At 41.4% G+C, this 64067-nt stretch overlaps 1 protein-coding gene across 2 annotated transcripts; it reads right to left on the bottom strand.

Moving 5' to 3' along the window:
* Positions 1 to 34198: 34198 nt before the first annotated feature.
* On the bottom strand, positions 34199 to 52236 carry ATP1B4 (ATPase Na+/K+ transporting family member beta 4). 2 transcript variants are annotated; one of them, XM_003262274.2, is made up of 8 exons: positions 52094 to 52183; positions 47537 to 47801; positions 42558 to 42686; positions 42191 to 42295; positions 38286 to 38482; positions 37425 to 37481; positions 35084 to 35179; positions 34199 to 34385 (listed from the first exon to the last, which is right to left on the bottom strand). In XM_003262274.2, exons 1-8 carry the CDS (start codon positions 52154 to 52156, stop codon positions 34224 to 34226), a joined length of 1074 nt encoding a protein of 357 aa, XP_003262322.2. In that variant the 5' UTR covers positions 52157 to 52183; the 3' UTR covers positions 34199 to 34223. The 2 variants fall into 2 exon arrangements, with proteins under 2 accessions (XP_003262322.2, XP_012354256.2); XM_012498802.2 differs by having other exon boundaries at positions 34224 to 34385; positions 47549 to 47801; positions 52094 to 52236.
* Between the last annotated feature and the right edge of the window lie 11831 nt (positions 52237 to 64067).

Below are 64067 nucleotides of genomic sequence, written 5' to 3'. Positions count from 1 at the left end.
TAGTATAACTTTTGAAGGTATATTATGATAAGTTAAAGATGTATATTATAAGTTAAAGATGTATATTCCACACCATAGAAAAAGAGGGACAACTTCCAGGTTCATTTTGTGAAGCCAACACAATTTTAACAGCCAATCAGAAAAATAGTGTATAAAATAATACAGTACAAAACATACTGACACATCTGCAAATATTCTACATAAAATATCTGTAAAGTTACTGTATCAACATTCCTGTGGCAGATATTGTTGGTTAATAACCAACAACAAAGCCCACTCTTTTGCTAACGCAACCTACACATTGCTCAGTGAGTGACAAGCCCTGGGTAGCACCTCATGATTGGTTTCAGGCAATGTTATTCTTTGTCAGTGACTGGTTTAGGGGTAGACATGTAACCCTGTGATGGTCAATAAGATATATCAGGAAATTTTCTGGGTGGGTTTCAGGGAAAGATTTTCCTTTGCGATTAGATAGAGGACCAATAAAGTGAAATCCATTCACCATGGGTCCCAATCCTTTATGTTTGTGATGCAAGTATATAAGGGCATGTTGTTTGGAGCTGCAGGAGTTACCTTGAGACCGTAAGAAGAGACATAACAGACATATGTTGTGACCATCATGCAGAAACAGGGTGAACCCTCACCCAAATTTGGTTCAGAGGTCAAGACTGATGGTACCACACATGCACTAAGAGGGTAAAAAATGTTTATTACTTACATAATGTAGCTTTCTGGAGAGAGCAGATAAGCCTCACAAGTTGATTCAAAAATTGCTTGAGAGAGCAAAGAAAGGAGACTGACTTGGAATTTTAATTATGGTTAGGGATGGGGCTCGGGTAAGTGTTTCTGTGTGTGGGCAGGGGCTTGTATGATTTGAAACACCTGCTGCCACTAAAGGAGGGAGCACTGAGGCTTTCTTATCAACTTGCCTAGATGTGAGGCATAAGGGGAGAGTGAAGGGTGAGGCTTAAAAGCTGTTAGCAGTCAAACATCAAAAAATGGAGTCAGGCTCTTCATTATAATTTACCCCTGATGTTTGAATGATGACAAAAATATAATATGCTTCATTTAATTGAATTCGAACTTGTTTAAATAAGCCATTGTGGGACTCTATAAAGCCTGAAGCCTGTAACCTATAAGGAAGGTGAAAATTTCATTGAATGCCTTGTTTCAGAGCCCAGTGTCGTGTATTCTGAGAAGTGAAATAAGTGCCTTGATAACTATCAGCAATGTCTGGAACTACAAAGAGTGTAAGGATTGTCCTGATGAAGTTTTGTATTGCTTCAGTATATGTACAGGTATGTGCTACCCTGATTTATATTTCGGATATCTATGAGGCAGTAGATTACCACAGTTCTTTACCTCAAAGAGGGACTCCTTGGACAAGAAATTATTATTGCTGCCATTGGCTAGACCAAATAGACCATTGACAATGGCCCAAAAGTGTGTAAAATGGTGCAGATGGGGCTGATTTTTGGCCATGGAAAACAGTACTAAGATGCCTGACTGAAGTTTGCCAATTGTGTCTCATCTTTTATCAGGGATGTCCTGGTAAAGGGAGGAAAAACAGTAGCTTCAGTGAATACCAATCACATGTAATGGTAACAATGTCATCTGTAAAGTATACAAACTCGCATTGCCATTCATTTAGTTGATCCTAGAGGGCTCCTCAGGTGGCCAAGAGGTCTTGTAGAAGGGTGACCTCCTCCATCACCAGGACATCTGGTAAGGAACTGAGTACGAGGAAGGCCACGCCCTCCTGAAGGTGGGATATGCCACCAGGTTTAGGTTTGGTTCCGTCTGGGAGTAAGGAGTACTTGGTGGCCATTGCAAGCTTCCGGGGTGATGCTTCCATGACTCGATACATAGTGGGCATCTAGGTATGGAGGGCCATAGGCTCAAGGCATGTAGGACCTCTATTTCTGGAAAGTCCAGTAGGCAGCTAGCAATTGCTGCTCAAATGGCCTACAGCACAGGGCTGAGAAGGGCAGTTTTTTTGGCCCACAGGCAACGTATGGACAGTATGGGTGGTCCAGAGACTCCAGGAGGCACGAAAGGAGGTTACTAACACCTATACCATGAAAAGAATCTGATGGAGGGGCTGTTGTATTGCAATTTGGACAGAATCTAGAACCTTTTGTTGGAGGAGTGCCCGTTCAAGGCGGGCTGCTTTGCAAATAACCACATAGAGGGGCTTAAGTAAAATTCGTAAGGGAGGAATATGTTGCCTTCTGAACTCAAAAGACCTAAAAGATGTTAGGTTTGTGGCTTATTTTAACACTGCAGGGACTGAGAGGGTCTATAGCTATTTCTTGACAGTGCCAGGTATGGGGTAGCCCTTGATTTGCCAAATAATTTTCAGGAATTTACAGATCGGTTGGAGCCTTGTATTGTGTAAGTCAGCGGCCCGTCCATTCTTTTGAGCTCCTTTATGAGTAACTGTATGTCCTTAGTGTGTGAAATGAATATCATCAGAAGAGGATATCATGAATATAATGTCATAACTGTGCCCATGAAAAAGTTGGAAGCAGATAAAATTGTATCTGCAAAGATTGTGTGTAATGGCAAGGCTGTTGAAGTATCCCGTGGATGTATTGTGTCCCTTAGGAGATGATCACAAACTGGAGCTGAGAGGGTGTTAAAATAGGCATTGAACAGAATATAGTAGCCATATCTATTACAGCAAAATATTTATCAGTTTCTGATTAGATGTAGTCAGTAACTTAAATAATTTGGGGTATAGGCCCTTAATGGATGAGGCCACAGCATTGAGGTTGCACTAATCTGCTGTGAGACATCTTTCATTTTTTCCAAGTTTAACAGCAGGCCATTGAAGCCCAGTAATTTAAGAAAAAAAATAGAAAGAAAAAGAAAAAGAAAAAAAAGAAAGAAAGAACAGGCTAAATTGGATTGTGATAAGCAGGAGCAGTGGTATCAACCACTCCTTTTCTAAATAAGCCTTGTATAATGTGTTTCAATCCTTGAAGACCCTATTTTATTTTACATTGGACCTTATTAAATATTTTAGTCGTGGTGGGGAGAGATGGAAAAGTCCATGTGGTCCCATTTTAAAGCCAATTTGTAAGTGCCAAAAACTTAGTTTTAATTTATTACCCACTGGGTCAGAGCATCCATGTCCACTACGGGATTTTTAGGGCAATGGGTACTATAGTCATGGGGAATTTAGGCAAGGCAATTTTTTTTGATAGTTAAAGTGGGGCATAACTGTTTGTCCTCTATTTTTATGTTCAGTAACTCCCTGAACATTATAGGGGGTGTGTTGTTCAAATTTAGAAGGATCCCCAGGTATTACTGTAATTTGAACCCAAGTATTGATTGAGGCCATGAAGGTTTGCCAATTGGTGTGTTTTAGCAGATATTAAAGTTAATCCATAAGCTACGTTGTAGAGGTGCAAAAGAAGTTCAGTGCACACTTATCTTTCTGTTTCATAAATTCTTTAAGTAAATTTTGAATTTCCAGTTGGGTCAAATTGTAGACTTCCGTTTCAGTATTATGATCCCTCCCTTGTATCCAGATTCCTTCCTTCCTTCGTTCCATCTTCCTGCCTGTCTTTCTGTCTTTTCTGTGTGTGTGTGTGTGTGTGTGTGATTACTGAATATGCTTTGGGGAGGTTTTCCCAGCAAAGACACTGGCAGCATTTTGCCCCTGACCTAAAGATCTGTGGAATGCTGAACTTGAGAGAGATTATCTGAAATTGGAATGGAACTTATGTTTAAAAGGGAAGCAGAGCCTAAGTTTGGAAAATTTGCAGCCTGATGATGTGATAGAAAAGAAAAACCCATTTTCTGGGGAGAAAACAAGCTGACTGCAGAAATTTGCATAAGTAAAGAGGAACCAAATGTTAACCACCAAGAAAATGGGAAAAATGTCTCCAGGGCATGACAGAGATCTTTATGGCAGCCCCTCCTATCACAGGCCTGGAGGCCTAGGAGGGAAAAATTGCTTTGTGGGCCAGGTTCAGGCAACCCCTTGCCTGTGCACCCTCAGGACATGGTGCCCTGCATCCCAGCCACTTCAGCTCCAGTGGTGGCTAAAAGGGGCCAAGGTACAGCTTAGGCCATTGCTTTGGAGGGTGCAAGTCCCTGTCCTTGATGGCTTCCACTTCGTGTTGGGCCTACAGGTATACAGAAGTCAAGAATTGAGGTTTGGGAGCCTCCACCTAGATTTCAGAGGATCTATGGAAACGCCTGGATGTACAAGGAGAAGTTGGCTGCAGGGGTGGAGCCCTCATGGAGAACCTCTGTTAGGGCAACGTGGAAGGAAAATGTGGGGTTGGAGCCCCCACACAGAGTCCCTACTGGGGCACTGCCTAGTGGAGCTGTGAGAAGAGGGCCACTATCCTCCAGACCCCAGAATGGTAGATCTACTGACAGCTGGCACAGTGTGCCTGGAGAAGCCACAGACACTCAACACCAGCCTGTGAAAGCAGCTGGGAGGGAGGCTGTAACCTGCAAAGCCATAGGGGCGGAGCTGCCCAAGACCATGGGAGCCCACCTCTTGCATCAGCATGCCCTGGATGTGAGACATGGAGTCAAAGGGATCATTTCCGAGCTTTGAGATTTAATGACTTCCCCACTGGATTTTGGACTTGCATGGGGCCTGTACCCCCTTTGTTTTGGCCAATGTCTCCCATTTGGAATGGAAGCATTTATCCAATGCCTGTACCTCCATTGTATCTTTGAAGTAACTAACTTGCTTTTGTTTTTATAGGCTCCTAGGTGGAAGGGATTTGCCTTGTCTCAGATGAGACTTTGGACTTGGACTTTTCAGTTAACGGTGAAATGAGTTAAGTCTTTGCAGGACTGTTGGGAAGGCATGATTGGTTTTGAAATGTGAGGACATGAGATTTAGCAGGGGCCAGGGGTGGAATGATATGGTTAGGCTTTGTGTCCCACCCAAATTTCATCTTGAATTGTAATCCCCATAATCCCCATGTATTGAGGGAGAGACTTGGAGGGAGGTGATTGGATCATGGGGGCAGTGTCCTTCATGCTGTTCTCATGATAGTGAGTGAGTTATCATGAGATCTGATGGTTTTCTAAGTATCTGATAGTTTCTCTATCACACACTCGCTCTCCCACCTGCTGCCATGTAAGACATGCCTCTTCCCCTTCTGCCATGATTGAAAGTTTCCTGAGGCCTCCCTAGCCATGTGGAACTGTGAGTCAATTAAACCTCTTTTCTTTAAAAATTACCCAGTCTTGGGCAGTTCTTTATAGCAGTGTGAGAACAGACTAATACAGGTGTGTAGACTCAATAATTAAAATCTTCAAATGGTAACTGCTCTTCAAATAGTGACGGCTCTTCCTCCACACAAACAACCTCCCAATGGGCCTGTATATTGCACAAGGTATAATCTTTCCCATGAGCACTCTATAGAATAGTGGCCAGTGCCACTCTAGGTTGCATGCTCCTTATGACAATATAATGCCTGATGATCTGAGGTGGAACAGTTTCATCCTAAAACCATGCCCCTGACCTCATTCCATGGAAAAATTGTCTTCCACAAAACTGGTCCCTGGTGCCAAAAAGGTTAGGGGCTGCTGATGTAGAGACATACTAAAATGAACTATTTTCTCTAAATCTTTGTCTGCTATGACTTGAATGTGTGTGTCTCCCCCAAATTCATATGTTGTTACCTAAGACCCAGTGTAATAGTATTCAGAGGGGGCCTTTGGGAGGTGATTAAGTCATGAGGGGTCTACCCTTAAAACAGAGCTTGAGGGAACTAGCTAGGTGCTTTTGCCCTTCATGCCTTCTGCCATGTGAGGATGCAGCAAGAAGGCCCGCCCCAAACACCAAATGCTGGCACCTTGATCTTGGACTTCCTATCCCTAGCTGTGAGAAATAAATTTCTATTGTTTATAAATTACCCAGTCTGTGGTCTTTTTTAATACCAGCACAAATAGACTAAGAGAGTATCTGAACATCATGGTTTGTGTTGCAGTTTGGGTTTCCCAGAAATAGATCCTGAAATGGAGTCGAGGGTACAAAAAGAGGATGAAGAAGGATTGAGCCAATGGAGAAGCTGAAATATGATGTAGGCCAAACGAAACCTTGGCATGCCTGGCAAAGAGCTCTAGAATGAATATTGCTAATCAGAGTGGTCCCATGTCAAGCTCACTCAGTTACTAATCGTAGGCTGCCCCAGGAAGAGTGTAACTTGAGCAAAGAGATTCTGCAGCTGAGTCACACCCTGAAGAAGCTGACAGCTATATCCGGTCTGCCGACTTCTCTCTCCAGAGCTGAGCAGTAAGTTCTTCCTAAAGAAGGATCTGGGTACTGTGTCTCTGTTTCTTCAACAATACACCACTTTTGCCACTTGGATACATTTCTCTCTATCAAGCTGGGGAGCAGCTTCTACAGGACTGGAGCTGGCCTTTCCTCCGGAGGGAAAACTCAGAAGAGGGAGGTTAGTGTTACAAACTGAAACCAATACTATAGCAGTTGGTATCGGGTTCACAATCGATTATTACAATCTTCCTCCTTGACTATCCATTCTAAGTTCTTCTCACCCTCAATGTACAGCCTCCACTGCCTCAATGGCTTAGCTAGTGGTATGACCCTTCCTCTTTGAGGGGCCTGATTCTTCATCATCATGTCCTTCTCAGTTCAGAATTGCCATACCTGTTCATACACAGTATTTCCCCTTTCATAACTGGGAAAGGTAGTACCTAGAAATATTCAAGTGGATCATCTGGGTTCTACACACATTTCTGTAGGGAAATAGTTCAACCATGGCACTCTGGCAATGCTGAATATATTCACATGGGCAACATAGACAATGTTCAATCTGTCTGACCTAAGTCTTGACAGAACATTCTATGATACCTCCAGGAACATGGCAAGAAAATAGTCTTGTAAGGAGCTATTACAAGGTTATTTCTCATCAGCTTCTCTATCTTGTGGGAGGATGCCATGAATCAGGTTCTCATCTACCTCCCTGGTCCAATGAGGTGTGGCACTATCCACCTTTGTCTCCTTAGTATAAAGCTGCAGGCTATAACACTGATTAGCTGCAGTTTAGAATTGGTTCTTCAATGACAGAGTGACCTACCAGTCATGTCATCTGTCATTTGACTCTTATGGTTCAGTGTTGTCCTGTGGGATTAAGGATGTGGGGAGCTGACATTGTGTTGATTTTGCTTATGCTATCTATATAAGTAATAAACTATGTGTATTCATTTGGGCTTGTTACCTTACCAGCCAAATCTGGTAGCAAGAGTAGCAGCCAACCAGCGGCTGCTCTGCTCAGACACTGCTGGACAGTTCCTCCCTGTTCCCACTGTATAACAGTAGCCCTACCTCCTCCTGATAATCAGGTTTGATTGACCAAGTTGAGATGGTGACTTTTCTTGCCTGCTGGTTGAACTTGCCACAAGTTGTAGTTCAATATGAATCTTGTCTTCTCCATTCTTCTCCATTGGCTAGAGCAGTGGTTCTCAACTTGGGGCAATTTGGCCCCCTGGGAACATTTGGTAGTGTTTGGAGATACTTTCATCACGGTTGGGGAAAATGTACTACTGGCTTGTAGTGGGTAGAAGCGAGGGATGCTGTCATATATTTCATAATGCACAAGACAGCTCCCACTACAAAGAATTATCCATCCCAAAATGACAATAGTGACAAAATTGAGATACTTTGAGTTAGAGTGAGCTCTCTTCAGGGCCGGGACCTCTAACCCTAGAAAGTTCTGAATTGCAGGTATGGCAAAAGCAAAGTCCCTGAATGTGTCATTAGAAGTGATGGTAAGTGTGGGTACTCTTGCTTCCACTCCTTTTTTTCTGAACCCATGTATTATTATTTTTTAATATTATAGAGATGGGTGTCTCACTACGTTGCCCAACATGGTCTTGAACTCCTGGCCTCAAATAATCCTCTTGCCTTGGCCTCCTAAAATGCTGGAATTATAGCCATGAGCCACTACACCCAGTCTGAACCCATGTATTCTTACTGAAGTCATACACCATATTAAATTATTTGATTCAATGAATATACTGCATTCTGGAGAATAGGACCCTATCCTCACAGAATATTGATTTTGAGTTGGCGCTTCAGCTGTTCTTCAGCAGGTGATTCCACTACTCTGTCAAAATATCAGTTTTCTGGGTGGTATCATACAGTAGGGAACTAGTAGATCTCATCTTCACAGATCCACTTCTGTATTGTTTTTGCTGAAAATGAATCCCCTGGTCTAATGTGATGTTATATGATATCACACAGCAATTGATGAAATAACTCTGTAAGATTTCAGATACCAGTGTTGACTGGGACCCTGTGGTTAAGAAAGGTAAACCCATACCAGGAATATATGTTCACTGCTGTGAAAACAAACTGCTGGTACATCCAGGACAGAAGTGATCCACTGTAGTCAGCTTGTTACCAAATGGTCAGTTGGACACCTGAAGTGGCGGTGCCATACCAGAGGCTACATGGTGGCAGGTTGCAGATTAGAGGTGGCAGTAGTTAGACCAGTCTTGTTAAGTATGAGTTCATGCTGTTGTTCTCCTGTTTAGTCTCCACCTCTGCCACTAAGGCCACCTTGTCCATGTCCAACATGCCAGCATTGAAGTGGCTGGCTGATGTTAGCTGACCAAGTCATTTTGTATACTTGGTTTTTCAGTGCTTCTTCCATGGTGGACACTCTCCAGTGAACATTAACATGTGACACAAAGGTCTTCACACTTTGTAACCACTGTCATATGTTGATAGGCACTCAAGACTCTGTCTGCAATCTTCTGTTTGTGCTCAGAAGCCAATACCTCAAAATAGGGGATGTTGACATGGTGAACAAAAGAAGCCTCAAGGCGTCTCTGACCTCTCCCAATCATCTCTCGCAAAGAAGTTGAATTTCCTTTATCTAAGATCCAGACCCACCAAAAGGAACAATTGTTTTTTCTTCCCCTCCCTTGGGTGGGGGAGGTGAAATGTGAGACCAATAATGTAACCATTCCTGAACAGACCCTTTTACAAGATAATGTACAAATTAATCTCTTTTCCCTGATCCATTCATTCTCCCTAGTAAGCCCCTCAACAAAATTCTACTTCTCCCCTGTCCCGCAATCTGTTTTGCTAGGATGGTATATAAGCTTCTGAACCACACTGTGGTGGGTAACCACTCTATGATTTTTTTTCTGTGCACATGTTGCGTATGTGTTAATAAATTCATATGCCTTTTCTCCAATAAATCTGACTTTTGTGAGTTTATTTTTTAGGTGACACTTCAGAGGGCCAAGACCCTTGGCCCCTACACTTCCAATCTTTTTCCTTTCATTTAGATCCTTTCAGTGAGGTTGTGTACCATTGTCCGCAAATCTGTACATTGTCTAACCTTTATAAATGTCTTTTACATGCTTGATAAACTAGAGGAGAGATTGCACATTATAAGTAAAGACATGGAAGATATAAAACAAATCCAAATCAAACTTGTAGAAATGAAAGCTACAATATCTGAGATGAAATATGTACTGTATTAGATGAATGACAGATTAGCAATTGCAGAGAAAAAGGTTGGTGAACTTGAAGACACAGCAATAGAAAATATTCAAAATGAAACACAGAAAAAGACTAAAAATAATCAGAGTATCAGTGAGTTGTGAGAGAATTTTAAGCGACCCAATATATGTGTATTTGGAGCCCCTGAAGGAGAGGATGGTGTTGGAGTGGTGGCAGAAAAAAAAAGTCAAGAAATAATGGCTGAGTTTTTTTCCAAACTTAATGAAAACCAAAAGCCTACAGATCCAAGGAGATCAATAAACTCCCAGCACAAGGAACATAAAAATTATGCCAAGTACATCATATCAAGTTGCTTAGAAATAGTGATAAAGAGAAACTCTTAGAAGCAGCAAGGAGGAAAAAAAGTATGTTATATACAAAGGCACAAGGGTAAGGTTGACATCAGATTTCTTGAGGAATCAACTAGAAGGCAGTGAAACAACATCTTTAAAGAAGTGAAAGAAAACACTCTCAATCTAGAATTCTATGCTCCTCAAAATATTGTTCAAAAACAAAGACAAAGTAAACTTTACAGGCATATAAAAGCTGAAAGAAACCACCATCAGCAGTTCTGCACCACAAAAAATGTTAAAGGACATTCTTCAGACAGAATGAAAATGACACTAGTTGAAAATCTGGATCTACACGAAAGAATAAATAAAACTAGAAATGGTAAATATGTGATTAGATATAGAAGAATTTTGCCTTATAATTTAAATCTCTTTAAAAGATAATTGTTTAAACAAAAGTATTAACAATATGTTGTGCGGCTTATAACATATGCATATGTGAAATGTATGATAACATTAGCGTGAAGTTCTCGAGGAGAGATATAGAAGTATTCTATTGTAAAGTTTGTATACAATACATGAAATGGTATAAATAACTTGAAGGTAGATTGTGATGTTAAAGACATAAACTATAAACCAGTGGTTGTCAATCAGGGGTGATTTTGAGTCCTAGAGAACATTCAGCAATGTCTGAAGACATTTTTGGTTTCCAAAACTGAAGAGATTATGTGATATTGTGAAATACATATTTGGTCTTCATCCCAGTTTCCTAGCATAGAACTCCTAAAATCCTTGGGATCTTCAAAAAGGTGTGCCTTTTTGTATGTTTTATTTTCGTTAAAAATTTTTTCTCACACCATTCTTCATGACGCTTGTATGCTAATGAGTAGGATAATGGCTGGCAGCCCCCAGAATGGAAACACTAAGGTAGAATTAAAGGGTTGGGACTTTTAGCTCCACTCCGAGCCTCTAGGAAGGGAAGAGTGCTGAAGGTTGATTACAAATTGCCAGTGATGTAATCAATCATGCCTACTTAATGAAGCTTCCCTAAAAACCCTAAAGGACTGGGTTCAGAGAGCTTCTGGATAGCTGAACACATAGAGGTCCCTGGAAAGAGGCATGTTTGGAGAGGAAGTGGAAGCTCTGTGCCCTTCCCACACTCCTTGCCCTACGTATCACTTCATCTATATCCTTTAAAATATCTTTTGTAATAAAGCAGTACACATAAGTTAAGTGTTTCCCTGAGTTCTGTGAACTGCTCAAGAAAATTAATAGGAGGGGTTTGTAGTAACTTTGATTTATAGCCAGTTGGTCAGAATCACAGATAAAATAATCTGGGTCTTGCGATCAACACTGTAAGTGGGGCTTAGTCTTGTAGGACTGATTCTTCAACCTGTGTGATCTGATGCTATCGCTAGGTAGACACTGTCAGAATTGAATTAATTAGAGGACACACAACTGGTGATGTCTGTTGCAGAATTGACTGCTTGCTTGCTGGTGGGGAGAAATCCCCATATATCTGATAGCAGAAGCATGCTGTGAACGTACAGGAGAAATTGAGTATGTTTCTTCTTTCTTTCTTTTCTTTTTATTTTTTAGAGAAAATGTCTTGCTCTGTCACCTAGGTTGGAGTGCAGTGGTGTGATCATAACTCACTGTGACCTCAAATTCCTGGGCTCAAACGATCCTCCCTCCTCAGCCTCCCAAGTAGCTAGGACTACAGGCATGCACCACCATGCCCAGCTAATTTTAAAATTTTCTGTAGAGACAGGATCTCACTATGTTGCTCGGGCTGGTTGAACTCCTGACCTTAAGTGATCCTCCCACCTCGGACTCCCAAAACGTTGTGATTGCACGTGTCAGCCACGATGCCTGGCTGAGTTTGGTTTTTGTTTTACATGGCATACTAGTGGTAGCTATTGGATAGAGGCCAGGGATGCTGTTAACTATTCTAAAATGTACAGGAAAGCCAAAACAAAAAATAATGAGGCCCCAAACGCCAATAATTCTGAGATTGAGAAAACCTACTATAAATCCTAAAGCAACATTGAGATAGAACTTTTCTTGCAGAAATTGACAAGCAGATCCAAAAATTCACATGGAAATTCAAGGGATGCAGAAAAGCCATCTGTTGAACAAGTGGTTGTTAAAATAATCTTAAAGATTATTTCCTGATTGCAAAACTTACTGCAAAGCTACAGTAATTAAGTGTGGTAACTCCAAATGGTTGTAGATCTAAATGTAAGAACTAAAGCTACAAAACACTTAGAAGAAAACATAAGAGTAAATCTTTTGTGACCTTGAATTAGTAAATGGTTTCTTAGCTATGACACCAAAAGCACAAACAACAAAAGAAAAAAGATAAATTAGACTTAATCAAAATGTAAAACTTTTGTGCTTCAAAGGATACTATCAAGAAATTGAAAAGACAACCCACAAAACAGTAGAAAAATTTTGCAAATCTTTTATTTGATAAGGGTCTGGTATCCAAAATATATAAATAATTCTAACAAATTGATAATAAAAAGACAAATAATCCAATTTTTAAATGAGCAGAGGATTTAAATAATTTCCCCAAAGAAGATATACAAATGGCCAATGTGCACATGAAAAACTGCTCAATATCATTATTCATTAGGTACATGGAAATCCAATCACAATGAGATGTCACTCCACACCCAGCGAGATGACTATAATAAAAAAAATTGGACAATAACAACTGCTGGCAAGTATGTGGAGAAATTGGAACGCTCATACATTGCTAGTGGAAATGTAAAATGATGCAGGTACTTTGGAACACAGTTTGATAGTTCCTCAAAAAGTTAAAACATAAAGCTGCCATATGAGAAATTTCTCCTTCTTCCTTCCCACATTTTGTTCTGTCTTAGTCTATTTGTGCCGCAAATAGAATACCACAGAATATCACAGACTGGGTAATTTATTTTAAAAAATAGAAATTTAGAGGCCGGGCGCAGTGGCTCCCGCCTGTAATTGCAGCACTTTGGGAGGCCGAGGCGGGCAGATCACCTGAGGTCGAGAGTTCGAGACCAGCCTGACCAACATGGAGAAATCCCATCTCTACTAAAAATATAAAATTAGCCGGGTGTGGCAGTGCATGCCTGAAATCCCAGCTACTCAGGAGGCTGAGGCAGGAGAATCGCTTGAACCTGGGAGACGGGGGTTGTGGTGAGCTGAGATCATGCCATTGCACTCCAGCCTGGGCAACAAGAGTGAAACTCTGTCTCAAAAATAAATAAATAAATAAATAAATAAAATAGAAATTTATTTCTCACAGTTCTGGAGGCTGAGAAAATCAAGATCAAGGCATTGGCATTTGGTCTGATGAGGATTTTCTTGCTGTGTCCTTACACAGCAGAAGGCATGAGAACAAGCTAACCAAATGCTGTGAAGCATCTTTTATAAAGGCCTTAACCCCATTAACAAGGGTGCAGCCCTCATGGCGTAATCACCTTTTAAAGCCCACCTCCATATATATGTATAGTCATCCCCGTTAGCAGTCTCTATTTCTCCTCCCTCCAACCTCGGGTAACCACTGGTCTATTTTGTATTTTATGAATTGGCCTATTCTAGACATGTCATATAAATGGAATTTTACAACATTTGGCCTTCTGTCTGGTTCTTTTCACTTACCATAATGTTTTGAGGTTCATCTATACTATAGTATGAATCAGTATTATATTCCTTTTATGGCTGAATAATACACCATACTTTATCTATCTGTCAGTCAGTGGACATTTCAGATGCTTCTACTTTTGGTTATTATGAATACTGCTGCTATGAACATTTGTGTACATGCTTTTGCTTGGACATATATTATTAAATACCTTCAATGTATATCTAGGAATGAAATGGCTGGGTCCTATGGTAACTCCATATTTAACCTTTTGAAGAACTGCCAAACAATTATTTCAAAATGGCTTCACCATTTAAAATTTCCTCCAGTAGTACATTAGGGTTCTAATTTCTCTACATCCTCAAAAACCCATGTTATTGTTCACTTTTAAAAATTATAGCCATCATAGAGGGTGTGAAATGTATCTTTTTTTCCAGCTTTACTGAAGCATTACTGACAAAAATTGTATATATTTAGGGTGTACAATTTGATGTTTTGATATACATATATACATTGTGAAATGATTAACACAATTAAGGTAATTAACATATCTATCACCTCACATAGTTACCTTTGTCTGTGTGTGCATGGTGAGAACACTTGGGATCTACTCTCAGCAAATTTCAAGTATACAATATATTATTACTAGCTATAGTCACCATGCTTTACATTTGGTCTCCAGTATTCACTCATGTTATACCTGAAGGTTGGTACCCTTTAACCAATATCTCTCCTTTCCCCTCATGCCCTAACCCCTGATAACCACCCTGCTATTCTCTGTTACTATGAGTTCAACTTTTGTTTTCAGATTCTGCATATAACTGAGGTCATACAACTTTTGACTTTTTGTGTCTGGTTTAGTTTGCTTAGCATAATGTCAAGGTTCATCTGCATTGTTGCGAATGGCAGGATTTCCTTCTTTTTAAAGGGTGAATAACATTCTGTTATATATATATGTATATATGTGTGTATATATATGTGTGTATATATATAGTGTGTATTCATTCATTTGCTAATGAACACTTGTTTTTCTATCTTGGCTACTTTGAATAATGCTGCAATGAATATGAAAGTGCAGATATGTCTTTGAGGTAGTGATTTTATTTCTTTTGGATATATACCCAGAAGTGAGTTGCTAGACCCTGTGGTAGTTCTATTTTTAATTTTTTGAGGAACCTCTGTACTGTTTTCCATAATGTTTGTACCAACTTACATTCCCTCCCAACAGTGTACAGCAGTGAAAGGGTTTCCTTTTCTCCACATCTTTACCAATATTTGTTATTTTTTGACTTTTCTAATAGAAAAAATTCTAAAATGCGTATAAAACCACAACAGAATCCACATAACTAAAACAATTTTGAGCAGTAAGAACAAAGCTGCAGGCATCATATATCCTGATTTCAAACTATAGTACCAAGCTAATACGGTACCAATCGAAATATGGTACTGGCATAAAAGCAGACACATAGACCAATGGAACAGAATAGAGAGCCCAGAAATAAACCCACACATATATGACCATCTAATCAACAAGGTGCCAAAAATATACAATGGAGAAATAATAGTCTCTTTAATAAATGGTGTTGGGAAAACTGGATATGCATATTCAAAAAAATAAAATTGGACCCTTATTTTACACCATTCACAAAAATCAGTTCAAAATGGATCAAAGACGTAAACATAAGACCTTATTGTGGTTTTGATGGGCATTTCTCTAAAAAGTAATGATGATGAGCATCTTTTCATGTGTTTATTGACCATTTGCATATCTTCTCTGAAGAAATATCTGTTTGGATTCTTTATACATCTTTAGTTGGGTTATTTGCCTTTTTATTGTTTAAGTGTAAGAGTTCTTTACATATTCTGAATACTAGACCCTTAACAGATATATAATTTGCAACTATTTTCTCTTTTTCTGTGGGTTGTATTTTCACTTTCTTGATAGTGTCCTTTAGAGCACAAAGACTTTAATTTTAATAAAGTCCAATTTATCTATTTTTTGTCACTTGTGCTCTTGGTGTTATATTTAAGAAACTATTGTTTAATTGAAGGTCATGAGGGTTTATGTTTTCTTCTAAGAGTTTTATCATTTTTAAATTTTATTTTTATTTTTATAGGGACAAGGTCTCCCAGGCTGGAGCGCAGTCGTACAATCATAGCTCACTGTAACTTTGAACTCCTGGGCTCAAATGATCCTCCCACCTTGGCCTCCCAAAGCACTGGGATTACAGGCATGAGCCAGTACACCCGCTGTCTATAGTAAAATTTTAAATTGTAAGTCTTTCAGCTTTGTTCTTCCTTTAAAAGACTGTTTTGGCTATTCTGTGTCCCTTCCATTTCCATAAGAATTTTTGGATCACCTTGTCAATTTCTGGGGGGAAAAAAGGTAGTTGGAATTTTGAAAGAATTGTATTGAATTTGTAGATCAATTTGGTGAGCATTGTCATTTTAACAATATTAACCTTCTAATCCATGAGCACAATGTCTTTCCCTTTATTTAGTTCTTTAATTTATTTCAATAACAGTATGTAGATTTCAGAGTATAAGTCTTAGACTTCTTTTGTTAATATTTTCCTATTTTATTCTTTTTATACTATTTTATTTATTTATTTCATAGAGACAGGACCTAACTGTTTTCCTATTTCTTTTTATGCTATTCTTTTATGCTATAGAGATGGGGTCTTGCTATGTTGCCCAGGCTGGTCTCGACCTCCTGGCCTCAAGCAATTCTCCTGTCTTGGCCTCCCAAAGTGTTAGGATTACAGGCATGAGCCACTGTGCCTGGCCACAAGCTAGATTTCTAACGCAGAATTTAATTATAGAATTTTCTTTGGCAAAGGCAAAGCACAGTGAGTCAAGGAGGCTTCTTTCTCTTTCTCTCTCTCTTTCTACCCCTTCTTTCTTTTGAGCAAATGTGAAAAAAATGCTAGGGTGGGATAAAAAACTGTTTTTTGGAGATCTTCATTTTAAAATTTTGAAAATATTTCAATCTAAAAGTTCAGGTATAATCACAAGTAGTTGTAGAATTTGATAGGACACTGTTTGACAAAATGTAGTGAACACCTATTCTATTTGCCACTTCATATTCATTCACTCCTCGTTGGTCGCATCACCTCAATTTTCCTCAGGGGATTACCTTTCCCTGACAGTCAATCCAGGCAGTTTCAGTCGTGTTGATATCACTCTAAGTTCCAGGGGTGGGCATGTGACTGAAGCCTGGCAAATCAGAGATGTTTCTTCCAGTGGCCACAGAGATTGATTCAGAGATTGGCACAGGATCAAATTCAAGCCAGTGAGAGACTCAGAATTTTTATTTTTTTGTAAAGTATTATTCTATTGATACTATTTTACATATTTATGGGGTACATGTAAGTGTTACATGCGTAGAGTGTATTATTACCAACTTGGAGTATCCATCCTCTTGAGTATTTACATTTCTATGTGTTGGGAACATTTCATATCCTATCTTCTAGCTACTTTGAAATATGCAATACATTATTGCTAACTATAGTCACCCTACTCTGCTATCAAATATTAGAACATTTCTTCTATTTAACTGTACACTCATTAACCAACCTCTCTTCTTTCCTCCTTTCCCACCCACACACCCTTCCCAGCTTCTGGTATCTATCATTCTAATCTCTATCTCCATGAGATCAAGTTTTTTTTTCTTTTTTTTTTTTTTTTATTTTTTGAGACGGAGTCTCGCTCTGTCACCCAGGCTGGAGTGCAGTGGCGCAATCTCGGCTCACTGCAAGCTCCGCCTCCCAGGTTCACACCATTCTCCTGCCTCAGCCTCTCCGAGTAGCTGGGACTACAGGCGCCCGCCACCACGCCCGGCTAATTTTTTGTATTTTTAGTAGAGATGGGGTTTCACCGTGGTCTCGATCTCTTGACCTCGTGATCCACCTGCCCCGGCCTCCCAAAGTGCTCAGATTACAAGCGTGAGCCACCGCGCCTGGCCTGAGATCAAGTTTTTTAGCTCCCACATGAGGGAGAAAATCCAATGCTTGCCTTTTTGTACCTGGCTTATTTCACTTAACATAATGGCCTCCAGTTCCATCCATGTTGCTGCAAATGACATGATTTCATATTTTATGGCTGAATAGTATTCAATTGTGTGTGTGTGTGTGTGTGTCTGTGTGTATGTGTGTGTGTGTATGACATTTTCTTGATCCATTCATTCTTTGATAAACATTTGGGTTGATTCCATATCTTTGCTAATATGAATAGTGCTGGAATATACATGGGGGTGCAGGTATCCCTTTGATATAACAATTTCTTTTCCTTTGGATGAATACCCAGTAATGGGATTGTTGGATCATATGGTAGTATTATTTTTAGTTTTCTATTTTTTAAAAGAAATCCCTATACTGTTTCTATAGTAGTTGTATTAATTTACATCCCACCAACTGTGTATAAGAGTTCCCTTTTTGAAGATGGCCAAATAGGAACAGCGCCAGTCTACGGCTCCCAGTGCAAGTGAGGCAGAAGATGGGTGATTTCTGCATTTCCAACTAAGGTACTGGGTTCATCTCACTGGGGCTTGTTGGACAGTGGGTGCAGGACAGTGGTTGCAGTGCACTGAGCATGAGCCGAAGCAGGGAGAGGCATTGCCTCACCCGGGAAGCACAAGGGGTGGGAATTCCCTTTCCTAGCCAAGCAAAGCTGTGACAGATGGCACCTGGACAATCGGGTCACTCTCACCCTAATACCGCACTTTTCCAATGGTCTTAGCAAATGGCACACCAGGAGATTATATCCCGCGCCTGGCTCAGAGGGTCCCACGCCCACGGAGCCTCACTTATTGCTAGCACAGCAGTCTGAGATTGAACTGCAAGGCCGCAGCAAGGCTGAGGGAGGAGTGCCCGCCATTGCTGAGGCTTGAGTAGGTAAACAAAGCAACTGGGAAGCTCAAACTGGGTGGATCCCACTGCAGTTCAAGGAGGCCTGCCTGCCTCTGTAGACTCCACCTATGGGGGAAGGGCATAACCAAACAAAAGGCAGCAGAAACCTCTGAAGACTTAAATGTCCCTGTCTGACAGCTTTGAAGAGAGTAGTGGTTCTCCCAGCATGGAGTTTGAGATCTGAGAACAGACAGACTGCCTCCTCAAGTGAGTCCCTGACCTCTGAGTAGCCTACCTGGGAGGCACCCCCAAGTAGGGGCAGATTGACACCTCACATGCTGGGTACCCCTCTGAGATGAAACTTCAGGAGGAACAATCAGGCAGCAACATTTGCTGTTCTGCAGCCTCCACTGCTGATACCCAGGCAAACAGGGTCTGGAGTGGTCCTCCAGCAAACTCCAACAGACCTGCAGCTGAGGGTCCTGACTGTTAGAAGGAAAACTAATAAACAGAAAGGACATCCACACCAAAACCCCATCTGTACATCACCATCATCAAAGACCAAAGGTAGATAAAACCACAAAGATGGGAAAAAAACTGAGCAGAAAAACTGAAAATTCTAAAAATCAGAGTGCCTCTCCTCCTCTAAAGGAACACAGCTCCTCACCAGCAATGGAACAAAGCTGGACGGAGAATGACTTTGACGACTTGAGAGAAGAAGGCTTCAGAAGATCAAACTTCTCCAAGCTAAAGGAGGAAGTTCGAACCCATCGCAAAAAAGTTAAAAACCTTCAAAAAAGATTAGATGAATAGCTAACTATAATAACCAATGCAGAGAAGTCCTTAAAGTACCTGTTGGAGCTGAAAACCATGGCACAAGAACTACGTGATGAATGCACAAGCTTCAGTAGCTGATTCGATCAACTAGAAGAAAGGGTATCAGTGATTGAAGATCAAATGAATGAAATGAAGCGAGAAGAGAAGTTTAGAGAAAAAAGAATAAAAAGAAATGAACAGAGCCTCCAAGAAATATGGGACTATGGGAAAAGACCAAATCTACATCTGATTGGTGTACCTGAAAGTGATGGGGAGAATGGAAGCAAGTTGGAAAATACTCTGCAGGATATTATCCAGGAGAACTTCCCCAACCTAGCAAGGCAGGCCAACATTCAAATTCAGTAAATACAGAGAACGCCACAAAGATACTCCTCGAGAAGAGCAACTCCAAGACACATAATTGTCAGATTCACCAAAGTTGAAATGAAGGAAAAAATGTTAAGGGCAGCCAGAGAGAAAGGTCGGGTTACCCACAAAGGGAAGCCCATCAGACTAACAGCTGATCTCTCAGCAGAAACTCTACAAGCCAGAAGAGACTGGGGGGGCCAATATTCAACATTCTTAAAGAAAAGAATTTTCAACCAGAATTTCATATCCAGCCAAACTAAGCTTCATAAGTGAAAGAGAAATAAAATCCTTTACAGACAAGCAAATGCTGAGAGATTTTGTCACCACCAGGCCTGCCCTAAAAGAGCACCTGAAGGAAGCACTAAACATGGAAAGGAACAACCAGTACCAGCCACTGCAAAAACATGCCAAATTGTAAAGACCATGGATGCTAGGAAGAAACTGCATCAACTAATGAGCAAAATAACCAGCTAACATCATAATGACAGGATGAAATTCACACATAACAATATTAACCTTAAATGTAAATGGGCTAAATGCTCCAATTAAAAGACACAGACTGGCAAATTGGATAAAGAGTCAAGACCCATCAGTGTGCTGTATTCAGGAAACCCATCTCACGTGCAGAGGCTCAAAATAAAGGGATAAAGGAAGATCTACCAAGCAAATGGAAAACAAAAAAAGCAAAGCAGGCATTGCAATCCTAGTCTCTGATAAAACAGACTTTAAACCAACAAAGATCAAAAGAGACAAAGAAGGCCATTACATAATGGTAAAGGGATCAATTCAACAAGAAGAGCTAACTATCCTAAATATATATTCACCCAATACAGGAGCACCCAGATTCATAAAGCAAGTCTTTAGAGACCTACAAAGAGACTTAGACTCCCACACAATAATAATGGGAGACTTTAACACCCCACTGTCAACATTAGACAGATCAATGAGACAGAAAGTTAACAAAGATATCCAGGAATTGAACTCAGCTCTGCACCAAGCAGACCTAATAGACATCTACAGAACTCTCCACCCGAAATCAACAGAATATACATTCTTCTCAGCACCACACCGCACTTATTCCAAAATTGACCACATAGTTGGAAGTAAAGCACTCCTCAGCAAATGTAAAAGAACAGAAATTATAACTGTCTCTCAGACCACAGTGCAATCAAACTAGAACTCAGTATTAAGAAACTCGCTCAAAACCACACAACTACATGGAAACTGAACAACATGCTCCTGAAAGACTACTGGGCACACAAAAAAATGAAGGCAGAAATAAAGATGTTCTTTGAAACCAATGAGAACAAAGACACAACATAGCAGAATCTCTGGGACACATTTAAAGCAGTGTGTAGAGGGAAATTTATAGCACTGAATGCCCACAGGAGAAAGCAGGAAAGATCTAAAATTGACACCCTTAACATCACAATGAAAAGAACTAGAGAAGCAAGAGCAAACACATTCAAAAGCTAGCAGAAGGGAAGAAATAACTAAGATCAGAGCAGAACCGAATGAGATAGAGACACAAAAAACTCTTCAAAAAATCAATGAATCCAGGAGCTGGTTTTTTGAAAAGATCAACAAAATTGATAGACTGCTAGCAAGACTAATAAAGAAGAAAAGAGAGAAGAATCGAACAGACGCAATAAAAAATGATAAAGGGGATAGCACCACCGATCCCACAGAAACACAAACTACCATCAGAGAATACTATAAATACCTCTACGCAAATAAACTAGAAAATCTAGAAGAAATGGATAAATTCCTCCACACACACACCCTCCCAAGACTAAACCAGGAAGAAGTTGAATCTCTGAATAGGCCAATAACAGGCTCTGAAATTGAGGCAACAATTAATAGCTTACCAGCCAAAAAAAGTCCAGGACCAAACGGATTCACAGCTGAAATCTACCAGAGGTACAAGAAGGAGCTGGTACCATTCCTTCTGGAACTATTTCAATCCATAGAAAAAGAGGGAATCCTCCCTAACTCATTTGATGAGGCCAGCATCATCCTGATACCAAAGCTTGGCAGAGACACAACAAAAAAAGAGAATTTTAGACCAATATCTCTCATGAACATCGATGCAAAAATCCTCAATAAAATACTGGCAAACAGAATCCAGCAGCATATCAAAAAGCTTATCCACCATGATCAAGTGGGCTTCATCCCTGGGATGCAAGGCTGGTTCAACATATGCAAATCAATAAATGTAATCCACCATATAAACAGAACGAATGACAAAAACCACATGATTATGTCAATAGATGCAGAAAAGGCCTTTGACAAAATTCAACAGCCCTTCGTACTAAAAACTCTCAATAAATTAGGTATTGATGGGATGTATCTCAAAATAGTAAGAGCTATTTATGACAAACCCACAGCCAATATCATACTGAATGGGCAAAAACTGGAAGCATTCCCTTTGAAAACTGGCACAAGACAGGTATGCCCTCTCTCACCACTCCTATTCAACATAGTGTTGGAAGTTCTGGCCAGGGCAATCAGGCAGGAGAAAGAAATAAAGGGTATTCAATTAAGAAATGAGGAAGTCAAATCGTCCCTGTTTGCAGATGACATGATTGTATATCTAGAAAACCCCATCATCTCAGCCCAAAATCTCCTTAAGCTGATAAGCAACTTCAGCAGTCTCAGGATACAAAATCAATGTGCAAAAGTCACAAGCATTCTTATACACCAATAACAGACAAACAGAGAGCCAAATCATGAGTGAACTCCCTTCACAATTGCTTCAAAGAGAATAAAATACCTAGGAATCCAACTTACAAGGGATGTGAAGGACCTCTTCAAGGAGAACTACAAACCACTGCTCAATGAAATAAAAGAGGATACAAACAAATGGAAGAACATTCCATGCTCATGGATAGGAAGAATCAATATCATGAAAATGGCCATACTGCCCAAGGTAATTTATAGATTCAGTGCCATCCCCATCCAGCTACCAATGACTTTCTTCACAGAATTGGAAAAAACTACTTTAAAGTTCATATGGAACCAAAAAAGAGCCCGCATTCCCAAGTCAATCCTAAGCCCAAAGAACAAAGCTGGAGGCATCACGCTACCTGACTTCAAACTATACTACAAGGCTACAGTAACCAAAACAGCATGGTACCGGTACCAAAACAGAGATATAGACCAATGGAACAGAGCAGAGCCCTCAGAAATAATACCACACATCTACAACTATCTGATCTTTGACAAACCTGACAAAAACAAGAAACGGGGAAGCAATTCCCTATTTAATAAATGGTGCTGGGAAAACTGGCTAGCCATATGTAGAAAGCTGAAACTGGATCCCTTCCTTACACCTTATACAAAAATTAATTCAAGATGGATTAAAGACTTACATGTTAGACCTAAAACCATAAAAACCCTAGAAGAAAACCTAGGCAATACCATTCAGGACATAGGCATGGGCAAGTACTTCATGTCTAAAACACCAAAAGCAATGGCAACAAAAGCCAAAATTGACAAGTGGGATCTAATTAAACTAAAGAGCTTCTGCACAGCAAAAGAAACTACCATCAGAGTGAAAAGGCAACCTACAGAATGGGAGAAAATTTTTGCAATCTACTCATCTGACAAAGGGCTAATATCCAGAATCTACAAAGAACTCAAACAAATTTACAAGAAAAAAACAAACAACCCCATCAAAAAGTGGGTGAAGGATATGTACAGACACTTCTCAAAAGAAGACATTTATGCAGCCAAAAGACACATGAAAAAATGCTCATCATCACTGGCCATCAGAGAAATGCAAATCAAAACCACAATGAGACACCATCTCACACCAGTTAGAATGGCGATCATTAAAAAGTCAGGAAACAACAGGTGCTGGAGAGGATGTGGAGAAATAGGAACACTTTTACCCTGTTGGTGGGACTGTAAACTAGTTCAACCATTGTGGAAGTCAGTGTGGCGATTCCTCAGGGATCTAGAACTAGAAATATCATTTGACCCAGCCATCCCATTACTGGATATATACCCAGAGGATTATAAATCATGCTGCTATAAAGTCACATGCACACGTATGTTTATTGTGGCACTATTCACAATAGCAAAGACTTGGAACCAACCCAAATGTCCATCAGTGATAGACTGGATTAAGAAAATGTGGCACATATACACCATGGAATACTATGCAGCCATAAAAAAGGATGAGTTTGTGTCCTTTGTAGGGACATGGATGATGCTGGAAACCATCATTCTTGGCAAACTATCTCAAGGACAAACAACCATTCTCAGCAAACTATTACAAGGACAAACAACCAAACAGTGCATGTTCTCACTCATAGGTGGGAATTGAACAATGAGAACACTTGGACCCAGGAAGGGGAACATCACACACCAGGGCCTGTTTTAGGGTGGGGGTAGTGGTGAGGGATAGCATTAGGAGATATACCTAATGTAAATGATGAGTTAATGGGTGCAGCACACCAACACGGCACATGTATACATACATAACAAACCTGTACATTGTGCACATGTACCCTAGAACTTAAAGTACAATAATAAAAAAAAGTAAAACAATTTGGTTAAGGTGAAAAGGTAATTAAATAAGTATATAGGTTTAGCTACTTGGTTCAGTATGACAGATTTATGTACAATTTGCTTTTTAAAATGGAAGACAGTATACTGTCATACAAACCAGGTTTGATATCATTTAACTGTGTCAGTTTAGGAGCCTTGATTTTCTTCATCAGTAAAATGTTGATTATAATATCTACCTCACAGAACTATTGTCAGAATTCAATTGAATTGGATAACTTATGTAAAGTACAAGGCTCATTACAAACAAACTGTAAAATGTTGTTCTTTCATTGTCCCCTTTCTCTAGTTTCTTCACAAATATTCTCCAAGCAAAACATCTCCAAATAAACAGTTTCTTTGAGATACTAAAAAAAAAAGAGAGAGTTCCCTTTTCTCCACATCCTCACCAGCATCTGTTATTTTTTGTCTTTTTAATAATAGCCATCCTAACTGGGATAAGATGATATCTCATTGGGGTTTTGATTTGCATTTCCCTGTTGATTAGTGATGTTGAGCATTTTATCATATACATGTTGTCCGTTTGTATGTCTTCTTTTGAGAAATGTCTATTTATGTCCTGCACCCACTTTTTAATGGGTTTTTTTTTTCATTGTTTAGTTGTTTGAGTGAGTTCCTTGTATATTCTTGATATTAGTCCCCTGTCAGATGAATTGGTTGCAAATATATTTTCTCATTCAACAGGTAGTCTCTTCATTCTATGGATTGTTTCTTTTACTATGCAGAAGCTTTTTATTTTATTTTATTTTTTCTTTTCAGAGATCCCTTTTATGATTTTTTAAGTTTAATATAGTCCCATTTGTTTATTTTTGTTTTTGTTGTCTGTGCTTTGGAGGTCTTAGCCATAAAATCTTTTCCCAGACCAATGTCCTAAAGTGTTTCCCCTATGTTCTCTTCTAGTAGTTTTATATTTTGGGATCTTATGTTTAAATCTTTAATCCATCTTGAGTTGATTTTTGTATATAGTGAGAGACAGGGGTCCAGTTTCATTCGTCTGCATATGTATATTCAATTTTTCCAACAGCATTTATTGAACAGATTCTCTTTTCCCCAGTGTGTGGTCTTGGCAACTTTGTCAATAATTACTTGGCTGTAAATACGTGGATTAATTTTTGGACTCTCTGTTCTGTTCTATTGGTCTATGTATCTGTTTTTATATGAATGCCATGCTATTCTGGTTTACTATATCCTTGTAATATATTTTGAAGTCAGGTAATGTGATGCCTCCAGGTTTCTTCTTTTTGCTCAGGATTGCTTTGGCTATTTAGGTTCTTTTTTGGTTCTATACAAATATTAGGATTTTTTTAAGTCTGTGAAAAAATGACATTGGTATTTGATAGGAACTACACTGAATCTATAGGTTACTTTGGGTATATGGCCATTTTAATTATATTAATTATTCCAGTCCATGAACATGGAATGTCTTTCCATTTGTTTGTGTCCTCTTTAATTTCTTTCATTAGCATTCAGTAGTTTTCCTTGTAGAGGTCTTTCATCTCCTTGGTTAAGATTATTCTTTGGTATTTTGTTCTTTTTTGTAGCTATTGTAAATGAGATTACCTTCTTGATCTTTCTCAGCTAATTCGTTAGGTGTATAGAAACATTACTGATCTTTGTATGTTGATTTTGTGTCCTGCAATTTTACTCAATTTATTTACCAGATCTAAGAGTTTTTTGGTAAACTTTCTAGGTTTTTCTAGATATAAAAGTTTCAATATCATTTGGAAAGAGAGAAAATTTGACTTCCTCTTTTCCAATTTGGATGCTCACTTTCTTTAAACCATTTCGATTTGATTTTCATATATGGTGAGAGACAGGTCCAGTTTCATTCTTCTGCATATGGCTATTCAACTTTCCCAGCATCGTTTATTAAATAGAGTGCCCTTTCCCCAGTGTATGTTCTCATTAATTTTGTCAAAGATCAGTTGGCTATAAATATGTGGATTGATTTATGGGTTCTCTATTCTGTTCCATTGATCTATGCATCTATTTTTATACCAGTACCATGCTGTTTTGGTTACTATAGCCTTGTAGTATAATTTGAAGTCAGGTAATGTGATGCCTCCAGCTTTGCTCTTTTTGCTTACGATTGCTTTGGCTATTTGGAATCACTGAGCTTCTCTAAAATCAATATTTTTAATTCCTTTTCTGGGATTTAATAAATTTCTTTTCGATTGGGATCTGTTCTGAAGAATTTTTGTGTTCCTTTGGAGGTGTTGTATTTCCTTGCTTTTTCATGTTTCCTATGTCCTGATGTTAATATTTGTGCATCTGGTGTAGCAGTTGTTTTCTCCAATTTTTTGAATTTGCTTTTGTAGAGGAGGACTTTTTCATGACGATGTGTCTATGGTGTTGGTTGGATAGGGCACTTTGGCTCTGATTCTGAGTGCATGCAGTAGCATAGTACCTGTATGATTTCTTTGTTTACTATTATTATTATCATTATTGGCAGAGACAGGGTCTCAACATGTTGCCCAGGCTGGCCTTCAACCGCTGGCCTCAAGCACTCTTCCCACCTTGCTCTCCCAAAGTGCTGGGATTACAGATGTGAGCCACCACACCGGGCCTCTGTGTGATTTCTTTGGCTGTAAGTAACGTCTGGTATCTGTAATTTCCTGAATGGCTTAGGATATGTTTATTAATGAAATTTTGCCGGGGACTGAGATACCACGTGGGCCAGTCTTTGGGCCCCAGTGGCAGCAGCTATGGGCTGTGTCTGTCCTTGGGTCCCAGGGCAGTGTATACTGGCACTAACGTCAGTGGGTCCAGGGGGACTGATCCTTGGGCCTCCAGGTGGCTTGCTCAGATGCTGGTAGTGGCAGTGGTGGGCTGGGCAAGTGGGCAGGGCCCTTGGGCAGCTGATGTGGTGTGGGCAATGGCAGTAGCAGTGGCAAGAGAACCCTCTGGGTCCTGAGTGGTGCACGCTGGCATTGGTGGTGGCTGCGATGGTCTGGGTGGGCCAGTCTCCAGATCTGCAGGTGGCATGTTCAGGTAGGTGCCAGCTGGGTGGTAGCAGCAAGGTGGGTAGGCCCAATCTCAGCCACCAGGAGGAGTACTCAGGTGTCAAAGGTGGAACTGGGTTGGGCAGTTCCCAGACCCCTTGACCGTGTGCTCTGGCATGGAGTGGGGGACAATGCCGGGATGGGCAGTTCCCTCGACAGTGCATGCAGGCACTTGCCATACTAGGCAAAGGTGAGGCAATTCCTAGGGCCCAGCAGAATGCTCAAGTGGGATGTGGCAGCAGCCATGCTGCAGCCCTGCCACTGGGGACCACAAGTTGCCTTCAGTGGCAGCAGCCTATTCCAGCAGGTGGGAAATGCGTGCTCTTCTTGTATCCCAAGTTTGGTTGTGCCAGTCTGCATCTTGTTTATGCCTCAGCCCTGTGGCAAATTGCAAGTGGGTGGCACCTCAGCCAGGGTGCTGCTGGGCCCCAGGACGATGTGCAGTCTATTGTGAGCTGGGATCTCAAAATGGCACTTTGCTGTATGTAGCTGCTTAGGAATGGGAGGGAGTGTGGGGCCCAGCACAGACTCTCTCCCTGGAGCAGTGTCATCGTGCAGTTTCCATGTAGCTCTCTAGGTTAGTTTCAGGGCCTGCAAGAATCTAGGGGCTCTCCCCTGGCTAGAATGGCAGGGATTCACGGTGGGAATGTGGATCCCGTGGGGGCCTCTCATTTACCCTTTCTCAGCATTGGGGAGTCTCTCCAGGCTCCCAGTTGATTCCAGCTGATTAGGCTGCTTTGCTTCCCTCTCCTTCTTTGCTTTAGGTGTTTCCTATCACATTTCTGTTGAATTCCAGTGTTCTTTCTTGGATGGTCTATTTTAAGCATGATTATCTACTCGCTATTTTAGTTCTTATTAGTAGAGGAGGCAAATATGAGATGCCACTAGTCAGCCACTTGAAGCCTCGCTTAAGAATCTTTTTTTTTCATTTATTACTTTCACTTTTTTATTATTATACTTTAAGTTCTAGGGTACACGTGAACAACATGCAGGTTTGTCACATATGTATACATGTGCCATGTTGGTGTGCTGCACCCATTAACTCGTCATTTACATTAGGTATATCTCCTAATGCTATCCCTCCCCTCTCCTCCCACCCCACGACAGGCCCCCGAGTGATTGTGTGGCAATTCCTCAAGGATCTAGAACTAGAAATACCGTTTGACCCAGTGATCCCATTACTGGGTATATACCCAAAGGATTATAAATCATGCTGCTGTAAAGGCACATGCACATGTATGTTTATTGCGGCACTATTCACAATAGCAAAGACTTGGAACCAATCCAAATGTCCATCAATGATAGACTGGATTAAGAAAATGTGGCACATGGCTGGGTGCGGTGGCTCACGCCTGTAATCCCAGCACTTTGGGAGGCCGAGGCGGGCGGATCACGAGGTCAGGAGATCGAGACCATCCTTGCTAACACAGTGAAACCCTGTCTCTACTAAAAATACAAAAAACTTAGCTGGGCGTGGTGGCAGGCGCCTGTAGTCCCAGCTCCTCCGGAGGCTGAGGCAGGAGAATGACGTGAACCCAGGAGGCAGAGCTTGCAGTGAGCCGAGATCGCGCCACTGCACTCCAGCCTGGGCGACAGAGCGAGACTCCGTCTCAAAAAAAAAAAAAAAAAAAAAGAAAATGTGGCACATATACACCATGGAATACTATGCAGCCATAAAAAAGGATGAGTGCATGTCCTTTGTAGGGACATGGATGAAGCTGGAAACCATCATTCTCAGCAAACTATCGCAAGGACAAAAAAACCAAACACCACCTGTTCTGACTCATAGGTGGGAATTGAACAATGAGAACACTTGGACACAGGAAGAATCTTTTGTTTTTTATTTGAATATTCAGGGAAGGGAAGCTTTCTTTTCAACTGGACATTAGCCTTTGAGGATGTAGGCCTGGCAAGGCAGGCAGCCACCTTGCCCATCTTGATTTGTAATAGAAAGCAGAATACAGAGGTGGAGAGAGACTGGTTCCTAATCACATCTTTGAGTTCCTGGACCTGGCTATGCCTGAATGCAAACTACAACTGGACTTTTCAGTTTTTTGATTTGGTAAATTCCCCTTTATCCTTAAGTCAATTTGAATTTTTTTGTTCATTTGTCTGTCACATGCAAGCAAAAGAGTTCTAAATGATATCCCAAAGGACACCAGATTAGGAAAGTATGAATGAGAGAATTTGAAAAGGGAATGAATACTAAAGAACAGAGAAGAAAATTCTATAATGGAAAAGCCTAATAACTTTGACCCCACAGCCACGAAGCAAAGTGTGTATGAAAATAAAATTGCCCCAGTCCCTAGGGTTGGTTCAGTAGATGATTCCAACACTATGCCAGGCTCCAAGGAGTCTGCTCACAGAACCTCCACTCAGTAACTGTGCTAGATATCGCCAGTTTGCCCCTCCAGATGCACTCTCCACCTTTCTCCACCCTGCTTTCTTTTTTTAGGAGTCTGACCTGTACGGGCTGCTTCAATCTTTTTTTTGTTTGTTTTTGGTTTTTTGTTGTTGTTCCCCCACCCCCGCCGCCAGCTTTTGGCTCAGTTTGGCCAATGAGAAAAATTAAGTTGCAGTATTTATTCTCCCTAAAAGATCACCTTGGGCTAGCTTAGTCCTTCAACAAAGTCACCACTCCTCTCAAGGCAGCCAATTGTACACAACTCCTTCCTTCTGAGTTCTAGTAACCATTTCCTGCTCCTATACCTTATGGTCAAGAGATAGTAAGAGTTCAGCTCTTACTAGGCTGGATTACTGTGTTATTGGTGGTTCCCTATATCTATGCTTCTGTAAGTAATCCCTTTGTAAATAAATCTTTTTCCAATTATCCTTTTTTTGTCAAGTGTGCTATCTATTTCTTGTTGAGTTATGGTCATATAGGGGTCTGCAAGGAAGTACATTCTGCAGAGTGAGTTGTCAGACTGAAAGCTTACTATATTCTGCTTAAAACTTTTGGATCCCCCATCAACCCTTCTTCCCTTCTAGATTGCAACTGAAGAACTTTGTGAAGTAGTGTTTCCATTTATTTTTCCTTGCCCTTTGCCTCCATACGTTGTATCCACTCTCCTTCCTCCCAACATATGCATATAAATACCCAAACCTCCATTTTCTGCCTGGATAAAAGCACAGTGTAAATCATACTTCTGTATGGTTTGGTTAAATTACTTTATTATGTATGAATATTTTAAGAGGGAGGCAGTAAAGAAAATGACTCTAATGAAGAATTTAGACAGGGAGAAATATGTTGAGATCAGGGATCTGTTGCCTAGCAGACTTTAGGCTGAGGCAGCTTCCAAGGAAAGAAGGAAAGATTCCTGCTACAGCCTAGCCTCTGAGTTGAATAAGGGATTGGAAATATTTATGTCTTTAATTGCAATTGCCATTAGATATTTGCTCTGGGAGACAGTTTGTGGCTAGATGTCCTTAAAGCCATTTAGCCAGACTTTCATCAAACATTTTCAAAGTTTCTCTTCTAATTTTGGTTCTGTCCCTCGGCCTGAAAGTTTCTCTTAGTGTTCCTCTCCTACACAAACAAACATAACAGTTTATACCAGGACTCAACCTTGATAAAGAAAGGTTGCTCTCACAAAGCAGTCTAATGAGAAACCAGAGCACAGAGACTACGAAGGAAAAAATGCCCAGAAATGAAACAACTTTTGGTTTTATCCTCCTGTGACTAAACCCTAAGAGTCAAAAAGAGGGGAGAGAGAAGAAAAACAATATTTAACTAACAGGTTGTCAATTGTCAAGTTTTCCACCCACATCGCTGCCCAGTATTCCTGTGGGAAAATCGGTGATCTAGTCTAGAAAGAGAAAACCATACATTTCTTTTTTATTTCAATTTATTGTTGTTGACAACTCCTCAAGACAATATAAATGTTTTTTTACATGTTGATCCCCAGAAAATAGGTGCCTAAAAAAAGTTACTTTGGGATAATGATTTCAGGGGAGTAGAAGGTGAAAAATCATAACCAAAGTCCAGTATGGACAAAACCATGAAGACATTTGGAAGTAGTATTTCTCATTGACAGGCATGTAAAACCAAGTGCATTGCAACAGATGGCATACAAATCAAATCCTGATGCAGCACGGTATGGGGAACTATTTAAATTAATCTACTAGAAGTTTATTGAACAGTTAGAACATAACTTTAATGAATATATTATCATATCCAGTTCTGTATAGTAAAGCTATGTTTTTCATGTCTTAGCTGACAACCCAAACTATCTTAGTACCCTTCAATATTGCTTTGCAATTGTGGACACAATGGATTCCATTGAAAGATAAATATTGTTTGACAAATGATTCATAATTCCTTGTCTAATAGTCAATGCATTTAACAGGATAATGTATTATGAATAAAATATAGCACCAGTAGTTGAATTCCTGTGAAATGTTAACTATTTTAACTCAAAATTTACGTATGTTTCAAAATGTTTGGGATTATCATTCATTGATTTTTAAGAAGATGGTACTTTCTGGTAAGCAGCAGCTCAGAGTAGAAAGAGCACTGGACCTGGAGTCAGATGCAATGCAAGTTGTTTTTTCTAAACACTCTCTAATATCCTTTCCAGATCTAACGTTCTATTATCTTTTACTACTGAATCTTGAGAGTTTGATTGTTTGAGGTAATTTTCAAGTGGTTTAAAAGTTATTGTCTTTTTCATTTTGTTCCTTTTCTTTTAAAGGTTAGTTTTGAAAATTGAATTTGTTAAGAAAATGGGTTGAGAGGAGGCAGTTTCGTTGTATGTTTGTTTGTTTTTGTATTTTCCATTAACCTACTATAGAAGATCCTGTATCTTCTAGAACTTGTTAGTAGTGGTTGGCCTCCGTTTACTATGTCAATAAGACTTTGAAGGTGCCTGGGAAGGAGATTTCAAAGAGGAACAGCAATTCTTTCTGCCACAAGAGAAAAAACACTGTTAGGGACTAGATTGGTGTAGTATGTTTACATGACTGGCTTCAGTTCCCAAGATTAAATAGCTTAAAATTTCTTAAGCGAGTTCCCTTAAGCCAATGTTGCCTTTGTTCTCATCTTTCCCTCTCCCCAAACCTACATGTGTTTACATCTCCACATCAATGTCTGACCAATAGAAAATCATGTCTAAAATGTTCAAAATTGATCTCTCCAAACCTGCTTCTCTCTTGTGCTCCCAGTCTTGATCAACAATGTCACCATCTCACCGGTTCTAGCCAAGCTCAAACCTTTGGAGTCATTCTCCAAACTCCTCCTTCCTTATTCCCCATTCCACAGTCTTGTCCTTCTCCAATCACCCTTCACATAGTGGTTGCCAAGTGCTCTTTCTAAAATGCAAGCCGGGTGCAGTGGCTCACACCTGTAATCCCAGCACTTTGGGAGGCTGAGGCAGGCGGATCACTTGAGGTCAGGAGTTCAAGACCAGCCTGGCCAACATGGTGAAACCCTGTCTCCACCAAAAATACAAAAGTTAGCTGGGCATGGTGGTGCGTGCCTGTAATCCCAGCTACTCAGGAGTCTGAGGCTGGAGAATCACTTGAACCCAGGAGGTGGAGGTTGCAGTGAGCTGATATCACACCACTGCACTCCAGCCTAGGTGACAACAGCGAAACTCCATGTCAAAAATAAACAAATAAATAATAAAGTAAAATAAAATAAAACACAAATGTGATCACAGAGCCTCCCTGATTAAAATGCTTTAATTACTCATTTTCACCTATTGGATAAAGCTCAAAGTCCTCTTTCCGTCCCTGAATACCTCTCTAGTTCGATCTCTTGCCACTCCCTGCCATTCCTCTGAGCCCTTTTCATTCCAGTTACATAAACTGCTCACAGTTACCCTGACACACCATGGTCTCTTCATGACTGTGGCTTTGCATGTGAAATTTCATCTGCTACTTTCTCAGCTCAAGATATTTTTCCTCATGTTCCCATAGCCTTCCACATACTAGTTTTTTAACTCTCATTAAACTATATCGTATAACTTCTCCACTTGCTTGTCTTCACTACCAGACAGCCAGTTCCCTGTTTTGGGAGAAAGGAAACATTTTAGAGGAGATTCAGACTTTGGATGCTCCTATGTGGCATTTAAACTTGCTTCGGACCCTAAGACACTATACTATTCGCTGATGCTTGCTTTTTTTTTCTCCTTGTGCCAGCCCTCCCCCTGGTGGAGGTGTTAAGAAGCAGTGGAGTGATCAGGTGACCAAAGATAAGACAAAGTGACCTGGCTGATCCACATCCTGTCAAAAACCTGTTTGCAGGAATGTTTGCCTTTAGACGGTTACACCAGAGAGCAAGGAATCAAACACCAATCATATCCATATGCTGAGTGTTCTCTCCAGTTGCAGTGAGCCCCACCTCTTTAAAAAGTCACAAGGACGGTCTTCATCTCTATCCCAGAACAATATCCTGTTAGCACTGCTTTTTTCCAAGTTGAAAATAACCTAGTCTTTGAATAAGCATTTAGTTGTCTGTGGGCAGCAGAAGTTTCTTAGGCACCTCTGGATATAGAGGTCTTTAGGTATAGTGGTCTTGGTTGTCTAGGTTGGTCCGAGTGGTGGTGATTCCCAGGGAAGGACCTTGCCAGGCAGGTTTTTTTTTTTCTTCAGAGACAGGATCTCACTCTGTCACCCAGGCTGGAGTGCAGTGCAGCCCACTGCAGCCTTGACCTCCTGGGCTCAAGTGATCCTCCTGCCTTAATCTCCCGAATAGGTGGGACTACAGATGCATGCCACCACACCCGGCTTAGGCAGATTTTTTTAAACATGTGTTAGGTTATTAGCCTGGTTGGGAGGAATCTGACCTCTAAAACCAACAGAATTTTAGAAAACATGATGAATTTATAATCATAATAGAAATTCTCCTTGATGGCTATTGCATGGCTATTGTAAATCTTATCAGATATTATGTTTACGCTACAGGGAGACTACCAGCAGCAAGGACAGGTTTTAGTTTTAAGTGGAAGGAAAGGAAATTAATATACTCTGTTTGTCATCAGGAGAGACTACCTTTAAAAAAATCGAACAGCTCCCACAATGTCATTTTATACACATGTCATAGGCAAGGAAAGATTATCTGCTGTCTTAGATGTCCATCTGGCTGTGTCCTAATTGAAGAAAAAGAATTCAGGTGCTACCAGAGATACCATGAGATAAAACAGAAACAGAACTGGTAAGAATGGCCCCCTGAAGTTCTTAGGTTTCTATGTTCAGGGTAAAGATTACCCTGCCCACAAAGCGATCATTGATGACATCATTTATGATGCCTTTGCCCTTCAGTTGGCACTGCACAGGCACTGCTTGGTTCTTCACCACATCTGTAAAGTGCATTGCCACCAAGGGGGACGTGTAGTTAACCTGTAGGTCAAAGAAAAATGAATTCTAAGTGTGGGGAGGTGGTAGGAGGGAAGTGATCAGATAATCACTGCAGGATGATAACCCTCACAAAGAGAACTGAGTAAATCCCACGATGCCGATTTGCAAATGGCCAAAGCAACTGACATACTCTCCTTGCGCTGGGAAAGTGTGGGAAAATCATACATTTCTCTAATAAGTCACTGTCAGATATCTGATTGTCCTCTGGGAAAAACCAATTCTGATTCAGCATGATATGGTTTTTCTGGAAATCAGACCATGAATTAAACCAAAACTAGTGTCTATCAAGTCCCTATGTTGGGGACTCACCCCAGCGCTTCAAATGGGAGAAACAGAAGCGTGATTATTAGGGCATGTTTAAGCACATTGGTAGTAATTTATCTGCTCCTGACCCTGCCACTAACTAGCTGTATGGTCTTGGGCAAGTCACTTTCTGTCTCTGAACCCCAATTTTCCCATTTGTAAACTTAAAAGGTTAAACTAGGCCATATATGAGATTCTTTCAGATACGGAAAGGAGTGTGGTTGTGATAAGAATTGGTAAAGGGAGCTCCTGGTTATGGCCAGCAGCTATTTACCCCTCTACTATCTCCTGCTCCCTAATTCTCATAGATCCCAGCCAGCTCTTCCTTTGTCGCTGAGCCCTTTCTGACAGCAATGACTAAAGGGGATACAGCTTACGTGAGTCAGTTTGCCGTAGTAAGGGTAGTAGCGGAGGTCAAAAGAAGCCGACTCTGGGTAGTAACTGATGGATCGGATGTCATTTTCATCACCTCTCTGTAAGCAAAAGCAGGTATATGTGGGGTGCTGGGTCACAGAGTGGGCTAGAGTCTGAGCTAAAGGGAGTTGTACCTCAGGTGAAATCACTGTGTGACCCATAACCAACTGTTCCAGGAAGACCATGAAAGCAGAATGGAGCAGAGCTCAGCTGTGACCTGTCCCTAGATGAGCATTTTTAGGGAGTGACTGTGCCTTGTTTTTTCAGTTCAAAGAATATTGAATAGAAGGCCTGAAGTGAGGAGGCCAAAGGTGCTCAGTATGGCTCTCTGTTGGCTTCTGGGGTACCCAGACAGAAGCAATCCAAAGGGCTTGCAGTACCTGATGCTGCTCTGGAAAGAGGCCCTACAACTCCAGCCTTTCTCCAAAGAATCACACTGGGCCTGGCACCCAGTCTTGGACTTTGGAGCTGAGGGAGATATACATTAGAACATATTTAGTAAATCCCACTCCACGATTTGCACACTGCAGGCTCGGTTCTATTGGAAGTCAGATCAAGTGCATAGGTACCTGATACACAGGCACACAGCCTACAGTTGGCTCACCTAGACTCATGTCTCTGACCATATTCTCTGTAGTGCTTAATTACAGTAGGTGGGGTCAGAGGGGTAAGCAACAAGAGCCTGGGTATGGAAATGATTAAAGTAAACAGGTCTACCCTCATCACATTATGTCAGGTAGGGGGCTGCCCATTCTGCAATACATTCAGCTTGCCCTAAATAGCAGAGGTCTGGGGGCTAGTAAGGACAAATAGTGCATCACTACTAGCAAATTACTCACTAAGGTCATGTGATTACTTCTGTCAATATACTATAATTGTTCTTGGTACAAACTAAGCTCTCCTTAATTTATTCTAGTCATTACCTCATCCTGCTTGATTTCCACAAATGGGTGTGGATTTGACCAGTATTGTTTATTACAGAATGTATAGAGATTCTTAATATATTTTTTTAAAAAGGACATAAAATATGTAAGGAGGTAGCTAAAAATAATAATTAAAACATTAAAACAATTTTAGAAAGGACAGTTCTCAGCAAGGTTTGATGTAAGCTGAAAAACAAACAGCTTCCATTAGGGAACAATAAGTAGAACTCTGTCCAGTTAATATGCTAGCTTAAGACTAAGTTGGTCTTTAAGATTTACTTTTAATACATTCTTCTAAAAAGCAATGAAATTTATTTTTCATGAAGGCCTGAGGAATCAGTTTGGATAGTTTGTAGTCTCACCTCACATTGTGAATATTTACACATATACATGAGAACAGAATGTGCTTCCTACCTTGTTCATTTGGCAAGTACTGCCTGACCTTTCAGAGCTCATCTTCACTTTTCATAGCACATGTAATACTTGATTGTCTTGATTTCAGAGACGGAGTCATACTCTTACCTCGACACTTCTAACACCTAGCAGAGGATCTGATATATAATAAGTGATCAATAAATGCTTGCTAAATGTGGGATATGGGCTGAATAAATGCTGCCTTTTGCTGTTTTCTGATCTGCCACCATGAAGACTGAAGTTTTCAACTGTATTTCTCCTACTGAGAATGGGATTACCAGGCCTCACGCATTTGCAAGACAACTATCAAGGTCTGGGGGTGCAGTTGATGTCATAGAACAGGAGAAAGCTACTGCCTGTTTAAGAAGCAAACTCAAGATGTAAGGGCTTTTTCCTACAAGGGAGCTAATTGGTGCAGATGAGATAGAAGTTAATGGTCCCTCGAAGGACAGTTAATTAGCATACTAATCGAGTTCTGTTTATACTTCCCATGTAGTCATTTGTTATTGCTACACCCAGTACCACTGGTCATTGCTGCAAAATGTGAAATTCAGTTTTAAAATCTGGAAACTAATGACTCTAATGAAAGCTGTTTGTTTAGTTCAAAGAAACAAGTAATTAGAGCTAAAAGCAAAAGTGTAAACAGAATCTCAATTAATGACTTGGCACATTGTTGTTCCCTGCTGTGGCCCTTAGCTGAAGTTCAATCTTTGGTTTTCACAAGTATTAATCATGACAGACTGACTGACACACACACATACACACACATACACTATACACACAAACACACATGAGTTGAATGCTTTCTGGAAAGAGGAAAACCTGAAGGAACTAAAGAGAGGTGTAGTTATGAAAAGATTAACCTTTTCTTTAGCCTACCATCCATGTGTAAGTCCTTGAAAGGGATGGACTACCTTTTTGCATGAAACAGATGTGCTAACAATGCTTACTCAAAAGGGCTCTTTACCTGAACTTTGCAGGAAACCTTCACAGGATCTCCAAGCTCAGGACGAAAGCCTACAATCTATCAAAAGAAAACCAGTGTTTTATTTTTTTTTTAACAAAACATATTTGACAGTAAAAATTGGGGCTTTTCTAACCCTCCTCCCAATCATCCTTTCTCAGGCATATGCTTCATCTATTTCGCCTTCTTAGAAATGTTACAAAAAGCAAAAAATGAAAAACATCTTCAGAGCTAAGCAGCTCAGCTTACTCCGTGTTGTATTTATGCCTGATATTTACACACAAGGGGAAACTTCAGCAAGTCAACGCTAAAGATGTAAAGAACTTTCTAATTTCAAGAGAGGTGTGACTGATAAGGCTCTGCCACACCTAAGTCATGACAGGACGGAAGAAAAATGCATTTTTATGATATAAGAACTGTCCGCCATGCCACCCTCATTTCAATCTCCTGTTCCAAACAGCTCAGTATTCCATTCTTTATTTAGAATACTTTTTTAAAAATTAAAGATGAAGTCTCACTATGTTGCCCAAGTTAAACATGAACTCCTAAGCTCAAGCAATCCTCCTTCCTCAGCCTCCCGAGTAGCTTGGATTATAAGCTCGAGCCACTGCACTTGACTAGGACCCCATTCTTGACAAAGGCCATCAAGCGACAGGCTTGGGGGTGAGGGAGAAGAATGGCCGTAGGAAGTGCTCAGGGGGAAAAGAAATTGATAGATTTGTCTGGTTATTTTATTTCTGACGCTGTCAGAAAAATGGCCAAACCTGTGGTGTGTGAAGACAGAGACCAAGACAAATGGAGTGGCCAGAGCCCTCCTACCTAGTTCATTCACTTATCACCACCAGATATGAAAAGCCAATATACCCGGTTCATCTTTAGAAGGATGCAGGGCTGTCCAGTAGAGTATCCAAAAGTTGGGTCCTCCAGACCAGAGCAGTTCTTTAGGAAGGAGCGCTTAAATTGGCAGGCCTTCTTGTCCTCATCCTCATCGCCATCTTGGATGAAGTACTGCCCCGGGGGACAATCTACATTCATTTCCTCTTGAAGACTGTCATTATAACCTAAAGCATGTGTGAGTGGCAACGGGTTATGTTAGACAGGTACTACAGGGGAAGGCCATGCATTCAGTAGTCCTCCCTCCCAAGTTTCCTTTCTCCAGCTTGTTTGTACTCCTCTCAAAGCCCAGTCTACCTGTGACCTGGCATCAGGTGCCCAGCAGCCTTCATCAGCAGCCATCCCTCTAGGAAGTCTTCCTGACTAGTCACTTCAGCCCAGTTTGATTGCCTGTTCCTTTGCTTTTCATTCCCATGGAACTTCTGGATATCCATCTCTGGGTCCTATGTCAGTCACTTTATACATTTTCTCTATTTTCCACCATTTCTTTTCAGACATGATAAACTGTAAACTTGGAAGGCTGTCCCTTCTACTTCTGAGAGAGAAATAGGCACATAGTTGGTAGATTTTGGAAGAGGGACTGAAACATTCAAGGTATGGTCTATATGAGGAGGCTAAGTTCCTGGGTTAAATCTCTTTAACTTCACTTAGGAAACAAGGTGAACCTGTTGGGCGGTTACAAATTTGGGGGCTCTTTTGGGATTGCCCTTACGGCTACCTGCTCGTGGTCCAGTAGTACCCCACCTCCCGACCTGGCAATGGATCCAGAGGCCAGCCCAAGCAGCCACCTAGTTCTCTTGGGCTGGGGGCCGACTCTGGTACTGTCTCTACTGGAGGGGCACTGCCGACCCAATGTACATGGATTTGATTGCAATAGAGAAATAGTCCTGGGGAGATTGATTTGAGTAATAATAAAACTCCAGTCTCCCACACAGCCAGCTGGGCATGAATCACTCTTTCTCTATTGCAATACCCCTGTCTTGATAAATCAGCTCTGTCTAGGCGGTGGGCAAGGTGAACCCGCTGGGCAGTTACAATGTCTCCCTTTGAAGTCAGTGAGAGGCACCTGATTGTAAGAGTGAGAAGTATGAGTTGTGAGACAGAAGGAAAGTGGAAGAAGAGGAAGAGGAGGAGAAGGAGGTGGAGCAGGAGGAGGAGGCGGAGGAGGAGGCGGGGGAGGGAATAAGCCAGCTCTTCATCCTTTACAGAGGGAAGTTAGCACTGCAAAATAGAAGCATAAGTTAAAAGATAGAAACCAATGACAACCACAGGGTCTCTACAGGGATGGTGACAGCATGAGATCTTGTCTACTGAGGCCTGAGACATTCAGGGTAAATGTCCCTTTACATTGGATGGAATGTAACATGTGTCCAAGGATACATAGATCAGGGAGAAAGCTTAAAGGGGCTGTTTGTGAGGTAATTCTTTGGGCTACCAAATTTCATAGATAAAACTGGGCTTTAGAAATTACTGCATTATTTCCAATTTGATTCTAAATGATGGAGCCCAGTTAGTCCTGTTAGACTCAGTCCCTATGTATTAATATTCAAAGTAGCTCAGTATTTCAGAGGAGATTTTGCACCTATGATCTACCAGAGGTAAAACTCAACATGTGCTGCTGAATCCTCATCTAATAATATCAAACCCACAGGTTGTGACTGGGGTTTGATATTATTAATTGGCAACTGGGAATTTTAAATCTATTCCAATTATGGCTATGCCTTTATTTTTTCTTTGACAAAGCTACATTTAATTCAAGGCTTTGTTTTAATTTTTTTAGAACAAGAACTATGCTCCAATAACTTTCTAAATAGAGGCTGCGATCATGTGCTCATTGTTTCTCTTGAGGTAGTTCCATTAAAAATAATGTGACATGGACATGACCCTTATTGCAAAATCCCAGTCCTCATGGGAGTGAAAGTGATACTCTGTGATGTCTATTTCAGAGATGTGCTTCTTTTTAGCAGGACACATTATCTACTCTTAAGAACTAAAAACTAGTACTTTTCCTAACATTTCCTGCTTCCATCATCATCAGGTCAGAATTGGTATTTCTCTGTCTACTAGCTTTTTGGAGGGATTTTCTTAGCAGGGAATCTGGCAATATATTTGCAATCGCTTGCAAGCATTCTGAAACAAAAGAAGATACTGTGCTGGCCATGATGCCCAAAACATTTCCGTAGCTAAAAATAGAACTACATGGACTCAGAAAGAACCCAGTCCCATCTCCCCTCATTTCACTGGTAAGGAATCTGAAGCTCAGACTTACCCAAAGTAACACTGAGCCTTACTGATATAAAGCTGAGTTTCTAACTCTTGGTCATGTGACAGCAGCGTAGAATTATGAAAAGCAGCATGTCTCAAACTTTAAATTTCCTACAAATCACCTGTGGATTTTTTAAAAATGCAGATTTTGATTCAGCAGGTCTAAAATGTGGTCTGAGATTTTGCCTTTCTAACAAACTCCCAGGAGATGCCCATGTTGTTGGTCCCTTTATAACACTTATAGCAGCAAGAGTGTAAAGAACATGAAATGTGGATTCAAACACTGGTTCTGCTGCCAGAGTCTTTGATCAAGCTACTCCCCCTTTCTGAGTCTCGGTTTTCTCATTTATAAAATGAGGATGATCAACTTTATTATGCAGAGTTAAAGTTAAATGACCAAATTTATGTATTTAAATAACACTTCCTAGCACATGATAAGAGATTGTTCTCCTCCAAATTCAGTGCACATGTTATAATAGTAGCTGCCTCTAGAATGGATCAACCCCACTTCAACCAGGCCAGGACAACCAAGCCAGAATGACTGGCATTTTTTTCCCCACAAAGATTAGGTGCAGAAATGCAAACCCCACTGGAGCTCCTCTTTGATAGCTGCATAAAGAACCTGTGTGCTGTTAACCTTAACCAAGCTGCTACCTCAGATTTTACCTTGTGGAAGCGTCTCCCACAAAGCCATTCATTTGCCCCTGAAAATTTTTCTGATGACACTATAGAGATAGGCACCTCGAAAATACTTGGGATCAGAATGTTGGAGCAACTGCAACCCAGAGATTCTTCCTCTAACTCCTTTCTGGAATGCTGTTAAATAACGACACTTGGCTGGGCGCGGTGGCTCATGCCTGTATTCCCAGCACTTTGGGAGGCCAAGGCAGGCGGATCACGAGGTCAGGAGATTGAGACCATCCTGGCTAACACAGTGAAACCCCGTCTCTACTAAGAATACAAAAAATTAGCAGGGCGTGGTGGCACGCACATGTAGTCCCAGCTACTCAGGAGGCTGAGGCCGGATAATCGCTGGAACCTGGGAGGAGGAGGCTGCAGTGAGCAGAGATTGCACCACTGCACTCCAGCCTGGGCGACAGAGTGAGACTCCACCTCAAATAAAATAAAATAAAATAAAATAAAGACGCTTGCCCTCTCCCTTCAAGTTAGCCCATCTCCAAGAAATGACTTCTTTTACCTTGAGAAAGTTTAGAAGATAGGAATCTTTCAGCTCTGGAGAACATTCTTCTTTTCCCACCACTATCTCCCCCCAGAATTATCTTCTATAAATGATCATTATTGAGCCATCTGGATATGTTCAGGACTTAAATGGGTGCTGTATCGTGTTCAAGAAAAGAAGAAAGTTCTCTGCCTCAAAGAGCTTATCTTGCTGGAAAATTGGCTTGTATGCTTTCAAGACAACATACAGTCACACACTAGAGCAATTCTGATTGTAGCTACAGGTGCTAAGGGGGATGCAAAGTAAGGACAGACCATGATGAATTCGGGTTAGTAAGACTGGGATTCCTGGGCCAGGTGAATTTTGAATTTTGGATTCCCACCCATCACTTTTCAAAAGAGCTTTCCACTATTCAGACGAACTTACTTACCCTGGAGAAAGCCATTTAGGCTAATCACATAATGCTGCCAAGTGTCAGGTTCAGAAACGTTGAAGTTGAAGTTAAGGCTATGGGCGAAGGGTCTGATCATAACTCCTGGCAATGAAAACAGGTCTTGGATATATTAACCCATTCTTGGGATAATTTTTTTGTATTGATTCCCATGAAACCATTTCCCCCCAGGCAATCAAAATGAAAAGAACCATAATTTGCCAAGTACCATTTTACTTTTCCTCCTAATAATTGAATCTCTAAATCATTACCAGGAAGAGCCAAAGTTAATTGAGGCTGAACATGCTGTGCAAGCATATTTCTGTCCAGCAAGTTCTGACAACACAGGGCATCTGGGCACACTCACCAGGAGGCTTTACCCGCTCCGTGAAGGTCGGTATATAGGGACTGATGGTCAGAAATACTGTGTACATGCAGAGGGTGATCACAGCAGCCAAGGAGGCATAGAAGAAGAAGTAAACGAGTAAGATCAGGCCTGCAGAGCAATCATAGATGAGAATGGTCAGTGCTTGCCAACAAGCCCTTCCTCCCTGCTTGGACTCATGAACCAGAACCAACCCAACCACGAAATAGCTCTTTAAAAAATTCCTCAGATTCAGTATGTCCTTGCTTATTCAGATTTCACCAATTTGGAGTCAGTGAGGATTGTGTCAGGGGTCTAATTGCAGTTTACCTTTACAGCATCTCCGATGGAAGGGCTTGCTGAGCAAATGATGGCCATGAACAAGAATACAGGGGAGTGGAGTTAAAAGTATTGCAGAGGGAAAATTGCTTGAGAGTCCTTTGGGCAACAGTTGATGTCCTAAGTACAAATCAGTCTTTGCTATTCATTAAAGTGGGTGCCCTGAAGAGTCCTAGCAGCTTGGTTCCAATAATTATAGGTATTTGCAAGTGATGAAAACAGCATTTCTTTCCACATAGACTATAATTCAAACTTTTGATGAATTTCCACTGGACTTGCCTCCAATCAAGGCAAAGTGAGGTTTTGGCCTGCTTATTTCAAATTTTATTCATCTTTAGCAAAGATGAATAAAATGGCTCTGCTTTTCAAAAAGAACACTGACACAGGGTGGGGAAGGGAAAAGGAGGAAACAGTACCTAATCACTGACACTTGCCTGTGAACTTTGGCAAGTTATAGAACTTCCTTGCACCTCCAATTCCTCACAGGTAAGATGGGGATAAAAATAGCACTTACCTCGGATTCTTATCTATAACAATGAGAACACATGGACACAGGAAGGGGAACATCACACTCCCGGGACTGTTGTGGGGTGGGGGGAGGGGAGAGGGACAGCATTAGGAGATATACCTAATGCTAAATGACGAGTTAATGGGTGCAGCACACCAACATGGCACATGGATACATATGTGACAAACCTGCATATTGTGCACATGTACCCTAAAACTTAAAGTATAATAATAATAATAATAAATAAAAATTAAAAAATAAAGTATACTTCATAAAAAAAGACCTAAGAAATAATATAGACTTAAAGATTTCCATTTTGTTCTTTGAATAAAAAAGCATAGAAGAATTATTCCATACCTTGGCTGAATTATCAGAATCACTTGTGGCACATCTTAAAACTATATATGCCAAGGCTCTGCCCTGAGCTTGCTGAATCAAAATTCCTCCCATTGATAATGATTTACAGCCAAGGGCTGAAATCCCTGGATACATAATAATTTGATCACAGTATCTCAGACAGGATATAGTCCAGCACTACTGATATTAATAAAGAACTTGAGGCAAAAAGAGGACAAATGACTTACACAAGTTCTCAAAAAGTGAAAATGAACAATGTCAGGCTAGTATTTTTATATTTCTAGAAGATTCACTCTATTTCCTTGTATAGATAAATTATAGAAAAATATGACAGTATTCCTGTCTCCTTGCATGCATACGTATCACCTGGTCCATTCAATTCACAAATATAAATAGAATGTAATATTTAGAAAATAATCGAGCAGACGCAGCTCTATTTTATAAGGTGGTTCAGCTACAAATGAAATTATCTAGTATATAATTGGAGGACTTAACAAATGGCTAAAATCTTGGCAATTTTGTGTGTGGTTAAAGTAATAAAACTTTGAGGACAGGTAAATGTTACTGTGTCATATCCTCTGATTTAATAAAAAAAAAATCTGAAATTCAGTCTTTCCTTAACATCCTATCCTGACTATACCACTTCCAAGCTGTTTAATCTCGTACATGCTGTTCACCTCTCTGGGCCTCAATTTCCTCGTCTGTACAATAATGGTACTTACTTCTTAGCACTGAATAATGCATATAAACAGCATAGCACAGAGCCTGGCGAATACTAATTGCACCATAAGTGGCAGTCATCATCAGTTATTATTAACATTATTATTAGTGCTGTAGGACCAGAAGCATAGTTGTGTTAATTTTCCCTCTGTGGGCTGTATTAGGACTAGGTTTGTCCCAGGATTAGGCAACACTGAGTGAGGTGAATGAGCATGAGATTGCTGATGAGAAACTCTTTTCAAGCCCTCCTTGGGGCTCTCTCAGGCAACAATGTTTGGCTGTGCTCACAGCAATGACATGATGTTGGACCTACAGATTTGAACTGAATTATGAACCAGAAACTGGAACAAACCACTTAACTTTGCTGTGCCCCAAACTGAATCCAAATATTAATTTTTAAATTGAACCATGAACCAAATAAAATTAACCAAAAAAGGTGTTGTGGAAGGGAGAAAAAAACCCATAGTAATCCGACTGGAAATGGAACTGACCCTTTTTATTTTGTTAGATGAACTAAAGCAGAACTGGAACATGAACACATTGATTCAGTTGGAGTCCCTGGAGAATAAACGACAGCACCTGTGTGCCTGTGATACTTGGCTGTTGCCCACTGGCTATCTAATGGGATTCGCCCTGTGTTTCTGCCTCCATTCCTTTACCCCATCCCCATCCTGGGAATGGATCAACAGCTAGAGCCATCCACGGAGATCAAAAGACTCAGTTTCATGGACAAAGGGAAAGCAATGGAACATAGGTACATTCCTTTGGAGATATCTTCCTTTTTTCCCAGGATGTGTGACCAGGAAGCTGTAGATGGGAGAATGACACTAGCAATAAGTCCCCTTAGCCTCACCCAGGAGTGTGTGCCCTAGAGTTTATGATAGGTGATCACAGACTGAGACAGCTAGCTCAGCCACCCCCAGGCAAAACCAAGCACAGCCCCCATCTGAACCCATTGATCCCTCTGACACTTTCTGCCCTGGATGTCCAAGTATTACTTGGGTCTTTCCTCTAGGTACTCTAGAGTTCTTTCCTCAATGCCCCACTCAGACTTGAATAGACCACTAAGTAACCGTGCTCCCAACTCTTCATTTCTCCCACTAAAACACCGTATCAGGTCCTGAGGCCCTACACATCAGGGCCTTGTCCGTTGTTAGAGTTCATGAAATGGGGCAGTGTTCTAGCAAGAGAATGAACTCTGGTGTTCATCCAACCAGGGTTTGAAATCCCAGCACTGCCACTTAGTAACTATGTGACTATAGGCAAGTTACTTACCCTCTCTAAGCCTCAGTTTCTGCATCTGTAAAATGGGGATAATAATATTACTACCTCATATGATTCTTGTTGGTATCCAATAAAATAACATAGAACTTCCAAGAATAGGGGCTGCGTAGGTACCAAAGGAAAGGCCCAGATTATATTCATAGGCCTGGTAAATATATTGGGCAGGTTGATGTCCAAGTTGGGACAGCATTAGTAAGTGCACAAGCGGGGAACCTTGTTCTCAGGAAAGAAAACAGCAAGGCATGTGCTTTATGGCTGAAGCATTGACATTACCATTCACCCTTTGCCCAGGGTAGCCCAACAGAATTCCTGAGCTCTACTTAGACCTGCTACTCAGAGGTCTGGCTACGGCCTATCATGCAGAGTCCCTATTGCCATATCTTCTCTGGGCACTTGAACCTTCCTCCCTCATCCCCACTTACTGGCCTATGGATTGTCATCCACAGAAGCAATTTGGATCAGCTCATCTGATGAAGTTCTAATGGCTGGCTATTTAGGCTCCCCCTCCCAGAATCACACTTGCATTTCACAAGGCTTGTTTTTCCAGTCCTCTTTAGGCAAGGGAGAAACAGCTGTGCACCCTTGGAGCCCCAGTGAGTGTCCAGTATTTGTCTGCAGCTTCCAGAATGTCGGAATGTTCCTTAAATGGTACATTTGTTCCAGTTGAGAGTTTGTGGGATGGTCAGGGGTGGGGCTGGGAATTGGGGAGGGGTGAAGGGAGATCCCACGTGCTATTCCTAATTCCAGGAAACAGAGCTGAGTGTTTCACCTTGACTGAGCTGAATTAGCAACATTAACTTTGAGGGAGAGAATTCTTAGCCAACGGGGCCTTTAGAAGACATGGCCATCAACTTCAGCAACCTAGACCCTTGGCACTAGGGGACTGTTATTTCATCCTTGGCATCCTCTATTTTTTTTCTTCTGTGGATTGACTGATTTCCAAACCAGCAGCTGCTCTTTTTCTGGGCTGTGCAGAGACTGTGGCAAGTGTGAATTTTACCACTGGCTAAATCTCCTGAGGAGAAGGCTCAGCATTAATAGTTTAAGAGGTGGGTAAGACTGTAGGAGGGGAGTGCTGGGGAAGTTGTGGAGTAAAAATGATGGCAGCATGTGATGCAAAGAGGAAATGCTAAGGAATATAATTCTGCCACTGATCAAACATCTCTATCATAGCAGAGGAAGACACCCACAAGCTGGGGCCAGGGACATGCCTCCTGGCTCTCCTTCTCTGACATTACCAGGTGATGGGACCTGATAAAAACACTTGGTCAGGTTAGCAGGGATTTGAGTCTCCTATCTTACAAGAAGTCTTCTGCATAGTTCTTTAAACTTTACAGTTTTAACATCTAATTGGGGCCTCACTCTGATCCTGTGAGAGAAGCAAGTCAGGGATTTTTTCCTCATTTGGCAGGTGAGGAAACTGAGGCTCAGAGAGGGGAAATGATGAGTCCAAGGTCACGTGGATAGAAAGTGACAGGACTGGGACTTAAAACAATCATGTGCTTTTTCAACTCATTCTTACTGTCTCTCTGCATTGCAACTGATGTTGAGCCCAGTGGGTTTCAGTTACACAATCAAGTTTGTTCATCCATTTGGAGTTTGTTCTGATGGAATCTGTCCACAGTCTAGGCATTTCCCTAGGCATTGATGCCTTTACATGAAGTACAAAGAGAAGTTCGCAGACAAGCCCATCCAGCGTATGGTAAAGGAGCCCTGGACACCACACCAAAAGCAAAGGACACCAAACTTTAGCATTGGGACTATTGGGACTTACTCCAACTCTGACCTGTTCGGGCCAGAAACATCCTTCTCTCTGGATCCCACAGGTATTCAGTCATGATCTGCAATTTCTGCCACCAGGCATTGCCTGTTGGCTGATCCTGACCCTCTTCCTCCTCCTTTTCCTCCTCTTCCTCCTCTTCTTTCTCCTCCTCTTCTTCCTCCTCCTCCGATTTGGGCACCATCGTCACCTGAGCCTCTTCTTCTGCTTCCTCCTCTTCATCTGCTAAGTAGTTCTGGTTCACTTCATCCGGATCATCCTGGAACAGTGACAAAACACAATACCCTTTTTGAAAAAAATGTACAATGGTGCATCCCACCAGCCAAAAATAAATTGAAATGACTCAATATTTGGAGATACTTCAAATTTCCACTTTCCCATAAACATACATGTTGCTACAAGAGGTGGATTTTCTTTCTCTCTGTTCTTTTGGAGGAAACATCCTTTCTATGACCCATTTTGACTCGTATTCTTTCCATAGAGGTGCAAGTTTTATGCTCAGCTTCAGGCATTTGGGCTCTTCTCCAAGGACTGCTCATATCACTACTCTGTTCTGGGGCCTTGACCTCCCACTTAACCTTGTCCTATCAGAGTACAGGTGAGCTCACACAGGAAGAGGATGGAATAGTCTTAGACATTGTGTCTGTGATGGCAAACTTTTAGTCCAAGCCAGCTTTATCCTAACACCCTGTACACATTCAGCTGCTCAACTTCACCATTTCAAGTTGTGTCTAAAAATAGCCTGGGACGGACATCAGGAGGAGAGGCCAACTGCTGTACCCCTCCTCAAAACTTAGCCTTCCTTCCCAACAGAAACAATAGATGGGCAGTTATTAGCTGCTTCTCTGATTATTGCCCTAGTTTGAATCTCTTCCTACCTTAAACTGGTTGGAAAGACCATCTGAGAGCTGGAACCCCGGGCTTCCTTAGTCTCCCCCTATGCTTAGGCAAAAAGCTGGGCACGTAATACATACTCAGCACATATTTGTTGATTGACTGATTGCAGCCATTTCTTGAGATTTGAAACTGTAATCTTCTCTGAGTGGTTCTAAGAAAATTAAACTGAAAAAGAGAGAGGGAGAGAGAAACCTAGACTTCACCAAGTGGTGTTTCAAATACCTCCCAGCCACAGGCCGGAGAGTTGTATCTTTGCTCTTTGGGGGTTTGCCAAGGCTTATTGCAGCAGCAGAAAATGAGGCTGCCCTCCCTTCTGTGCTGTCCAAGTCTGAAGAGTTGCAGGGCTGTGCACCTGTTGGGTTGGATGTGTCAAACACTAGAGACCAGGGGCTCTGTGCTGCCCCCTCCCTGCCTGATTCCTCAAAGGCCATTTAGAGGGCACCCTGCTAAAAATGCTGCCTTTGTTGGGGGTAGGAGGGCTCAGCAAATTGGATTGTTCAGAATCAGTACAAGTGATACAGAATGACAAGGCTCAGCTCTCAGCATTCGGTCTGCACAGCACTGTCTAGCTCTTGATTATAAGCCCTCTTGAATTGCTCTCTAATTTGTTCTAATGTACAGCTCTATATAAAATATCACATCAGAACCGACAGGGACCTTTAAGATTTACTTATCCATCTGAGGCCCAGAGATGGGACAGGATCTAGCCAAAACCATGCAGTAAATTCATGATAGAGTTGACGGTCTCGGAACCTGTGTCTCTTGATACCCTGGACAATGATGTTTCTCCTCTGTCACATTGAGCACAAGTGGCTAGAGGTAGCTTAGCAGATTAATGAAGCACAATGCCTTAGGTTCTGTGTTCCTAAAAGATTTTAGGGCTCACGCCTGTAATCCCAACACTTTGGGAGGCCAAGAAAGGAGGATCACTTGAACCCAGGAGTTTGATGACAGCCTGGGCAACATAGCAAGACCCTGTCTCTACAAAATTAAAAAAAATTAACCAGGCATGGTGGCATGCACCTGTAGTCCCAGCTACTCAGGAGGCTGAGGCAGGAGGATCACCTGAGTCTGGGAGGTCAAGGCTGCAGTGAGCTGTGATCACGCCACTGTACTCCAGCCTGGGTGACAGAGTGAGACATTGTTTCAAAAAAACACAAAAAAAGATTTTAGGTGCTTATTATAATCAAGGATGGCTGACTGACATAGGCTCACAGTGTAAGGCTTAGGAAAATAAACTTCATCCATCACTCAATGTTGAATGGGTTAATACATGTTCTTAAATATCTTTCACTTGTGCGTGAACCTATGCACACATTTAAACTCCCAAACTATATTTTGAGCACCCAGAGGGAGATTCCATATTTTCTAGCCTCTCGATGGCCCTCCACAGTGTAAAGCTGACAGTTAAGTACCCAGTAGGTCCTAACCAAATATGAGTGATACCTGCCTGACTTAAAATTCCTGATGCAGGACTCTGCAGGAATGCTCTCACAGAGCTTGTCACCCTAACTGAGCTGTCATGTATATCACAGTGGGTAGCAATCATGGCCCCCAGAGAATCTACTGCACCTGAGAATCTCAGTGAATTTGAAGTATAACATTTCATTGAGGAGAAATATATATTCCCTTTATATTTCCTGAACAATTTTCTTTTCTCTCCATGTTACCCATGCCTGCCTTTAACCTTCCACAGAGGAGGCAGCTGGCCTAGGCCTCAGACTGATCTTATTTGTAGATATTGGCTCTCATGATAATCCCATTACAGATGGCTTGTCATTAAAGCTTTACCCTCCTGAGAAGAATTAATCTTCTCACAGCTAATTTGCCCCTACAACTCTCACACCCGAGAGGCTGTGAGAGGTTCCTGAGCTTTACTTTAGGAACCTCGAATCTTTTCTCCTCTCCTCTGCTTCCAGGTAAAGGAAATGGTCACACTGTGCAAGAGAGGCCTTCCCCAAAAGATCCTCATTAATTAAATCCTGTGTAAAATGTATCTTTGTGAAACTATTTAACAAAATCCAATAGAAAATCCTTTGGTAATGAGAATGTTTATCCCTAAGATTCTGTTTTGTCACTTTCCTAAAGTGGCATTACCCTCATGTGATAGTGTGTGTGAGTGTGCTGGGATATGGTAGTGGGTGTGTGATGGGGTCATCAGGTTTCCCTAAAAGGGAAGAGTCTGAGGAACAGAGGGTAGCTCCATTTTGAGTAATCTAAATATATAAACATATAAACAAATATATAAACAAACAGTATGACCCAAAGGATAAATTTTAAATTTGTGCCCTGCAAAGAAGACAGCAAGGCATGTGCTTTATACACCATGAACATTGGAATGGCTGGTTAATTTTAAAAGAGAAATTAGCATAGGATTGCATTAATTTATTTTTAAATTTGATCAAGTATTATAAAGAGCAAGATCCCCTGATGCATTTAAAATCCAAGCCACTTAACAAATAACTGAAATTATACGCAACATTTTAACAAGATTACATAGAAAAGAAGGCAAGCAAGAAATAGTTTTGTACCCCTGCAGATTGTAACTGTTCTGAGAGCTGGAAGAAACTTTGGGGGAAGTTAAACGATTCTTCAAGTTGTGGCTAAAATGCTAAGAGAAGCCCTCTGTAGATTGATAGGAGGTTAGAATAATGTGTGTTTTCTTCTGCGGGCTGTTGACAGTCTTCACTTAACTCCCTGGTTACATAAGTGGCCATACCCAAAGAAAAATGGCTTAGGCTTTGTTTCCTCCTGGGGCTCAGATCACAGTCCTCTCTGGGGAACATTTCGAAATCCTCTCCCCAAAAAGTACTACGTGTGGCATACATTAATGACTTATAGCAAAATAAATGCAAATAAACTTTTGGATCAAATAATTTGTAATACACCCTGGAGATAAATGATGAGACCAAAAGAATGTATGTGTGTCTACATGTTGGGCAGTGTGGGGTGGCAGTCAGGATGGCAATGGGTAGTGGCAGATCGGGGGTCTGGAAGATGCATTCTGCAAATACAATGGAAAGAGCACAAGATTAGAAGTGAGGATATTGCATTTTCACTTTGGCTCCTCCACTAACTTGCAAGTCACTCCTGTGCTTTGAGCCACAGCAGCCTCCTTTACGTAATGAGGGGTTCTGGAGAGATAATGTCTAGGATTCCTCCCTGTTCCTATTGGGGATTCTATGATTTTAGCTATAGTTTGGAATTTCTACTTTAGAAAGAGAGCAGCTGGACTCTAAGAAGCTACCACCCAAGAGACAGCTGGGTAGGCAGTGCCTTTCATTTCCTCTTCCTCCTTCCTTCCCTCTTGGCTAAATTTCTTGCTATTAGAATTAAACTTTTATACTCCAAAAGGTCTGTGAAAATTCTATACTCCCAGGAAAAGATTTTAGAAGCCCCTTATTCTGTTATCTTTTGCTTCTCTTATCTTTGTTTCACAGGAAGAGGGGCTTCCTCCTTTTATCCAGCAATTTAGGGTGCCCGGGGTGCTGGGAGTCACTGCTCCTTTTTGAAACCCTGGGCTCCCCTAAACTTCGCTGTTTCCGCCCATCTCAAAGAGAGGCAGCTGTAAACCAAGGTATACACAGCCCCCAACCCACCCCATTAAAAAAAAGGGGAGGGGGGCAGCAAAATATTCTGCTCTCTGGCACTCACGAGTCTGTAGCGATAACTGTAAGGAAAGGATGGAGCCCTTCTGGACCGGAGTTGCCTTCTCATGGCTGTTCAGTGGGCAAAGACGCAGCAGAGGCAGGCAATCGGGTGACAGTTCTGGAGCTTCTGCTGGTACAGGAGACACTGGTTGCTGGGGACACTTGGCGCCTGGTAAAAGTGAACCCTCCTGGCATGAGCCCTTCCCCAGAATAATCTAACATGTCCCTCTCTCATTGGTTGGCCCCTTCCCTGAATCAAGGGAAAGCCCTTATGGAAAAGCAAGCTCATCATTACAAGGAGGGGGAGATATTCTGGGTCACGAGGATGAGCAACTCACCCCCCCGCCCCCTTTATATGTCTTTCCACCCCTTGTCTTTCTCCAGCGCTTGAGATATGATGGGCCCAATGGAAATCTTAAGTCATGTTCTTCTCAATTGAGAGTTGGATATCAGTGCATGCAGGGGGTGGGTGTGGGTGGGAGTTGGGGGTGAGGGGAGATGGCCAAGAATAACTTGCTTTTTTCATAAGGCTGATCTCATGCAAAAGGATCTAGGATGTCAGGAAAGATTCCCTTTGCTCTCTCCCCCCACACACACACACTCTAAGCCACCTACAATATTTCTTATTTGTGTCAATCCATGAGCTTCTTAAAATGTGGATTATTCTTTCTGATTTTAGAAGCCAGGCTCCTACTTCATTCCTCCCTGCCCCAAAGAGGGTCTTGGACATAAGGAAGCCTTTTTCTAGCCCACATGTCAGAGTGGCCCCATCAGTCACTGCCCCTCATACACACACCCCTCCAAATCCTGGCCAAATTTCTGCAGTGGTTGAGATCTATATTTATCCCTTAGCATCAGGGCAGGGAACAAGCCAGAACTTTGCAGTGTCAGTTTCCCAGACATATATAACTCCCGAAACCAACATGGGATCCAATGAAAGGAAAAATTAGAAGAAACAGTTAAGAATATTGTATAGCATTTTTGGTCTGTTTGGGGTCCACCCTACTGGAGCCTGGGTGGCCAAAAGGCCTGGATGGAGTTTGCGATCCTTCCTTCACAAATCAAACCCCATTATACTCAAGTGGCTGAGAATGTTGCAGATACTGACATTCTGGGCACATTCATTACTGAGAAAAACAGCACAATAGCTTAGAAAGATTTAGTCATAACTCCAATTCAAGGCTATTCTGATGAAAATGGCTTCAATTGCAGTTAATTTTAAATAAGAATTCCTTTCACTGTAATGTTACTAATCAGACATCTTCTTTAACAGTGTCTCTTCCCATATGCTTCTTTGAAGAGAAAAAGGCCACTTACAAAAAAGAGAAACTTATTCTTCTCTTTGAATTTTATTTAAAGCAAAATATATTCTAGGGCATAATCTGGTCTCTGGTCTCAGTAGATGTTGATCTCTGTCTTCTGCACCTTTTCCAGGCCAGTCTTTTGTGTGATTCCTTATATTAAGTATGAGAATCCCCAGGCCCTTGGAAGCCTCAAAACCAAACAATGGCTAGGCTAACTGGTCTAAGGTTGAAAAGAGAGTACACTCACTTTAAAACATTTCAAAAACTGAGAGTAGGGGGACAAAAGGGAGTTAAAGTGACATGACCTTAGGTAACAAAATACTCCATTCTCTAGAATCTTCCATTCCTAAGCATTCTGGGTAATTGGAGGTTTGATGTATACTTAAGACATTTGCCATGTATTTCAGCTATAGCCCAGGCTGTGTTCTGGAATGCCAGCTGTTGGGTGGGGTAAAATAACCAAATCCCATAGGATGTTGAAGACAGAAATCTGTATGAATTTACACTCAGAACACTAGTTAGAAGGGAAATGATTCCTGCCAAATTTGAAAAAAAAAAAAAAAACCAATATGCTTAACAGTGCAGCAGAATGGAGCCACAAGTGGCTAATGGGGATGCAAATGAAGCAGTGGCTACAAAGGGACAAGGGGAGGGAGAAAGGAGAGACTTTGAATATAACAGCAGATTCGGGGGCATATTATTAAAGTCTAGAAAACTACATGCTCATTTCTTGGGCACAGGTATTAGCAACTGCTTCTATAAGCCCCTTGTCCTGAGTGCCTGCTGTGGTGAAACCACAGAGTTGGCTGACAATGGCAACTAACTGGGAACAGAAACAGTCTCATGGGCTGGGTCCCCCTGTTCCCAAAGGAAGGAAGATATGGTAGCACCCTCCAGATAATCTTTGCCTTTACCACAAGACGGGCTAGTTTATGGCATCTGTTCTTGTGGGCCATTTCCACAATTGTGTAGGTTGTGGGGTGGCCACAATGTGTCCCAGAGCCGTCAAAGAGCAGTTGCGTACTTTCCATACGAAGGGACTGGTTAGGTCTTCAGGGACTCTGGGAGGTAATGCACAGTGGAGCTTAAGAGTTGTTTGCCATTGGAGTCACCCAAGTAATGTTGAATACTCTCTAGAACCCCAGTCCCTTCCAAGATTAGTGACCTGTGGACTCTGAGGTCACTGGGTAAGGAAGCTCCAGGCCAAGCTAGGGTCTGAGGTTGCCCATGTATGCTGCTTAGCACAGAATGTCATTTTTGAAGTGCATGGAAGAGGGAGAATTCACTTAGGGCTACAATAATCAGGGAAGGCATCCCGGAAAAGGTGGGGTTTGGGCTTGACCTTGAAGGGCAGGACTTCAAGCTGGAACAGTTACTGCCTGACTTTGATGATGCCAGTCTGGTCCCCAGTGCCCAAAATTCCCCCTCCCGAACAGCTAGCCTCTGAATAGTGGCCAGCAGGCATAGCCAGCAGGCTCACTGGCTAAGGCCAGAGGTTTTCCTTGACCTGAAAGGTCCAGATAATGGCCCCAGATCCCTACTTCACTGGGTTCCAGGAAGAACCCTTAGCGCATCACATTCCTGAGCAGAGTTTCCATCTGTCAAGTACAGTTGTACAGTGAGAGACACTTTCATTTCAAAGGACTGAGGGCCATGGGTTTGTGACTGTATAAGCCTAGACCCCTAGGGGAAAAATGAAAGCTTGGGAAATTGTGAGGTCATTGTGGAGATTCAAGCCTATTTCTAGTGGCCAAAAGGCACTAATGAGTATAATGCAGACAAGAGACATTGGTTCAAACAAACAACTAATTGGAATTAAGAGAAGTGTGCAGAGGCCCCTAATGAATGGATATGCTAATTGGTCTTCTTTGCTAGCCCCTTGGGCTTTGGCTGTGACATAGACTAGCCTATTAGATGCCTGCTCTATAATAGCTGCTGAAGGCTGGGGCCCTTTATTGCCATGGTAACACTGATGTCTAGAGTCTAGCTGAGCCCTGGATCTCTTAATTTACTACTCAGGCGGCTACAATTCTTTGGGTTTTATTATTCTTCGTGCCCCGGGTGCCAGAGTGGCAGTGAATCATGCTTATTCATCCTCTGCACCGCCCACGGTGTCTTTGAATAAGTCAGGGTGTCTCTTACTGTGTGTGATGAGCAGATTATTAAGTTAGAGCCTATTTCTGCCTTAGCTAGACTGGTGCTTCTCAGAAACCCAATGTACCTCTCCAACCACTTACTTACCTGCTGCCTAAAATGGTTTTGGCAAGCAGAGTGATGGCACTGCAGTGGGCCGGCAGAGCCCCAGCTTCCCAGAAGCCTTTGCTTGCTTGGTGGTCAGGGAGGAGCAGCACAGTATAGGTGGGGCGGCACCAATTGGGAGAAAGAAGCTTGGAAACACATGCCATCAAAATGGAGCAGCTGGAGGGAGAGAAGAGTCATTGCAGAGGGTCCTGGCTGGGAACTGTGTTGCTAGAAGTTTTAGTCCCTGCAGGGTAAGGGGGTCGGGCCTGTGTGGAAAAAGACATCCTGTGTTCTGAGTGACTCCAAAAAAGGAAGTAGCCCCCAAGGTTAGAAGGTACAGGGGAGATGAATTTCACTTTATTTTATGAGACCTTTGTTACAAAAGCTGGTCACTGAGACCAGTTGCCTCTGAAAGTTAGTAAACAACTTACCACTGGAGCTGCCCACACTTTGGCATCTCATTATAGAGATGCTCTAAGCATCCACTGCCAGAGTGTGAGAAGTAGAACCCTGCTAGATGACCTCTTAGGACTGTTTCAACCTTGCAGTCTTGTGTGTCTGTATATGACATTGTTTAATTTATCAGGACATATGCTAAACTTGAATGATGCTTTATAAGTATATGTGCTTGATTCAGCAGCACATATGCTAAAATTGGAATGCTACTCTATTAGTGTGTGTGTGTGTCTGTCTCCAGCCATAAATGAAATTTTGCAACAGGTGCAGAGATGTTTTCCTGACACCTCTGTCCCTAACAAATGGATAACCTGAAACTAAAGATAAATTGTACAATAAATCCCAAAGTTACAAATGGATCCTAAAAGTAAGAATCTTAGGGTTGTTGGATTTTGTGGTTTGATTTGATTTTTTTCAGTTCACTGCAGCTTTTGCAGCATTTCACTGGGCATTCTCAGGGGAGAATTGGCAGACTACAGAGAAAACTGAGCTACACAAATTTGAAGCACATTTACAAGGCTTTTTTTCTGTTTTTTTGGGAGTGAAGGGTGTAGGGTGGGGGTCACAGGTCTTCTTAAACTAACTAGATTCAAAGAAGTAGTGATTTTTTGCTGTGACAAGCTAGACAGAGAACTGTAAACCTAAGGACAATCAATCAAGTGTGCTAAGCACAGAAGGGGCTGTTAGGCAACATTGGTTTTTCCACCAAACTCTGCAAACCTGCTTATTACGAAGCAGCAGCATTTCCCCACACAGAGGACAGTAATATTAATCCAATCCGAACCCACTTTGGATTCAGCAAGCACCAGTCAGAAATCACAGTGGCTCTCAGCTGCCTCTTAAATCAAAGTCAGATTCATAAGCAAGAGCTTAAGGTCTCTCCATCAACAGCCTTGTTCTGTTACTCACTTGCTGTAAGACTACAGGAATGACAATTGATTTATCTGTTGCACCATGTTCCCTCCTCGAAAGAAAATAAAGTTCCACGTCCCTGCTTCCTCACTCTCAGGAATGCCATGGGCTTGGAACGCTTCAAAAGAAAATGGTGAGAGGCTCTGAAGTTAGGTAGAATTATTGCTTATTAGAGAGTATAGCATAGTGTCTAAAAGCATGGGCTTTTAATTGGAACTGGGTTTAAATCCAGTTCCCACTCTTTTTTTTTTTTTTTTTTTTTTTTTTGAGATGTAGTCTCGCTCTGTCACCCAGGGTGGACTGCAGTGGCACGATCTTGGCTCACTGCAAGCTCCACCTCCGGAGTTCAGGCCATTCTCCTGCCTCAGCCTCCCGAGTAGCTGGGACTACAGGCGCCCGCCACCACGCCCAGCTAATTTTTTGTATTTTTAGTAGAGAAGGGGTTTCACCGTGTTAGCCAGTATGGTCTCGATCTCCTGACCTCATGATCTACCAGCCTCGGGCCTCCCAAAATGCTGGGATTACAGGCATGAGCCACCACGCCCAGCCCCAGTTCCCACTCTTCATAGCTGTGTGACCTTGGGGAAGTTATTTCAACTCTCTGACCCTCGATTTTCCCATCCATAAAATCACTAGATTGGTGTAAGAATCAAATGATTTAATTTATATAAAGTACTTGGCCTAGTTCACTCAATAAAGGTAATTGTTATTATTGTCAGTATTATTATCATGTGTCTTACATGGATGTTGTTAGTAAAGTGTCTCCCAGAACACATGACTTCTCAGGGTTCTTCTTTGTCAAGACAACAATTAAATCGATGGATTCTAAAGCCATTGGTGAAAATTTCTGGGGGAGCAAGATATTCATGCAGTGTCAAAATATTACTCCACAGATTATTTATTAATTTCAAAGAAAAAGCACGCCTTTACAATGAAGAATTCTAGCAGACATCACTTTAGCTTAGTGATCAAATTTAGCATCACTAATAGCAGGGCAATGGGCAATGACATATAGCCCTGTTGATATGATGTAATGGGATGTCAACAACGTCGCTTCAGTAGTATTCTTGCCAAAAATGTTTAATCTGAATGTAACCATGAGGAAACAATCACACAAAGCCAGGTTGTATACAAGACAACTGACGTGGACTCTTCAAAAATATCAGTGTCATTGAGAAGAAAAGCCAAAGGTACTGTTCCAGAATCTAGATTAAAGGAAACTAAAAGGAAAAAAAACAATAAAATGAAATGCATTATTTTTAATTGAATCCTGTCAACACAAACTGCTAGGATGTTTTGGAGGCAATTAAAACTTGAGAAATTTTAATATGTGCTTGATATTGGATACTATTATTAAAATGTTAAATTTCTTGGATGTGATAATGGCATTATGATTATGCAAGACAATGGAAGAATGCTCTTATTCTTAAGATATACATGCTGAAGTATTTAGTTGTGAAGTAGCATGGTAGCAATTTAATTTCAAATGCTGTAGCTGGATACATACATATGGGTATTATATATATGTTTGTGAGAGAGCATTGTGCAAATGTAAAATATTAACAATTTCTAGGTGAAGGGTATGCTGGCTTTCATCACATTTTACTTTCAATTTTTAACATTTTTCCAAATAAAAAGTTGAGAGCAAAATGTAAATCCTTCCCTCCAGCCCCATTCCAGGTGTGCCTTTTCATATCCCCAACAGGTCTCTGCACCTTAGTTCTTATACCTCCAATGTCCCCCATCCTGTAGCAACAGAAGCCATTTGGAGTTAAGGACACAAGAAATAATGGAAAGCTTCAGGAAGGCACTCACATTTGAGTTTGGCCTCCAGGGATGGGGCAGGATTTCACCAAGCAGAGGTGGGAGAGAAAGGACTTTCTAGAAAGAAGCAATAACTTCAGTGAAGCTTGAAGAATATAGAGCAGAGGGGCCGGGCGCAATGGCTCACTCCTGTAATCCCAGCACTTTGGGAGGCCAAGGCGGGCAGATCGTGAGGTCAGGAGATCGAGACCATCCTGGCTAGCATGGTGAAACCCTGTCTCTACTAAAAATACAAAAAATTAGCCAGGTGTGGTGGCGGGCGCCTGTAGTCCCAGCTACTCGGGAGGCTGAGGCAGGAGAATGGCGTGAACCTGGGAGGCGGAGCTTGCAGTGAGCCGAGATCACGCCACTGCACTTGAGCATGGGCGACAGAGCGAGACTCTGTCAAAAAAATATATATATATATGTATATATGTACATATATACATATATATATAGAGAGAGAGAGAGAGAGAGTAGAGGTTCTCAACCTTATTGTGCATAGAGTTATGTGAGGAGCTTGGTAACTGTGCAGATTTCCTGATCCCAGCTCCAAAATCCTCATTCTCCAGGTCTAAAATAGGGCCCAGAAATTTGAAGGTTTAACAAGCAGCAAGATGAATCTGATGCAGAGGTTCAAGGATTTTGATTGGGAAACACCGGCATGAACAGTTGCCTACTGCACACACAGTAAACTGGCCCTGTGTCTCTCTCTCCCTTTTTCAGCAGATTATCTCAAAGGTGAGTTGTTACAAGGCTTACCTAAACCTTCAGAGGGAAGTCTTCAGTACTAGACCCGTCAGTCATGATGTCTGCCATGTTCAACACTCTACTCATTGCCCCATGTTCAGGAAGGCAAACCCAGCTAGTTGTGGCATGAGAGTGACCTTGACTATACCAGGGATGAACTCCACAATGTGATAGGTAAAGTAGCCTGGCACGAAGAGCTCTTCGCCCAATAGGATTGATAGTAACATGCTAAGAGAATCAGACTAACACCCTATGAACCTGTTCCTATGGACTATGGAGAGAATTTTCCAGTCAGTGGCAAGAGGAGACTAGAAAATCTTATAGAAGCCACAAGGACATTATACAAGAAGGGAGCAAGATGCTGTTGATTAGAACTGCTTGGAATCTAGTGGTTTTCTAGGCCATATGTATCTTTGTAATCTTTCTTTTCTTGAGGTATACTAATGGACCTCTGTTATCTATGATAAAAGAATTAAATTTATGCACCCTTTCTGAGGTTCCCAGTTCTTAGAAAAATCCTAATGCTAATGCCCACACTACAAAAAACTATCTCTAGGGTATGTTGCTGTCCACCTGAGGAGCTGCCAGTCCAGAAATAGGCCAATTGTTTCATTGTCTCTCCAAGCAGACACACAAATCAAGAAAAGAAACCCTGAGCCCACTTTCTCAAGACCCTTCCTACTTTATAGATGCCTGCATCCCAAATGCCTCCCTTTCCTATCTCCGGTCTTCCTTGCTTGGTTCAGGCTGGTGGACACTTCAAGTTGTGTAGTCCTTTTCTGAACCATTTTCTTTCCACCACCTCTGGCTCCAGCCCATGAAGAGCCCAGGTTAGTATATCTATGCCCAGAAGTGAAGAAGTTAAACAATCATCTTCTGTTTAGCTAAGAGCAACAGCTGCTGGAAGGGTTCAAGGAGGGGATAGTAGAAGGCTGTGAGGAGGTCCCCAATCCCCACCTTTTTGCAGTGCACCAGCCCCTAAGACACCCAAATAACTATCCTGCCTTTGTGGAAGGAAGAATGGCGTGGCATGGCGTGGCATTAACTTTGCCCTGCTCTCTGTCCCCTGATATCCTATCTTCTGGGCGCATGACCAGAATCTGTAAAAACAAAGGAATCCTTATCCTGATGTTCCTACTCCTCTACCTCCTTGAAACCAGGGCACTATCCTCTGAACTCATCAAGTATCCAGAATAGGGAAACAAATTCTAGCCCCAGAGCTGCTATAAATACACAGTGTGATGTTGGACTACTTAGTCACTTAATTTCTTGATACTTCAGTTTTCTCATAGGACTGTAGTGAGGATGATCTCTGGTGAAAGTGCTGGACAAATCATCAGGCCTTCTGGTACAGCAGTCCTCTGGGGACATGATAAATGGGAATGGCCTTACTCCTCTATGGCCTCCTGTTTCTCCTCTCCCCAACTCCATACTGACAGCTGTTTCTCTAGCTTTAGTGAAAAGAGCAATTGATTGTCTAATATCACAACATTGTTGAAGAGAAAAGTAATTCGTAGACAATGAGAACAAAAGATCTATATGAGGAAAAGGGATACTTAGGACTCCCAAGATTAGAAATCTCTACTGAAACTCCTTATAGAATTAATTTTCAGGTTAGAAATATTTGGAAAATGCGATCTTGGGATCCCACCATTCTACACCACATGAACTACCACCCAGATGACCCAACAAGGATATAGGAGGACTAGTGTTAACTTTTGATGAAGAGTTTGGCAAGTATCCCCCAAAGAGCTAAAACTAGCTGGCTATTTATGAAGTGTATAAGGTGTTCCAGTTGTGTCCTCTGGGAATTCCTGTCCATCAATATAAATCTGTCTCACAAGGTCCTGACCATTGCAAGAACCATAGCCCTGGGAAAATAGAATGACTAAAAAAGTGGGATGATAAATTAAGGACTTCTATCAATTTATGTAACAGAAGAAAGAAAATCAGATATTTAAAACCTCTTCTCTTTTCTGCTTAATGGGATACCTAAATCATGCAACTTGAAAAGTAAGAGCAGCTCCAGTGACACATAGGTACGGGGGAAGCACAGGAAGGAATGATATCATGTAATGTAGCAACTACCCCTGAGCACAGCGCAAGAAGCAACACCATTCTGAGAAAAGAGTGTAGGTTCTGGAGTCAAATAGAGATGGGTGCAATTTCCAGTTCTGATACATTTCACCTGTGTTAACTGTCAAGACTTGTGACGGTTCTGAGATTTTTATCCTGCAAGCTAACCTACCACATTTCCATGGATGCTGACAGAAGACATGAGACTCCTGGGTCAGAGATAAGGGACTTTGTTTCTTACAGCAACAGTATTAGCCAGAGTACAACTATTTTCTTGTGTCACTATCTCTTTCTTCTTCTTCTCATAAGAGCTACTTGAAGAGGGCCAGGTGACACCTGCACATGCTGTAGATTGCATTACTGAAAAGCAATACTGAACTTAATAAATCTGAATTTTTTATGATGGGCAGTAAGTGTTCCTGTCTTTTGCTCCAGAAGGAGATACGCTATCTTCCAAAGCTGTTCACTATACACATATCCTTGAAAAGGTAGTCTGGAACAATATCAGTCACTGTCTCTACTCACAAGAAGTACAGAAACATGAGACCCATGGGAAATTGTCTCACAATAATGATTATGAGAAAGTTACCTAACCTCTTTGAGTCTCTATTTTTTCATCTGTAAAATATGTATCATAATAGTACCTACCTCTGGAGTCATAAAGATTAAATGAGTTCATACCTGTCAAAGCACTAGACACTTAGAAGATGCTCAACATTAAATGTTTAGTTTCATTTCTCCCACTCCACGCCCACTTTCTCACCACTATGACTAGAAGGCCCTACTATTCTATCCTTCCTTTTCTGTTCTTGTAGTCGTCCCCTGGTTCCCAATGAAGACCTCAGTTTATTTCCCATCACCTTTACTCATACATTTACTAGTTTCCATCTGCATCCTGTCAGGATTGTAGTCCCACTTAATTAATTAATTAAGCAAATAGTTATTGAACACTTACGATGTGTCAGCTACTATGCAAGGTTCTAGGAATACAGTAGAGAATTTATTAAAAAAATAAATCAGATAGAATTATTGGTCACCAGGAAAGCATAACATATCCCTCATTTTACTCATTTGATCTCTGCTGCCCCACTGAGAATTAAACACTGTCCACATAGGGTTACATCTCTTACTGCTTTTCCTTAATGGAGTCAAACTTCACTCCTGGGCCCTAGCTAGGTGAAAGGTCAATCAAAACTTGTGGCCCAGCAAGGATGTCAAACACTGTCCAAGGAGTGGAGTCCTATTACTTTCCAAGACAGGCACCAACACTAGTGATAGAAAGGAGGGTCGGGGAAATAAGGTTTCTGGAATCTTCTGAAGACTTGAAAGAACAGATCTCAGTTAACATTAGCAGAGTCATTCTTTAGGAGAAAACACAGTTGCCAAAGAGGTGTTTGAAAGCAAATCTGTTGGCCTTCACTCCTAAGGAACCTATACATTGTCTTCATTTTTTCATAATTAATTAGTTACACAAGCCTTTTTTCTCTTCTTCAAAGGTTAGTCTCCCCTCTAGCATATAAAGGATTATTACGCACTCCAAACTAGTAAGATATTTCACTGGATTGCTACCACTCTTCCTCCTACATGAATATTTTTTCTCTCCAAAAGGATTATAAGAACCTTGAAGACAAGACCTGTACTTTACACTTCTCTTATAACTGACTTCCACTCCTTCCATTACTAGCATAGCCTGCATCTGTTCAGTGACACAAACAATCTGTTCTTAAAAAATAACTAGCTAAAAAAAGGAATGATGCTGTGGAATGGCATGGTGTTTACAAGCAGATTCATGGTGATTTTATTTATAAAAATTCCCAGACTTCTTTGGTCAGTCACCCTTATGGTATCAACAGAAACATTTTTTCCCAAGTAATTTGTAAGCCCAAACAGATTGGTTTCCTTAGTTTCACAGATAGAAGGTCAGGTGTTAATTTGAACCAATCACATGCTAGTACAGTACTGCTAGGAATAGAAGCAGCGAAACATGATCCCTATCTCTCACTTTAATCATTAGCTTGTCCTCTTTCTTAGTCTAATCCCTTTGATCATGAGTCAGGAACCTTTCCAAGCATGCCAAAGCTTCTGCCACTGTTCCTCTATGAGGCAAGGGACAGAGGGTGATTAACTTCTGGGGAGGGCATGGGGGGAAGGTTGCCACCGCTCAGTTATTCTAACTGGGGATCAAGAGGAGAAATCAACATTTTGGTGAGAGTGGGATTGGAAGGAACTTTCTTTTTTTTTTATTATACTTTAAGTTTTAGGGTACATGTGCACAATGTGCAGGTTTGTTACATATGTATACATGTGACATATTGGTGTGCTGCACCCATTAACTCGTCGTTTAACATTAGGTATATCTCCTAATGCTATCCCTCCCCCCTCCCCCCACCCCACAACAGTCCCCGGAGTGTGATGTTCCCCTTCCTGTGTCCTTGT

The sequence above is a fragment of the Nomascus leucogenys genome, chromosome X, assembly GCF_006542625.1.
Source record: "Nomascus leucogenys isolate Asia chromosome X, Asia_NLE_v1, whole genome shotgun sequence".
In the NCBI taxonomy this organism is placed as follows: Eukaryota; Metazoa; Chordata; class Mammalia; order Primates; family Hylobatidae; genus Nomascus; species Nomascus leucogenys.
Note: the sequence above shows the minus strand (reverse complement) of the source record. Positions and strands in the feature narration are given on the sequence as shown.

Excerpts from the sequence above, each read along its gene's own strand:
- ATP1B4 (XM_003262274.2), bottom strand. The coding sequence starts at position 52,156 with ATGAGAAGGCAACTCCGGTCCAGAAGGGCTCCATCCTTTCCTTACAGT. Across the intron at positions 47,802-52,093 it reads ACAGTTATCGCTACAGACTC|GATGATCCGGATGAAGTGAA; the intron begins GTGAGTGCCAGA and ends TCACTGTTCCAG. Across the intron at positions 35,180-37,424 it reads AGGTTTCCTGCAAAGTTCAG|AGAGGTGATGAAAATGACAT; the intron begins GTAAAGAGCCCT and ends TTTTGCTTACAG.